The sequence below is a fragment of the Trachypithecus francoisi genome, unplaced genomic scaffold, assembly GCF_009764315.1.
Source record: "Trachypithecus francoisi isolate TF-2019V2 unplaced genomic scaffold, Tfra_2.0 Contig01474, whole genome shotgun sequence".
NCBI lineage: Eukaryota > Metazoa > Chordata > Mammalia > Primates > Cercopithecidae > Trachypithecus > Trachypithecus francoisi.
This window is the reverse complement of record NW_022681435.1, coordinates 20,541,610-20,597,589: the sequence shown is the minus strand read 5'-3', so window position 1 is coordinate 20,597,589 and position 55,980 is coordinate 20,541,610. Positions and strand designations below refer to the sequence as shown.

The following is a 55,980-nucleotide window of genomic DNA, read 5'->3' as shown; positions in this document are numbered from 1 at the left end:
TTAACAAAGTTCCAAAGTTCTTGGGAGGAAAACGGCTGAATTTATTGCTCTGGGAAATACCACACTTGCTCAATTTTACAGTATATAAAAGTTCTTTGTTTTATAGATATGCCATGAAAATCTCAGTTGTAACCATTAGCTGTCATTTACACCGGGAGCCGTAGCAAGTTTACCAAATTTCCTAGGGACCTTCTGAGGCAGTGGATCACATGGCCACGTGCGTTAGGGGCTCTGTCAGTCCCCCGGCTTCCCTGCCTGCACAACAACTCCTGGCTGGGGACTGGGGATTGGCAGGGAAATGTGTTACCATTCGATGGACTTTGGATGCTTGATCACAATCTCTGAGGGCCAAGCCTCTATAAGGAGCATTTATGCTTGTTTCTCAAAAAGTTCTCAGTGCTGTAAACTAGGAAGATTTCAGAGCACTGGCGCAAACCAATTAAGAGTGATTGTCAAGGACAACAGAGGAGAAGCAGGGAGGGCGCTCCCTGACTACACGACTAACTTCAGGAGGGGTTTTTCAAATAGATTAGCTCCGGGGGCTGCCCTCAAAGCCTTGGCCAACCCTGAGTGAACTGAGAAGTGAGTTTACATGGGAACAGGGAAGGACAGAAAAGTCGGAGAGTTACCAATCTGAAGAAAGGTTTTCAAAGGAGTTGTATGTACATACAGCGGAGACTGCTGACACCCATGAAAATGACCATGTGAACATGCCTTCTAGATCCTTCCTTTAGATCACACGTTTCTGTTTACTTGTTTTGCTTTGTTTTTTGAGACGGAGTTTCACCCTTGTCGCCCAGGCTGGAGTACAGCAGCATGATCTCGGCTCACTGAAACCGCCACCTCCTGGCTTCAAGCAATTTTCTTGCATCAGCCTTCCACGTAGCAGGGATTACAGGCACATACCACCACGCCCAGCTAATTTTTGCATTAAAAAAAATTTTTTTTTAATGTTTTTAGTTTTTGAGATGGAGTCCCGCTCTGTCACCCAGGCTGGATTGCAGTGGTGCGATCTCTGCTCACCGCAACCTCTGTCTCCTGTGTTCAAGCAATTCTCCTGCCTCAGCCTCCCAAGTAGCTGGGATTACAGGTGCCCGCCACCATGCCTGGCTAATTTTTGTATTTTTAGTAGAGATGGGGTTTCACCATGGTGGCCAGGGTAGTCTCGAACTCCTGACCTCAGGTTGTCTGCCCACCTTGGCCTCCCAAAGTGCTGGGATTACAGGGGTGAGCCACTGTGCCCGGCCTAGATCTCGTGTTTTTAAACACTGCTTGAAAGTAGCGATGAACTGTGTGGCTTAGCAGGGAGAATGCTGCACTAAGCATTAAAAGATCCAATTCTTGCTCTGTGTGTCACCGGCCTGCTGAACTGACCTCATGCAGAGGTCACCTTGCCTCTCACAGCCGTGGCTTTCTTTCCAGGCTGCCAGGCATGTCAATGCCGCATGGCTCCTTCCTCCCAGGACTGGCTCAAGAGCCCAGCACGGCCCAGAGAGAAGTAAAAGAGCAATTACAAAACCAAGAAAGTCCCATGAAAGGGAAAAGACAGGGTGATGGGAAGGGGATACCTAACCCTGACTCGGGTTGACCAGGCTCTCTGACAGAACTGGTATGTTAGCAACACTGGGGGGAGTTAACCAGGGAAAGAAACCCTGGCATTCCATCATTTCCCAATCTTGAGAAAACAGTTAGATCATGTTTCCCATGGAGTGGGTAGACTTGGTGAGAACACAGGTTTCCCCAGACTTTCTGAGGAATCTGTTTTGGGTAGTAAGGCTTCAGAGCTTTGTTCTCCTCCTACGCAAAGCGAGGTGAGAGTGAGCCCAGTCTAATTTGCGCAGACCTTTTCTCAGATTTTTCATATGACTGTTCTCAAGGGCTTACCTAGCTATTTGGCTTGCAACCCCTCATTCTTGACCTTGTTCCTACACTGCACCACTGTGTTAGTTATCTATTGCCATGTAACAAATTAACCCCAGCATCCAGTGGCTGAAAACAGCCATGAATATTTACCCCTTGCAGTTTCTGTGGGTCAGGGATGTCACTGAGGCTTGGCTATGGGAATAGATGATACAGGCCACGTGCAGAGGAAGGTGGGACTCCGTGGGAGCCATCCTGGAGGCTGGCAGTAATCCTGCTGGGATTGATAAGATGCTGGGTGGACTCTGCCTCCCATCTATCCATGCTTCCCGTTTGCAATACTGACTATAGCTGTGAATCCCGTACCCCTATCCATTCTTAAACAAGCAAACTTTTTGGTGACTATCTCCTGCTTTTCTGAGTCACTTAGTTTTTGGAGGGGGGCATTTCCCCCTCCTCCCTTTAAAATTTAAGATATGCTAGGTCCTGGGTATTTCTTCATAGTGCTTCCTATTGCACAGTATAACAACTTGCATTTGCTTTTCAAGTGAGGAAAAGAATCGTTTTCTGGTGTACTCTTGTTCTCTAGTTGATCCTGAAGAAGACACATCAAATAGTAATACCTTAGATTCGCATGGGTCACAAGTAGCTCCATCTTGGAGCTTCCTTCCTCCCTCTTTGTCCTCAGGTCTATCTCTCAGCATCTTCATTATGTGGATATCTATTAAATTAAACTAAATTGGAAACAGAGAGTATGAGGTATTGTTATTTTCTGGAACCCACATGAGTTGATTTTTTTAAAAAAAGAGGCCCCGAAAGTAAAAGCCATGCAAGCCAACTGCAGACCTAAGACCACGGTTCAATTCACGTTCTTATCACTAACCATTTATAGTATAAACTTCTCCAGCAGCCTCATATGATTTACATTTCATGCCATAGCAGGTCATAGGTGGGGCTTCCGATCTAGTTCTACGAAGCTGTGGGTGTATTGGTTGGCAACCACATTTTCTGAAAATTTTGCTTATTTCTAGGACTTTTCAATTCACTCAGAAGTTAAAAATTGCAATACCATCTCCGGAAAGCATTTTATAGTCTTACCAGTTAAATGAAGTGATTTCCTTCTTCTAAAGAATTTCCTTCTTATTAATAGACACATTCTCCTACATAAGTAATGGATCTGGAAGACAAATCATTTCTTGTTCCACCTTTCTAAACTTCCAAAAAAGGAAATACATTTCCTTGGAATTGTGCTGGATCTCTCCCCTGCAAGCGGCTGTCCAAAAGACAACCAGAACTTATCAATAACAAAAACAGGATCCCCCCACTCCAGGGCAAAAAGAGCTCAGCTGGTTGGACAGCAGATTGGACAGTGGAGGCCCCCCACCTGCCAGGCCTCCTTTCCATTTTCACCCTTTATTTTTCTTACTTTAAATAGACCACTTGTTGGCGGGCCAGAACTTGTGCTTCTCAAGAGGAACGCAGTGGAGGTTAATTACACTCTGGATTAGGAGAACTCTTCTTTCTCACCCATTCTTACCAGAGGAGGAGAAAGAGCAGGAAGGATGTTACAGGGTCCACAGGGTGGCTGAAAGCTTCATCTTCAGAACTGCTCTCAGCTCCCCATATTCAAGGGTGGATTCTTATTCTTTACTTGGCTCAGGAAAGGCTAACTTACTTTTTTGTGAATGTCGCCCTTTTAGAAGGTCAGGAGCCACAGCCACCTAAAAGTAAAAATCTAAGCGTCTGAACACCTGGGTTCCAACCTTAGCATTGCCACGTAGTTAGTTGTATGACTTTGAGCATATTTTATAAATTCTCTCCACATCAATTTTTTCATCTCAATGAAAATAATAACCTCAAGATATTATGAGGAACAACAATGGAAAATTGTAGTGAAAGTGCCTTTAATTATAAAATATAGTACAATTTAACATTATATGTATTTTTTCAGAATTTGGTATAAATAATAATACTGATCAAAAAGCTATTCTTTTGTGACCTTGAAAAGCAACTGTACAAATTATAAAATTTTTCATAGAATAAAAATAGAAATAGAAAAATTCAGGGTCAAGGTGAGTACCTGCAAATTATATAAACTCTGTTTCCTAACTACAAATCATCATTAAAAAAATTCTAAAGGTGGCACATTTTACTTAGTTTGTATTTCTTTTTTTGTTAGCTTTTCAAAGTAGACAGAATTCCAGTAGATCCTAGTTGCTGTAAACTCATTAATTTGCCACTATGATGAAACGCTATTGGCTAAAGTAGTATCACTGTTTTTGTTTTGTTTTGTTTTAAATAAAGGATTCACCTAGTAAGGTTGTATAATTATTCCTAGTTTTTTTCCTAGCAATAGCAGAGATAAAAGAAGGGTCACGTAGACAGTCGACGCAGACCCTGTGCTTCTCCCTACACGGATGGTATGAGTTTCATTCGAGTCAGAATGGCTGGTCCCTAACCCACGAGGCGCGCTTTGACTATCGGGATTTTTATTTCTGTATCTTCGATGCTCATAATAGGAGAGAGTCCCAGGAGTCAAAAATGGTTTACTAAATTTCTGCTAATGGAGTAGTTTTCAAACTCAATAGCTACTTCAAAAGAGTAGGATGTCATGCCCGATCTCAGCACTTTGGGAGGCCAGCGTGGGCGGACCGCCTGAGCTCAGGAGTTTGAGACCAGCCTGGGCAACATAGTGAAACACCGTTTCTACTAAAATACAAAGAAATTAGCCAGGCATAGTGGTGTGTGCCTGCAGTCCCAGCTACACGGGAGGCTGAGGGAGGAGAATTGCTTGAACTTGTGAGGTAGAGGTTGCAGTGAGCCAAGATCATGCCACTGCACTCCAGCCTGGGCGACAGAGTGAGACTCTGTCTCTACAAAATAAAAAATAAAAAAAAAAGTAGGATAATAATAAAACAATTATTATGTTTTGGCATATTCACATAATGAAAATTTATACATTCCTTAAAATAATTTTTGAAGCCTATTCAACAAATGAGAGTTATATAAAACAATGTTAACTGAAACAAATCAGGGTACAAAACAGGCAGTATGCCAGGAATTTTGTAAGAATAAATAATAGGTTTCTACACATACACATGAAAATCTAGAGGGAAGAATGCCAAGGTGTTGACAATGATAATTTTGGGGCAGTGGGGTTTGGGGTGATTTTTAATTTCCTTCTTCACATTTTTCTGTATAAACTCTTTATAATTAGGGTGTGCACTGGTTATGACTTCTTGAGTCACAAGAGTCAATAATACCCAACATAAACCAGCTCAAAAGCAAAGGGAAATTTTTTGTCCCCAAGACTGAAGAGCTCGCTTCAAGCGCTGTTTCACTGGGACTCAGACATCACTGGGACCAGTTACCATCTTTTTTGTGTGGATCCCAGTCTCACACTGCCAGGATAGCAGCTGACGGTTTAGGTTCAGCAGGAAAAAGTGCCACCTGTTTGCTCATAAAGATCGCCTTGCTCACTTTCATCTCCAGAATGAGTTACATCCACATCTCCAAGACCAATCTACGAACATACCAGAGTTCTCCATTTACTTTGATTTCCTTTAATGCCACTCAGTAAAGTTTGAATTTTCTCCCTAAAGTTTTTGAGATTTCTGATGTTGTTTTAAACTAAATTCTTGGTTTGGGGTTTCCTGGATCACGTTGCTGATATGAATATAGGCTGAAATCCACCAGGGATGGTGAGGGGGTCTTCTCAGGGATGCTTTTCCCCTACTTTATTCAGTACCAAGGCAATAGACCCCCACGGTGCCCTGCGGGTGGAGGGAGGGGAGCTGGTAACTCATGGCTGAGGTTTACTCTGAGGGTGTAGCCCTGCAGGGACCCAGCAAAATGTGTGTGGCTGGGATTGGTGGGCAGCTCTGGGGGGACTCCCAGCTTTGGTGGGACCTGGACTTCTTTGTTTCTGTTGCCCTCCCTCCTCTGTGTCGTCGAAACTGCAGCTTACCTTCAAATCTGGGTTATCAAATCTTTTCAGAGCAAAGTTCATTTTGGCTTCTGCTTACCTTTCTGGCTTTAGACAGGCAATTCCTGATATTATTTTGGTTCTTTGATGTTTCCACAAACTTTAAAAAATTAATCCAGCATGATGAGCTATTGTCCATGAGAGGCAAATTTGAATAACCTAGGCTGCCATTGGCCCCAGCAGAAAGCGATTAGTTTTCAAATTCTGATTCAGACCAAAACAAGAGTTTAGAACTAAAGAGGAAAAGAAGGTAGTGAGGCTCTCTCTGCTTAATATATTTATATATTGCTTAATATGCTTCTTTGTTTCAGTATGGCAATATTGGTAAACAGCAGAACTAGAAATGAATTTGAAAATTTATATACAATTTTTATTCTCAGAAATAAAAACTTTATTGTTCTGTGAGTTAGGAGAATAAAATAATAAGACTTCGTAATGGTTTAAATAGTTAGTTTATAAAATTCCATTAAGTTATTCATTTTAGCTAAATGATTATACTGATGTATGTTCCCTCTAAGCACTGACCCAGGACTTTATTTTAAGGCAGCTTAACTCATGTTCTTCACAGATGTGAAGATTTTATTTCAAAATTATTTTAGTGGTGAAGTAGATATAGAATAAACCGTACAACAATTATGTTTTGCCAATTTTCTCCTTGAGGACGATTGCAGATTTGTACTTCTTATACAGGAATACAGGCTGTCAAGTAGAAATAATTCCTTTCAATGCTTTGGAAAGAAGTTAGTGGAACAAAATTTAAAATATTGTGTGTATACTCTCTACATAATTTCATAGTATCAAAGTGTATCATATATAATCTTTGAATGCAAATAGCGAATATTGAATATTTTTAAATTCAGGGATTTCATAGTACAATGAATATATATATTAGTAAATAGGGTGATCTTTGTGGCATACAATAAAACATTAATGCATTTGATTTTTTATGGAAATTAGGAAAATTTTTACTGCAGAAAACAGGAGTAAAAATACATGTAATATTTAAAAATTCAGTCAAAACTAAGATGACTATGAGTTTTCTTCTGTTAATATTAAGTGGTAGCAGATTCTCTAGATTTAAAAAATCAGAGGGGAAAAGGTTAAAATGGAAAAATCCTACCTATTTTTATATTCTCACTAGGTATTTTTTAATTTCCTGGCTAAATTATACAAATTATAATTATAAATTATATAATAAATATATAATATAAAAATATATATAATTATAAATTATATAATAAAGGGTCTATCCATTTCTTCACACCACAAAGATTCCTTTGCTCTTTCTTTGTGCTGCCTCACAGCCACACTTCTCGTAGAGGCCTCAGACCCTCGTCTCCTCCATGCCCGACCACCCCTCATGTCCTCAGGAACTGAGTTTGGATTGTGGCAGCCACCCAGACCCCCTCAGACACCAAGTCCCCTCGTCTCTTCTCAAGTCCTTTTCCTGGACTTTTCGCTGCACTTGACACTGTGAGCTCTGATGCTTCCTTCTCCCCGGCCTCCCTGACCTAACCTCTGCTTTCTGACTTGAGCCGACTGTCTCCGTCCCCTTTCCTCCCTCCCCACTCTGCCAGCATCAGTAGCGCTTCACTCCCTGCACTTGCACACATACCTCCAGCTGACATGTCTATGTGGATGACTCCCCAAATGCTGTCAGTTCCTGAGATTCCATCTCATCGATGGGTTACCTTTACCAGGGTCTTCCACTAATGCTACCAACCCAGTTTGTAACACATAAACCAGGCATCTATCTGCTAACATTGTTTCCTACCATGCCTTCATTTTCTGTTTTTAAGAAGCAACACTCTCCTTGCAGTGACTCAAGCTTGAAAATGCAGCTTCATCTCTGCCTCCACCTCTATAGCACACGGTGATCTCAGCTTTCCAGGAGCTGCCATTTCTGGGTCTGTCCCTGAGGTCTGATTTTCTATCTCCGCCCTCTGGATTCCTTTTCTGAAAATCTCCGGATGACTTCATGGCCCTGGCCTGGGACAACCTTCTAGTTTCATCTGCAGTCATTCTGGTCCCAACATGAAGCTACTGCTGAACACACCAGAATCGGCATCTGCTGCTCCCCAAACACACAAGCATCTTCATGCCTCTGCTCATTGTAGTCTTCCTCTTTGGAATGGCCTTCTTCCCATTTCTCCTGTGACCCAAATGTGTTCTTCCTCCAAGGTCCCTGGGGTACTTAATGCCAGTCAGTAAAGGAGACTGAAAAAATGTATCCAGAGATGTAAGACTGTAATGGCCATGGGAGAACAGCATTTAAAGAAGGAAATAATCAAAAGCAATGATATTTAGGGGAAAATGAAAATAAGGATTTAGAAAAGTCCCCTGATGACTCTTCTCTAAGGAGCTGTCTGTTCTTGCGATTTCCAGTCCTGGTCTCCTTCTCTCTTAGATCCACTCCAGTAGGGCTTCTGCATCACTCCACGGAAACTGCTTCTCAGGGTAACAATGGTCCCCATGTGTAAAACCCCATGGTCAATTCCCAGTCTTCTTCTTACTCCAAAGCCCACTCCTTCTCATCACAGTTGACGATAACCCCATGCTGCCAAGTGAGCCAATAATCTTGCTGCCATCTTATACACTTTTCTCTCAAATCCCCAAGGCAGTGGGCTCTCCCCTTCAGAATCCCCACTTCTCATAGTGCCTGCTGCTACTACAGTGGTGCAAGCCATCATTGCCATCTGTTTCTTGGATTTTTTTTTTTTTTTTTTTGAGATGGAGTTTCGCTCTGTCACCAGGCTGGAGTGCAGTGGTGATCCTGGCTCACTGCAACCTCCATTTCCCGGGTTCAAGCGATTCTCCTGCCTCAGCCTCTTGAGTAGCTGGGATTATAGGCATGCGCCACCATACCCAGGTAATTTTTATATTTTTAGTAGAGACGGGGTTTCACCATGTTGGCCAGGATAGTCTCGATCTCCTGACCTTCGGATCTGCCCACCTTGGCCTCCCAAAGTGCTGGGATTACAGGCGTGACCCACCACACCCGGCCACTTCTTGGATTCTTAACTGGTGTGCCTGTTTCTTCTCACACCACCCCCCCACCCCAAGTCTATTCATAACATAGTAGCCAGAAGGGTCCTGTTGAAACGTAAGTCAGATCACTTCACTTCTTTGGCCTCAACCCCATTTTAGTCAGGGTAAAGCGAATCCTCCTCTCTGCTCCTTGTACTCTAGCCTAGGCTCCCCCTGAAACATTCTGCAAACACACAGGTCGTTCCTTATGCCTGGGAAGCACGTCCTTCAGAGGACAACTCCATGTGGCCAACTTCTTGCTCTCCTCCTTCAAGTCTCTGCTCAAGGAGGCCTACCCTTACTATTTCTCTTACCTTGCTCTGTTTTTTTTAATTTTTCCATTGTACTTGCCATTTTCTAATGCGTTATATAATTTAATTACTTATGCTTATCATCTGTGTCTGCCGACTAGAATGTAATTTCAGTGTTCACAGATATATTGTGAGTATCTACAATAATGGTTGCACATAGCAAATACTAAAATATTTGTCGAATGAAAGCATGAAGGCCTTTGGAGAATAAAAGTTCTATGAAGCGCTAAGGACGTAAAATAGTTTACATGGGTCCAGCAGCAAATGCATGTGAAGAAATGGAACCACAGAGGGAAAGAAACTTGTAATTTATCTAAGCCTTTCCATTCCTATAAAGAGTCACTCTGACATATGAAAACTACATCTATTAGAAATACCTTTATTATTTTCAATTTTGAATAAGACACTGTAGCGTACAACAACGTGAACATTTTAAACATCAAAACATAAAGACCATGACATTCTTAAATATCTATAAATACTATCCTTAAGTATCAATACTCAATATATTAGCAGTTTCAGCATAATACCCCATCATATGCAATTTGAAAACAGAGCAAAAATTGGTCAACTGGTTGGTCAAATAAAAGCTGATCATTAACAAATCCATATTTTTTTTTTACCTTTTTACTACAGTAAGCAACAAATGCAAATAAAAATGTGTAATTATGATATGTAATAAAATAAAAACAAATATAGTAAGCAACCAATACTGTGAAACATAATATATGAGTATGTGAGAAGCACGTTTGCATTCCTAGAAATATGATTCTTGGCATTAATTTTGACATTGCCATAGACTTTTAAAAGTAATCGCTGATTTCTTCAGCTCCTGGAAATAGGCAAACATAAAATTATTTGCTTATGGTTTTAAAATTAAAATGGTTCTAAAACTCATGTATAATTGGAATATAAGAACAATTTCTGGGGGGAGGGCGGTCCATACTGCATATAAATCACCAATAACTTACACAAAGAAGTAAAATGTAGCTTCCCCTAATTAGATTTGGAATTATCTTGGCTTTCAAAACTTGCAATGTTTAAAATGAACCAAAATCTTATTGATTTCTCTGGTGATGCTGAACACAGAAATTTGATCTAGAACCTCTTTTTGGAACATGAAATATGAAATCATCTATCTATATACCTATTTATATGAAATCTTACATATATACATATATGCATATATTTTTATAACTTTCATTAGGATAAATATTTTAAGATAAAGATAAAACCTACTTTATACAAAAAAATACACTAATATTAACATGGCAGGTTTTGCCATGTAGGTTAACATTGATCTAACTCAAGTACTATACTATATATTCCAAATTTTAGACACTAATGGAGTATAGGAGGGGCTATCAAGATTATTTATATAAAGAACTGGAAGATGTTAATACCACTTCAGTAGTGGATGTATGGTTTTCATTATTTTGCTCAATGCAATAATAAAGTAAGTCTCCATTACCTGAGGCATAGTGACTGGGCAGTAACAGGAAGGCGGCCTGGGAATCTGGAACAGTGGGGAAGGCTGGTTTTAGGAATGATTACATGCTGTGGATGACTGTGCTCATCAAATATGCATATTTACTAACGTTATTTTCACCACAGCCTCACAAACAAAATGACATACCACTTTTTATAAGAGTCTACTAGATATCTATAATACAAACTTTGGAATGAGAAAAGCACACTCAAAATGGGCTTTAGATGCTTGTCCTTATGAAAATGGTAACATCATTGGGAAAGAGAGATAATTCTGGAAAACAGAAATGCTTACAGTAAAGGTATATAGCAAATTAATTAACACAATTTTAGGAGCAGAAGTTACATTTAATGTTTGAAGGAGAGTCTGTGTTTACTTTTGCTTTTAATTGCAATGGTTTAGTGAAGTGGTGGAGACAATAAATCACATTTACAAAATCAGAGTTCAACTTATACTTGGATCTCTACTGGCTATTTTTATATAATTATTGTTTCAGTGGAATAGCCAATGAAGATTTTGGTTTCTTTTAAATATATTATAACAATTAATAATATTTTGTACATCAAACATATAAAATGTTTGAAAGCCAGAATAATATTCATTGTCTGAGAAGCTCCACTTCTGTTTCTCTTTTTTTTTCAAATGTTAGATAATTTATTTGTAATATGGACCAGAAGGTCATTCTGGACATGTGCTTCAATACATATATATCTCTAAGTCTGTGCCGGGAACCCAGAATGAATGTGCTTGAGACTAGACCACCAGCCCTCAGGGGCTCAGGCCATGGCTGTCTCATCCATTTCTGCAGTGGACACAGTGTTTTCCCCACTGCCTGGCACACAGAAGATGCTAATGAGTATTGGTGAACACAGAAATCTCCACCCCAATAAAGGCTCCAGTTTTGTTGAGAAATAGGTTTTACATTTATTCAGGGCTTCCTGTCAGTTTGCATATAAAAGCAAAAGTGAAATTTAGTGAGCCTGCAGAGATATGGTAGAGATCCCCAAAATGTAATATACATGCACATTCTTTTTTTCTTAAAATGTATACTGTATCTTATATTAGAAATATATACACTTTAGTGTTTATGGGTAAAATTATATGATGTCTTGAATTTGCCTTAAAAGATTATAGCAAAATAAAAGCATGTCTGTGAGGAACAGATGAAACAGTGACAAAATATTAGTAACTGATAGATCTGGGTGATAGGTACTTAGAGGCTCTTCACACTCTTACCTGTGCTTTATGTGGTTTGAAAATATTAGTAACTGATCTGGGTGATAGGTACTTAGAGGCTCTTCATACTCTTACCTGTGCTTTATGTGGTTTGAAAATATTAGTAACTGATCTGGTAGATAGGTACTTAGAGGCTCTTCATACTCTTACCTGTGCTTTATGTGGTTTGAAAATATTAGTAACTGATAGATCTGGGTGATAGGCACTTAGAGGCTCTTCACACTCTTACCTGTGCTTTATGTGGTTTGAAAATATTAGTAACTGATAGATCTGGGTGATAGGTACTTAGAGGCTCTTCACACTCTTACCTGTGCTTTATGTGGTTTGAAAATATTAGTAACTGATCTGGGTGATAGGTACTTAGAGGCTCTTCACACTCTTACCTGTGCTTTATGTGGTTTGAAAATGTCAATAACAAAAATGATAAATTCAAATTTCAATAATAAAATAGTAAGGGCAAAATAAAGATATTTTCAACCATCAAAACTACTTTATAAGATCATTGGATATTTTGCAAAGATCTGCAGGAGACTATTTACATGACATTGTTTTAATAGTGAAAAGTTGGGAAGAACTGAAACAGCTGTCAATAGGGAACTAGTTAAATACAGAAACCTACATACAACAAAATCCTACGCAAACATTAAAAAGAAACTGTCGACTCAAGCCTGTAATCCCAGCACTTTGGGAGGCCGAGACGGGCGGATCACGAGGTCAGGAGATCGAGACCATCCTGGCTAACACGGTGAAACCCCGTCTCTACTAAAAAATACAAAAAAAACTAGCCGGGCGAGGTGGCGGGCGCCTGTAGTCCCAGCTACTCGGGAGGCTGAGGCAGGAGAATGGCGGGAACCCGGGAGGCGGAGCTTGCAGTGAGCTGAGATCTGGCTACAGCACTCCAGCCTGGGCGACAGAGTGAGACTCCGTCTCAAAAAAAAAAAAAAAAAAAAAAAAAAAAAAAAAAAAAAAAAAAAAAAAAAAAAAAAAGAAACTGTCGAGTGAAAAAGGAGGTTCCACAGCAGTCTGTAGAGTTGATTTCATGGTCACAGGAGTGTGAGAGACATCCGGAAGAGTGTTCGTTCTATATTCAGAATGGTCATCTCTGCAAAGAGAAATTACAGATGGTTTTTTACTTTTTTCTTGAAACTGCTCTGTACTACTCAAGCTTTTCACAGGAGTATGTATTAATTTTATATTTAGGGGAAATTATTTTCTATAATGATTCCTTTAATTGAGAGCTAAATAATGTATACACATGGACACAGAGTGCAGAATGATAGACAATGGAGACTCAGAAGATTAGGGGGTGGGAGGGGGGTGAATGATGAGAAGTTACTTAATTGGGTACAATGTACATTATTCCAATGATGAATACATTAAAAGCCCTGACTTTACCACTACAATACATCCATATAGCAAAGTTGCACTTGTACCCCACAAATTTATACAAATAAAATATTTAAAAATTTCTCATTATGTTATTCTTTCTACCTGATGAAATGATTTTTAAAATTTACTATTTATTGACTTTGAGACAGGCTCACTTTGTCATTCAGGCTGGAGTGCAGTGGCAAACACAGTTCACTGCAACCTCCACCTCCCAGGCTCAAGCAATCCTCCCATCTCAGCCCCCGAAGTAGCTGGGACTACAGGCATGCACAACCATGCCCAGCTAATATTTTTGGCAGGGGATGGAGTCTCACTCTGTCACCCAGCCTGGAGTGCAATGGCATGATCTTGGCTCACTGCAACCTCTGCTTCCCGGGTTTGAGTGATTCTTTTGCCTTAGCCTCCCAAGTAGCTGGGATTACAGGCACCTGCCACCACATCCGGCGAATTTTCTGTATTTTTAGTAGAGAAGGGGTTTTGCCATGTTGCCCAGGCTGGTATCGAACTCCTGATCTCAGGTGATCCACCTGCCTTGGCCTCCCAAAATGCTGGAATTACAGGCGTGAGCCACTGTGCCCAGCCCTAGTTTTTCATTTTTTTTGTGTGGAGACAGGGTCTCACCCATGTTGCCCAAGCTGGTCTGGAACACCTGAGCTCAAGCAATCCGCCTGCCTCAGCCTCCCAAATTGTTGGAATTACAGGCGTAAGCCCCCACTCCTGGATGACTTTTTAATTTTAAAATTGTATCAGGACTTAAGTAGTTCAAAGTGGAAAAGTACTATATTTCTAAAACAATATGAAACCTAGAATAGATTTCATTTATTTCTAAAAATGCAAGTAACATCTTAGAGGCACATGCATTTTTCCCTCAATCACCTACTGAGTACATTAAAATGTTAAGATGTCAAAAAGCACATAAAATACAACACATAACATATATAGGAATAGACTTAAATACCTTTTGCTTAATTAAAATCAGGCTGAAAATTCTGTTAGTTATAGGAAGAAATAGCAGTTGGAAAAGATAATGTTTTCTAGTTGGTTCTTAAAGAATCTGAATTGAAAGTATTCCAATAGTTCTATGTAAAAAATAACTTGTGGGTATTTTAGTAATATGTTTGTTCTTAGAATAGAACAGATGGCAGAACAAAATAAAATGTAATTTCCAGATGTATCATGTTGTAAATTCAGTGCCATGAACTCAGCATTATCAACTGAATATCACGTTTAAACATAGCCAGCACTGTAGCACTTTTCGAGTAAATTTTAACTAAATGATTAACCTTTGAAACATCATTTAAGGTTTATTATCTTGGGCAGGTATCCCAAAAAGTGGATATTGTAGTAGCTGTTCAAATCTTCTGTTTTTAGATAATCTGCTGCTGCTGTGTGAGCTCTTACTAGTCTGCAAGGATCCCCAGAACAGAGTTGGGGGAGCCCACAGAGGACCATTTGCACTCATCCCTCTCTGGAGTCACTACAAAACAGCTGCTGTGTACGGTCCTTATCCAAGGAGTGTACTGTTCCCACCATGTCCTATTTCTTTGCTGATTTTAGGATTTCAAAGAATTAATTTAAAAGTAGCTGCTTTTTACCAAGAGGTTGGGGACCCCTAAACTTGGCAATCCCAATTAAGATAATGTATAAGCAAATCAAAAGCTATCACCTCAGTTACCTGGTAGACATTTCCTTCTTTCAGGTCCATGTTCTAAGCATTAGGAATGATGAGAGATTTCTTAGGTTTTGATTTATCTGAGTCAAGTATCTGTATTAGATTGAAGAATCACATTTTGTTACAAATTAACTGCATATACTTACAGTTGCTCTAAGGTAGATATTCTGTTTATTAATTAGTATGGTTATAAATGATCTTGGGGAAATCATTTAAATGCTTATTTAGGGATTTTAAAGGTCTAGCATATGATAAGTAGTGCCAGGTCATCTATTATTATTATTATTATTATTTTTACCTGCTTCCTAGAAGAACTGGATTGGCCATAGTGCGCAGCATTGGAATGATGCCTCTTTGAAGTTTTGGAAGACTCTGGACATAATTTTCTTTTAGACCTGTGGGCTGTTTTGCTTACTATCAACCTGTGGTCACTTGTACCAACTTCTTTAGCTTGATTTTCTGATTGCTGCTGTAGCAGTCGGGGATCTTCTGTTTCTCCATCTAATTCAAAAATGTGTGGCTGTCTTTTCAGTTTTAGTGACCCATGGCTTTTCCCTAAAATTTGTGTTATACATTTGCCTGTTAAGTTTTCTTTTCCTTTCATTTGGAAGTCAACAGCACTTTTTACTACCCCTAGATTGTTATCTGACCTCAGCAATACTGCACTGTTAGATAGTTGCTTATTTTTGTTTAAACTCACAGTCGATTTTCCATTAGAAGAGGGAAATTTTGTCATATTTTCAGAAGACTCTGTATTTTTTTCTTGCAGAGGTCTGGAATTCTCCTGATTTAAATTGTTAGCAGCCTGCATCTGAATGTTACTATTATATCTGTTTTTTATAGCTGGACCTAAATTCAGTTTGTCATGCTGGATCATACTAGTTTTGAGTGAAAACAATTTAGATTGTGTCACAACATGCTGTTTTCTTTTCGGGCTGCCAAGTACTGAGGTATTTTTGTTCATTTGTAACAATCTATTTTTGAAAACTGGTACAAACTTAGGGGTGATGTTGCTTTGGGAGCTAAGATTTGTGTGTTGAACTTGAGCATTTCCTCTGTTGGGCATTAATACTTCCGAACGTACTTGCGGAGCCCTGATAGACAGGGATTTCTTTCTACCCTGAACAGACTCTGGCTGGAGATGCAAAGCTGAGAAAATGCCTGCTGTTGGCTGGCTGACTGAAAGCTCCACCTTGTGGTCCACTGCTACTGAACATGGTAGAAGACTTTGAGCACAGGCAGGTTTTACGGAAGTGGCTTGAGTCAGAGATGCCCTGAACATTTTTTTAGTGGTCAAATTGGGTGGCTTGACTTTGTGTTCCTGAAAAGATAGAGATTTTAAAAAATTAAAAGTGTTAATAATGTCCTTAATGGAAAAGAAATAAAATATAAAATACCATCCAAATAAGAATATAAAGCAACATGATGATTTACAGAACAGGTAAAGAAAAAACAAAATAAAAACGAGCCTTCTGGTGGAAATGTGTACATTTCTTAAGGTTTGTATCCTCCTTCAGATACTATCCAAGATACTATCTTAAGATAAAGGTATATACTACATTTCATATAAATTTACTATAAAAACCATTCGCACAGCTACCCATTGTCCTCCAAACATGCTCATGCTGCTGTCTTGCTCACTGAACAAGGTATGGCCTCCTTTAGATACTCAAAGTCCCACCTTCTCCCACCCATCAATCTACCAAAATAGAGTGACTGTTTTTCTGTCAACTCTCCAAGGATCTGCTATAAGTTAAATAATATTTGTCACAAAAAAAAAAATAGTACAAGGTAAGCTATCTTATCTTTTAGTGCACATATTCCATCTTCCTAAGTAGGTACTAGATTCTTGGAGGGTAAGAACCAGGACTTATTTACTCTTAAATCCTTCACAGTTACTAAAAATCCTTGTTGAAAGAAATTAATAAAGAGGTGGCTGCACCTACACTAGGCCTTTAGGAATAAGTGGGATTTTGACTACAGGGAAGATATTATCTGTGTCTTAATCATGTTTATGTTTTCATTGCCTACCACAGTGCCTGGTACCTGGTAGCAATTCAGCAAGTATTTGTCAAAGAAATTTGTCAGGTGCATTAAAAAGATTCAAGTGTTTACAGTCTTTTAAAGATGAACTGTGAATACACACACACATACACATAAATAATATAAAATTTACCATTTTAACCATTTTTAAGTGAACAATTCAGTGGCTTTAAGTACATTTACCACTGTACTGTGTTATGTAACCATCAACACTATTTCCAAAAACTTTTTTTCATTCCAAACAGAAACCTTGTACTCTGTAAATAGTAATTTCCTGTTTCCTCTTCCTTCTGTCCCCTGGTAGCCTCTCTATTTTACTTTCTGTTCTATGAATTTGCCCATTCTAGGTACCACATGTAAGAGGAATCATAAAATATTTGTCTTTTTGTGTCTGGCTTATTTCGCATAATGTTTTCAAGGTTCATCTATTTTGCAACATGAGTCAGGACTTACTCCTTTTAATGACTGATTATTTCCCTGTACATATATAGCATATTTTATCCACTCATCTGTTGGTGGAAAGTATTCTTTTAAAGTGCATGTCTATTGAGTCCTGTTGTCTGTAAAAGACTGATAGGTCTTATTAAGACACAGATAATATCTTCCCTGTAGTCAAAATCCCACTTATTCCTAAAGGCCTAGTGTAGGTGCAGCCACCTCTTTATTAATTTCTTTCAACAAGGATTTTTAGTAACTGTGAAGGATTTAAGAGTAAATAAGTCCTGGTTCTTACCCTCCAAGAATCTAGTACCTACTTAGGAAGATGAAATATGTGCACTAAAAGATAAGATAGCTTACCTTGTACTATTTTTTTTGTGTGTGACAAATATTATTTGACTTATAGCAGATCCTTGGAGAGTTGACAGAAAAACAGTCACTCTATTTTGGTAGATTGATGGGTGGGAGAAGGTGGGACTTTGATAGGTGGCAATAATCTGAAACACTGAACGCCAAGTTCTTTTCTTACTTTCCCCATCAAAACACAGGTTCACAGCTTGAAATAAACATTTTAAAACTGCTAGGAATAATATGCAAACTTGAATGACTGGTTTTTCTCTCCACTACTGGAGGCTCCACTGTTGAATGAGGTTGAGAAGAGAATAGGAAAGATTTTGGGAAATCAGAGTTGGAAATAGGCACAAGTAAGAGACTAATCCAATTATCTATTAGGCATAAACGAATCACACCAAAATGTAGTTGCTTAAAACCAATAATAATGATGTTATCATCTCTCACTATTCTGGGGGTTGGCTTGACTTAGTCTGGCATCTCTCATGCTGTGTGGTTAGATACTCTACAGCTGGAGATCACTTCCTCTTTCACATGTGATAGGTGATGCTGGCTGTTGACTGGAATGCTGACAGGCAGTCTCTTCCTGTGCTGGGGATCTCTCACAGATTGGATTCCAAGAACAAAAGTCCCCAGAAAGACCAGGTGGAAGCTGTTTCTCCTAAAGACCTAACCTCAGAGTATGTTTCATCACTGTCACAGGGACATCCAGACTCAAGAGAACAAGACCCTTACCTCAATGACAGGAGTATTGTTTCATGACCAAAACGATGTGGAGAAGAAAATTCCAGGAAACTTAGTTCCATAATACTTAACTTGACATAATAGAAAGTCATTACAGAGAACAATACTCTTCCTTCCATGTTGACTATTCTTGGGAAAAATGGAAAGTCTCCAAGAAAATATTGAGTGAGATTTGGGGGTGATGCTGAAAATAGGTGACTGGGATTCATTTCTGGAGATTATTTCAGTTGGAGGCTTACCCATACCATCAGGGCAAGAAGACATCCTGTCTTAGTTTGTTTTGGCTGCTATAACAGAGTAGGTAGTTTATAAACAACAGTTTTGGAGGCTGGGAAGTCCAAGATCAAGGCAGATCCCTCTTGGGCCTTTTAAATAAAAGCCCTAATCCTGTTTAGCACAGTTCTACCCCATGACCTAATTACCTCCCAAAGACCCTACCTCCTAATATCATCACCTTGGGAGTTAGGGTTTCAACATTTAAATTTTGGAGAAATACATTCAGACCATAGCACATCCTTCTTAATTTGCCCATTATTTTCAAGGGATATGAAGAAAACCCAGCGAAGTTTCATGACCTGAATGAAGAAATACAGAAGTTAACCGAGGAAGAATTACTGGCTTACTGCCCCTTGACATTGCTCAGCTGAGTGAAAAAGCATGCATCAAGAAGGGGTTTTTATTAGTTTGCTAGGGCAATGTGGTATAAAGTGCTACATACTGGATGGCCTACACAACGGAAACATTATCTCAGTTTTAGAGCCTTGAAGTCTGAAACCAAGGTGTTGGCAAGGCTGGTTCCTTCAGAGGGCCAGGAGGAAAGGGTCTGTTCTGGGCCTGTTTTCTCGGCTTGTAGATGCCCATCTTCACATTCACACGGTGTTCTTCCTCCATGTGTGTCTGTATCCAAATTTCCCCTTTTCATAAGAACACTAGTCATATTGGATTAGGGGCCCACCCTACTACAGTATAACCTCATTTTAACTAACTATATCTGCAGTGACCCTATGTCAAATAAGGTCATATCCTAAGGAACTGGGGGTTAGGATTTCCGTGTATGTATCTGGGGGTACACAATTGAACCACAACAGGATTGGGTATATACTTCTGGAGAGAGTAGAGAGAGGAGGCAGATGTTTTTCTGAAGACTCCCTGTACAAGGGAGCTAGGGTAAAGCTAAAAAGTAACTGATAAAACCTCATATACTATCTCTGTCGAGATACCATATAAGAGACCACCACCATCAAATCAACCCAGGTCAAGAAGTGAAGTTGTGAAGGCCTCCTACCCCCACACTCCCCACAGTCAATCTCTCTGCTGTGACTGCAATGGATAGGATGGACTGGTATTCAACCTCCATTCCACCCTCCTCCTAGTGCTCCTACATAGACTAAAGCCTGGAAATCTAAAATTTACATTTCATCTTTTGCAGCTAGGGTTTGGATGTGATTTAGAAACAGCCAATCAGATGCACTCATAAAATATTTGGAAGTAGAAGTAAGGTCAAGCCACACTTCTGCTGTTTTTGCAGAAACGCTTAATTTTGAATGCCTTTGATTTTCAGTTGCAGAGTTAGCAGCTTAAGTGTAGGGGAGGAGAATGTAGGGTACCATTCTCTTGCTATAGAGGAGTAGTCCTCAACCTTTTTGGCACCAGGGACTGGTTTTGTGGAAGACAATTTTTCCACGGACCAGGGTGGCGGGGGGGATGGATTTGAAATGAAACTGTTCCATCTCAGATCATCAGGCATTCGAATCGCATAAGGAGCATGCAACCTAGATCTCTCGCGTACGCAGTTCACAATAGGGTTCGTGCTCCTATAAGAATCTAATGCTGCTGACAGGAGGCTGAGCTCAGGTGGTAATGCTCGCTCGTTCTCCTGCCACTCACCTCCTGCTGTGTGGCCTGGTTCCTAATAAGCCATGGACTGGTAGGTCCATGGCCTGGGGGTTGGGGACCCCCACTATAGAGCATACTAAGCAAACATACCAATGTACTTCACCACATACCACTGCCCTTGTCCTATGCAAGGTCTCCCTGCACAGATGCTATCGTGAGAAGAAGGGTTCTTAAATTGGATTGAAGAACATTTCTACCTTAAAGAGATGTTTTGTCATAAGGGACTGAGTCACCTTAAAGTGTCCAGATTGAATTTTTTTCCATTTGATGAAAAAAGGGTTAAAGAATTATGTTAAAATGAATATAGAAAAGCAAAGAACACGCACTGTTTGGACCCTTGGGTTCTATAAACTGTAGTAACGTTTAAACAATATATCCACTACTTGAGATAAAAGAAAACTCATAGGCAGATTCATATAAGTTACTTGTATTTGGACAGAAAACTGTACTAGAATATGTGTGTGGTATATGAAATATGTTTATATTCACACACTGTTTCTTCTTCAGCTGTCTTTTGGAAATATACATATGGTGAACATAACTTCTAGAAGTTTATTTTGCTCCCTAGCCTAGCCTGTCAATATATTATTTACTCATTCTTTCAATTTTTAAGATAAAGTAAATAGCTCAAAGGGGGAAACCTCTAGGTTTATATTCAAAATTTATAAAAAGACTACAAAAGAGCCTATGTAAACAGCAGATGAGATCATAAATAATTCACAGAACTTAAATATACTTAATAGTCAACAAACTACAGCTTTGTGAAGTCATAAGCCAACAAAAAAATATGCTTTATTATATCATTATCATTATTCTGCCAAGTGTCATTGGCAAATGTAACCTGGTTGAATTTTAATTTCTAGAATTTATATACAACTTATGTAACTTTATACATTAACATAAAATTATAGAAGAAGACTAAAAGCTTGAACTTGCATATGAATGAATATCTCCCAGAAGCTTAATATTAAAGTAATAATTAAATGAAACTTGAGAAATGACCAAGATGACTAATCAAAAGTTTTATTGCTCAAAATTTGGTTCAGTGCATTGCATCACCTCAGTATATTTCTTGCTTCAAGTTGAAGCAGAATTCAGTCAAGCTTAGATATAACCACAGGTTTATAGGACATATGGGTTTTTGAAGAATATTTTCTTTAAGTGACATGACACAACAAGGAAGCAGTCAAATTCAGAATATGGGACATTCTCTAGGGAAAACAATCTAGTTTTCCAGCAAATAACTGGCCTAAATAAAAGGGGAGAGAGTTTGAGATGTTACAGAATAAAGAGATTTAAGAGACATACATAAAATTATGTGGACCTTTTTTTGGATTCTGATTTAAACAAAACTCCTAAAAATAAATCTGTGTGAGATAAATGAGGAACTGCAGTGTGAACTAGTACTTAACAGATATTAAGAAACTATTGTTAGTTCTGTTAGGTGTAATAATAACATAGGGGTTATATAAAAATATTTTGAAATGAGATAGAATGTACACCATAGTCTTTACAGGTAAAACACTCTATCTGGGATTGGTTCTAAAACCCCCCAGTTTACTCCCTACCCAAAAATATGTCAAGGGGAAACTAGATGAGCACATGAGAGGTGATTATATTAATTTCCTTTATGTATCTCTGACATTTTCTGTATGTTAAAATAAAACAAGTTTGACTAAGCATTCCTAATTTTTTTAAGCTGACTGAGTTTTCTCAAGTAGTCTGATCAATTTATTTTCCATTTTTAAAATGTATGCCTTTTACACTGCATGAATCTTAAGAGTTAACATGTATGTGGTCTAGCAATAATAACTTACTGAGAGCTCACCAAGAAACTTTTCTATGTGTTATCTCATGTAGTCCTAAAAACCCCTAGGAAGTAAGTACTGCAAAAGATATGACCCTCTTCAAAGGAAGGACATACTGCCTCTGGTGGAGTGCTGTCAGCAGAAACCCCTTTAGGGATTGCGTTGGTTACAGAGGGCCAATGCCCAAGGATATGCCTGTCTCAGGGTGGCCCAAATCCAATGACAGATGCAGAAGGGATTATAAAGGCCTGGCTATTTGGACGAGTGCAGAACAACTCCGATGGGCCATTTTAGTCTCAGAGCTCCTCAGAAGGGTGGCCAGGGCCATCTGGTGTCTGCTTTGTTTTTGACTTCTCCCTTTCTCCAATCTTGCTTCCTCCCTGCCTTCCACAGGTATTGTTTCCAAGGGCAGTCCCTAACAAACATCATGTGCACTAGGCCACCTCAAAATCAGCTCCTAGAGAACCCAATCTGTGACAAGTTTTATCATTACCACCACTAGCCTCTGCCTCATTTTACCCATGGAGCATTTTTAAATGGGGCACACAGAGATCAAATAACTTGTCCCAAATTATACAATTAGTAAGAGGTTCAAATTCAGGCAGCCTGTTTCTAGAGCTTGAGCTCTTAGCTACAAATATAAACTTTTTCCAATTACAGGACTAAGAATCTTGGGTTTCAATTCTAATTCTGCAATGCATTTAACTGTGTGGCTTTGGTTAAATAATTTTGGTTAAATTATTGGGATGTTCTGCCTCCTCTTCTGCAAAATTGAATAAATTCTTTATCCAAAGATCAATTTTTTATTATTAAATGAAATAATACACACAAAAGCAGCTGGCATGCAGAAGGCACTCAGTAGAATTGAGTAGGATAAATTCTTATTGTAAGGAACAATATAAAACCATAATTTCCAATTAAGTGTTATTTTACATTCATGAAGCAAATTTTAACAAGCACTTTGTTCTGATTAACTATTTCTAAAACAAACATGGGCTGGAAATCTTAAGAATTCCAGAAATATATTCAAAAAACATGTGTGATATAACAACATATCTTTTTCCAGATTCTTTAGGTTCAGACCTGGCCAGCAACTTTAAAAGATGTTATGTGTGAACAAAACTTTAATACTATTTTAAAGATGTCACTGGGCATTTGTCCACTCACTCTCCCTTCTGAGGAGATGACCTTGCCTACAGGCCTTCGTGTCTAGGTTGTCAGGTTTTTGTACCATTTTTCTCTAACTAACAGTAGGAGGAGTTGGCCCCTGACCAGGAAGATAAACAACTCTCAATTATAAATTTACATGTATCTAATATTGTGGTCTCAGAATACATAAAGCAAAATCTGAAATAGGAAAAGTAGATAAATCCACATGATGTTGGGGGATTAGAACACACTTCTCAGCAACTGACCGACAGGTCATAATGTATTTAAGCCAGAAACACGTAAGAAAAAGATAGCTAGAAAATTCCCATATCTTAGAAAGTTAATAAATATATTTTAAAATAATTCATGTAATTAATACATTTTGAAGTAATTTATTTATAGGAAGTACAAAAGACTGCCCTATACCTAAAATTATAAACTATTGAGAGAAATTAAATAATGTATGTTTAATATGTGGAGAAATATACAATATTCTTAAATTGTAAGACTCAATGAAATTCCCATCAAAATCCCAACGTGCTCTCTCTGTCTCTATGTGTGTGTGTGCGCTCGCGTGTGTCTATGTGTAAGTTGACAAGTTGAAACTAAATGTATATGGAAATGTACAGATCAATAGATAAGATGCTTTATCAGATTTCAAAAATCTTATAAAATTTAAGATTAAAACACTATAATAAATATAAATTTTAAGATGACATAATTAAGATGATTTGAAAAGCATGGTGTTGGAGCTAGGATCAACAAACTGACCAGAGAAAGAGATTAAAGAGGCCTGAAACAATACTATACACACAAAGACACTGGATTTATGAGAAACGTAGTGCTGCAAAGTTTTGAGGGGAGAAAAAGTATTGAGAAAGAAGTACTGGGGTAAGAATGGTCTTTTTTATTTTTAGCTTGGACATATGGATATCCATATTAAAGAAATCTGACTCCCTACATCACATCATATTACAAAAATAAATTCCAATTGCATTGTAGATCTAAATGTGAATGCAAAACAACCTTTTATTGGATGATATTAGAGGAGAAGACCTTCATGACTTTGGGGTACAGAAATAGTTTTTAAACTTTTTAAAAAGTAGCAACCATAAAGAAAAAGACCGATCACTCTGATTATAAATTAGGACCTGCTGCCAAAAGATACTATTAAGACACCAAGACACCTTTAAGAGAGAAAGCATGTTATAGAATGAAAGAAGATAATTGTATATAACTGATAAAAAACTCGTATCTTGCTTATGTTAAAAATATGTATAAATCAATAAAAACACAAACACATAACACAGTAGAAAAATGAAAGAATGGCATTTCAAAAAAAAACCCAAATGGCCAAAATACATATGAAAAGATGTTCGATCTCATTAATAATCAGGAAAATGCAAATTAAAAACACACAATAACAAATACACCTATCAGAAGGGCTGAAATTAAAGACCAACAATACCAAAAATGGGCAAGGATGTGAAGCAACATAAATTCTCCTATACTGCTTTGGGGCAGAGCGGAGTACAGATTGGTTAGGGAAATAGTTTGGTGTCGCCAGCAAAGTTAGAAATACCAATACCAATTCTACTCCTGGAGGTTTCATGTACATGAAACATATATGAGACATATACAAGAATGTTCATCACAGCATTACTAGTAGTAGCCACTAAAGATAAACAATCCAAATATTCATCAATAATATTCTGGATAAACTGCAGCATAATCACATAGTCAAATGCTACATATAAAGGAAAATAAACCAACTATAGCTAAGTGGAGCAACATGGATGAGTGTCACGAACATGATGCTGAGCCTAAGAAGCCAGGCACAAAGGAATACACACTCTGTGATTTATTTTACATGAAGTTCAAAAGCAGGCAAAATGAAATATGATGTTTAAGGACACATACTTAGTTGATAAAATCAGGAATCTTTTCCATAATAGTGGTCATCTTTTGGGAGACGAAAGGAGTTACTACTAGGAAGGTATAAGTAGGAGGCTCCTAAGTCTTGGCAAGGTTCTATGTTTTATCTGTATGATAGTTACATGGATGTTTGATATTCATTAAGCTGTACAATATTACTTTTCTATATGTGTGCCATATGTCACCATAAGAATAGATTTTTAAAATGCAGAGGAGACAAACTCAGTAGAAAACACCCTCCCTCCCCAATAGTTTCCAGCCTCAGTAAAAATAAAAACCATGAATCCGATTTCAAGTTAAGTCCTCAACCGCATTGTTCTGACAAACTCTGAGATGTAGGCCAATCCCCATATGGCCATTTCATCTTTAATTTGTCCATTAGCAGATAGCTAATTATATTAATTTCTTAATGAAATCAGACAGGAGACAGACACTAGCCCTCTGCTTCCTTATACAGCAGGGATCATACTTTAATCTCTAAGTGGTTCCATAGAAGCCCCAACTTACTTGACTTGGTGAGGGACAGACATCTTACCTTCCATTTAATTGAACTTGTACTGACAGCACAGTATCTCCAAATAAATACTCTTCATAAAACTCTGTCTCTTCAATCTCCAATAACCCAACTCATTTATATCCTTGATGTGGGTGAAACATTTCAGTAAACAACCACTACTATAGTACCGTGTTAAATACAATAATAACAAATGACTAAGTATAGTAGTAGTAATAACAAACAGTTTTAGGGAAACATTGAACTGAGAGAAAAGAATTACTGCACATTGGGTTGGGTATTCCACCCCAGAAGGCAAGAGATTCAAGTAAAATAGATAGATAGTATGTCTTGGAGAACTAGATAGGACAAGAGATCTCTTACCTGTATGTTAGGTTTAGTTAGTTCTTGTGTGTAGTAGCACGGTTTACTTGTTATCTTTATGGGAAATCCACATATATGGGGCAGTTTAGATTTTAAATCTGAAAGAAAACTTTTCAACACAACTTCTGAATCTACCCTTGGAAAGAACTGTATGGGCTGACTTCTGATGCAATTGAGAGGATATCTGAACAATGTTAAAGAACAATGTCTAATTTTATTACATAAGAGGTAGCAATTTATATGGGATTTTAAAAAGTATTAAAGTAGTAATGTTACAAAGGCACACATAAATATATCCTAACTCTTTTATATTGCTTATCTGATACCATCCACAGCTGAAAGCATGTTTTCTCACAGGGATCTTCATTCCTTACATTCTAACACTCCAAATTGAGACAATTCATAGTATCTTACTACATGGCTTTCTAAATGGAAGGGCAACTACGATACTCCGAAAACAATTTATAAGAAAGATACTATAAACCTTATGAATTACAAAATAAGTATTATAATAAACAATGAACAGGTTGCACCTCCAAAAACAGTAAAAAATTCAGGACAGAGAAACAAGACATACAGATTGTATTTAAGCTGTGAAAGCAGTTCTTTGAGAAAGCAGTTACTTTTTCTAATGAAACATATTCTGAAGATTTTGAATAATACGTTGGCATCTAATGAAAGAAAATAACTGATATATGTTAACCTCAGTTTTACTATTAAAATAAGTTTGGCTTAGGAAACAGAATGTGAAAAGACAACACTAAGACAACCATTTTTAAACTCCAGCAGGTCAGAATACAGATAGAACTGGTGAAATCAGTACTAAGATTTAAGAGTTTCGCCTGAGCACTTATGCTCTTCTTGTGTGTATATTTCAATTTTAAAAAATATTGTTTAAAAAGATATTTTCTTAAGTCAACAGGGTGCAATTAAGTATAAGTCAAATCATCTAAAATTTGCCTATAAAATTAGATAATCTCCTCAAAAGAAAAATCTTGTTTTCGTTTACAACCTAACCTTTTAATTCAACCCTTTCAATTATATCTGAAATGCCACTGGAGGGAGCACTTGGCTAAGGAGAAGCATGATTGCTTTTTTAACTTTCTAAGAAAGTTCTAACTTTGGTTTTCTAAATTGTTGAAATGGTGTTTAAGAAAAATATCCTTATTAAGTTCATCCTCATATAAAAATAGGAAGATATTCTAAGCAAATCAAAAACACTTGTGCAGATAAGAAGTAGGGGGAAATGTACCATAGTTTCACTTAGACACAGAGGAGGTTGAAAAGTATGACATGAGAATGGGAGCAAAACGAGATTATAATGTGGGCAGACAGTATGTGCTTCAGTTGGTGTGTAAAGGATATGTGAAGGTCCTTTCTCCGAGCATTTTGAAATAGATGTTGCAGTATATTTTAATTTTTCCACAATCTTCTGGAAGTTTATAGCCATACTAAAAATTAAGCACAAAATTTAAAATATCTTGGAGAAAGCTAAACTTAGGCTAAGTTACAATAAACAAAAATCAAATAACTTCTAATGTAACATATATTTCCATTCCTTACCAGGGCATCCCAGTGTCTCTGGAAATCTCCATATGAGCGAAAAGGACAGTCAGGGGGCATGGCATGAAGAATATTTATAATTTGTCCCATTTTCATGCTATAAAAATTAGAGGAAGTTATTATGAGCCAATGCTTAGATATAGTTTAATAAGTCAACTACATGATTTAGAAAGTGTTCAAAAAAGATTTAACAACTATCTCACTAGCTATATATAGTAAACTAAACATCTCACATTTCAAACATTGTACTAAATCTTTTTATTTTGCTTTAATTGACAAATAAAAATAGTATATATTTATCATGTATGACATAGTTCAAAATATGTATACATTGTGGATTGCTAAGTCGAGCTAATTAACATGCATTTACTCACATACTTTGTGTGTGTGGTAGACCACTTAAAATGTACTCTTTGCTCTATTATTTATTTTTTGAGACAGTGTCTCGCTCTGTCGCCCAGGCTGGAGGGCAGTGGTGCGATCTCAGCTCACTGCAGCCTCTGCTTCCTGGGTTCAAGCCATTGTTCAAGCGATTCTCCTGTCTTAGCCACTAGCTGGGATTACAGGCGTGCACCACTATACTCAGCTAATTTTTGTATTTTTAGTAGAGACAGGGTTTTGCCATGTTGACCAGGCTGGTCTCAATCCTGACCTCAGATGATCTGCCTGCCTTGGCCTCCCAAAGTGCTGCAATTACAGGTGTGAGCCACCTCACCCCTTCTTAGTGATTTTTAATATGTATATAAAAAAAAGTAATTGCGATTTTTGCCATTACTTTCAATAGCAAAAACTGCAATTACTTTTGCACCAACCTAATACTTTTTTATTAACTGTAGTCACCATGCTGTACAATAGATCTTTGGAAGTTATCCTTCCTATATAACTGAAATTTTGTATCCTTTCACCAACATCTCCCCAATCCATGCCTTCACTCCCACCTACCCAGCCCCTGGTAAGAACTATTCTACTCTCTGCTTCTGAGAGTTCAATTGTTTTAGAGTCCACAAGGAAGTGAGATCGTAAGGTATTTGTCTTTCCGTGCCTGGCTTATTTCATTGAACATAATATCCCTTAGATTCATCCAAGTTGCAAATGACAGGATTTCCTTCTCTTTAAAGGGTGACTATTATTCTACTTGTGTATATACCACATATTTCTTTATCCATTCATCTGTTGCTGGGCACTTAGGTTGATTCCATATCTCGGCTGTTATGAATAATACTGAAATGAACATGGTGGTGCAGATATCTCTTCAATATACTGATTTAACTTCCTTTGTATCACCAGTAGTGGGATTGCTAGATCATAAGATATTTCTAATATTTTGAGGAACCTCCATACTGTTTTCCATGATGGCTGAACTAATTTACATTCTCATCAACAGTGTGCAAGTGTTCCCTTTTCCCCACATCCTTGCCAGTATTTGTTATATTTTGTCATTTTGATAACAACCATTCATCAGGTATGAGGTGATCTCTCATTGTGACTTTAATTTGCATTTCCCCTGATGATTAATGGTGTTGAGCATTTTTTTTTTTTTTTTTGAGACGGAGTCTTGCTCTGTCGCCCTGTCTGGAGTGCAGTGGAGCAATCTCAGCTCACAGCAAGCTCCGCCTCCCAGGTTCACGCCATTCTCCTACCTCAGCCTCCCCAGTAGCTGGGACTACAAGCACCCACCACCACGCCAGGCTAATTTTTTTGTTTGTTTGTTTTTTGAGACAGAGTCTTGCTCTGTCGCCCAGGCTGGAGTGCAGTGGCGCGATCTCCACTCACTGCAAGCTCCGCTTCCCAGGTTCACACCATTCTCCTGCCTCAGCGTCCCATGTAGCTGGGACTACAGGCGCCACCACCTCGCCCGGCTAATTTTTTTTAATGAATTTTTAGTAGAGACGGGGTTTCACTGTGTTAGCCAGGATGGTCTCAATCTCCTGACCTCATGATCTGCCCGCATCGGCCTCCCAAAGTGCTGGGATTACAGGTATGAGCCACCCCGCCCAGCCGGTGTTGAGCATTTTTCCATACACCTGTTGATCATTTAAATATCTTCTTTTGAGAAATGTTATTCGAGGGCTTTGCCCATTTTAAAATCAGGTTGTTTGTTTTCTTGCTATTGAGTTATTTGAGTTCCTTATGTAGTTTGGATAGTAGCTCTTTATCAGATGTACGGTTTACAGATATTTTCTCTCATTTTGTAAGTTGTCTCTTCACTCTGTTGACGTTTTCCTTTGCCATATAGAAGCTTTTCAGTGATGTAAACACATTTGTCCATTTTTGCTTTTGTCATCTGTGCTTTTTCACAGATACGTAGTTTTCAGTGTACAGGTCTTTCACCTCCTTGGTTAAATTTATTGCTAAGTATGTTTTTGGTAGCTATTATGGACAAAATTATTTTCATTGATTTCTTTTACAGATAGTTTGTTTTAGTATATAGAAATGCTACTTTTTTGTGTGATTTTGTATCCTACAACTTTATTGAGTTTGTTTATTAGTTCTAACAGTTTTTTGGTGGAGTCTTTAGGGTTTTCTATATGTAAGATCATGTCACCTGCATACAGCAACAATTTAACTTCTCCCTTTACAAGTTGGATGCCTTTTATTTCTTTCTCTTGTCTGACTGCTCCAGCTAGGACTTCTAGTACTATGTTGAACAGAAGTGGAGAGAGTGGGCATCCTTGTCTTGTTCCTGATTTTAGAGAAAAAAGCTTTTAATTTTCCACTGTTGAGTATGATGTTAGCTATGGGTTTGTCATATATGGCCTTTCTTTGTATTGTATTTTAACAACTAGAATTACTAGAAAAAACTAAATTAGATTGTTGTAAACAATGTGCCAACTGTAAACACAAAATAATGACTAAGAAATTTTTCAACCCAAAGATATTACTGGTAATTGTTAGACTTTAGGGAAAAGTCTGTTAAGTGGTAAATCAATTAGAGTTAAACCTATGTTTTCTACCTACCTCCTCCCAGCTTCAATGATTGAATTATTATGTGTATGCCACTAAAGTTCTTTTTCCTAAGCGATTTAAAATTTTATCCCAATTGTCCTGCTTATACTAGTAACAAAATATTTTTTCCTGAAAATAGTACAAACTTAAAACTCAGTTCACATCAAATTATAATGAATCATTAATGATTAGATACAAGTTTATGAGGTTTTATTAATATTATTTTGATAATTTTCATTTTATAATGAGAAATTTAGAAATATTACCTTTTTTGAAACTAGATCTAATAAAATTTGAATATATAATAAAATTAATAATTGATAAAGAAAATTCATGGCTTTTGTAAATATGACAATATTGTTTCAATACCTTTGTGAAGTGATAATTCAGTATTTTAAAATTCACCAAAATGGTTTATACTTTTGTACATGTCAATGTTAAGAAAGCAAAATAACGGAAACCACCATATTTTGAACTCACTCTAGACACTACAAATTGAAATCTCACCTTGGCAAAACGTAGCACCAGTTGCTTAAAATGGAATGTCTCTCAATGACAACATGCTTGTTAGTATGAAAATCCTTTATAATACTCTGGGAAATCTCAAACTCTTTTAGCTTTGAATGGAAAGAAGATTTGTAAGTCCTCAATTTGGCAAAAAAAGGAAACATTTTAAAAGATACGTATTTGTTACATGCACATAGGTTATAAAGTGGTTTTAAAGACTTAAGTTACATTGAATCATGCATAACCACTTTACATAAGTAATCAAAGTTGCAGCTCATCCTGCTTCTCCTTTATACAATATAAAAAGCATTTCATGCTTTCCCTCTTACCATCCAAGCCCAAACACCTATTCTGCAGTTATTTTAGCTGGTTTTCAGATTTTTAAAAAATTATGTTAATTTGCAGGGAGTTGAATCTCTTCCAAAGGAAGGTGTTCATGTTTTAAAATAATAGCTTTTAACCTCAATTGGTTTTTTAAATGGAGGATGAGTAAGGGAATTATACTTCTATCTGGTCTTTTGGAGGAGAAAAGACAGAGCCAATGCTCCAGTCTCCTTTTATACCCCTAACAGCCTCCTAGAACACTTTCTTCCCTGTTCCTCCAGTGTCCTCCCTATAGGGCATTTACAGCTCTCTTACCCTGGAAAATCTCCCTGAGAGGCACTGTTTCAGTTAGCCAAAGATATAAAGAGACCTCAAGGAGGGTGAAAAAACAAAGTATTAATGGGTGAAAGGACCCTGTATTAAGATTAGAGAGAATGATTCATAAACCGTTACCCCATTCCCCATTTTTCTTCTTCTTCTTCTTTTTTTTTTTTTTTTTGAGATGGAGTCTTGCTTTGTCACCCAGGCTGGAGTGCAGTGGTGCCATCTCGGCTCACTGCAAGCTCCGCCTCCCGGGTTCATGCCATTCTACTGCCTCAGCCTCCCCAGTAGCTGGGACTATAGGCGCCCACCACCACGCCCAGGTAATTTTTTTTGTATTGTAGTAGACACGGGGTTTCACCGTGTTAGCCAGGATGATCTCGATCTCCTGACCTTGTGATCTGCCCACCTTGGCCTCCCAAAGTGCTGGGATTACAGGCGTGAGCCACCGCACCCAGCCCACCCTTACCCCATTTTTAACCAACCACCTAACATCTTTTGAGAAACAATGTTCTAACCTCACCGCCTACTACTTTTCAAGGAAGTCCAACTAAACTAGACAACTTTTTATTGCCTGGACAACTCATTAGCATCTTAACAATACAGTTGCTTAAAGTATTGTCCCCACTCTGATTTCTCTGACTCCTACCAATAAAGTCCTGATGCCTGGATCTAGACCCGTCTTCCCCATATCCAGTGACTGATCCTTCTCTGAGTTCCTGTGGCATTCAGTAAAACTAATGGAAATGGAGGATCAGGGAAGAGCAGGAAAACATGAATGCAGGAAGAGGATGATAGAATATGTTAGTTACATTGTGAAGTAAAAGAGCAAGGCCACACAGAATGAATAAGGACACATATTTTCCTGTGCACAAGAGATAAATCTTGCACTGTGATGTACTGTGCTTAAGAGATCAGTTGCCTGAAATGTGTGATAAAAACATGGTTAGAACAGGCATAGTTATGAATGTTAGAAAAGACTGGTTGTAGAGGGAGGAATAAACTGAGAGAAAACAGAACTTAAAATTGAATTCAAAGAAGGTAGGTATCAGGTTCAAATGTTTAAAGTTTATGGGTTCTCACACACACGTACTTATGTAGCTTGAGTATATATCCTCTGGGTACTTTCTACAATATTCAGAGACTCAAGTCAATTGCTGCAGGGACCTCAATAAGTACCGGTACTTATTGTTTACACTAGTCTTTCTCAACACAGACTAAAGACTGGCAAACCACCCAACTGTTCACTATATACTCCAAGAGACTGCGAATGCTAACCCTTTGTATTTCCTTATTTAGCAAATATTTGTAAAGTGCCCTTATATGATCAAAACCGTATTGAAAAGCAGGTATTCAAAAAATATTATTTTCTCCTTATAATGCCAATCTAAAGAATTTAGACTTAATTTTCTCTAGGGAAAGTTGAAATACTAAAGATATTTAGGCTGGGGACCTTTGTTTTAGAACGTGAACTCTGCTCACATTGTAAGGAAAAATTAGATAATAAACTTGGAGGAGAAAGGCTGGAGACAAGGCCTATATGGAGACTGGTTTAATAGTTCAAGTAAAAAAGGGGAGTCTGAATTAGAGCAACAGAAATGGAGGCAGAGAAGAGTCCATTTCAGAGACCAGAGTAGGCTATTAAAGACTCACTGGAAAGAGAAAGTGAGAAAGAGGAAAAGCCAAGGATGACTCTGAAGTCTTTAGGTAGGTAAATTATTGACTGCTGATGCCACTAATGAAAAGAATAATTACACAGGAGGAACAGATTTGAGATTGGGGAAGGTGACAAATAAATACAATCAGTTTTAGAAATAATTGAGTCTGACTGATGAGATTTGTACATTCATTTGAAAGTATCCAAGAGAGGACAGAAAAGTTACAACTATACAAGAATATTTGGGAGGTATGGTGTATAGGCTGAAGCCACTGAAATGGGTGAGCCTGCTAAGGAAAACAGGGCTGAAAATGGAACCCTAAGAAACAGCAACATTTAAAATGATAAATAAATGAAGATAAATGAATTCCAGGAGATTCTAGAAAAATTAGTTTCAGAGAAATCAAGAGAGGAGATTATTTCAAGAAGAAAAGGGTGAAAAATAGTACAAGTGTTTCAAAGATTTCATATATGATTCCCTCAGACATTTTCTTTTTCTCTTAATTCCTGAAGTAACACAGTTCCTATAACACTAATTTTGATACTCCATTACCAAACACTGTTTTTTAATTGTATTTTTATTTAACACATATTGGGTATCTATTTCTGTAAGGCTCTATGGGACATACAAATTTGAACCAAAAAACCTAAGGATAGGTGAAGGAAGCATGGTATTGTAGAAAGAACAGAGTTGAAGGACAAACTCCAATCCTTAATCTCTTACTACCTTTATGACCTAGAGCAACTTATTTAATTGCTTGAGTCTTAATTTACTTACATATAAAATAATAACAATAGCTATCATTTTTAAACCTTTACTGCCAGGTACTATGCTAGGCCCTTAATGTACTTTAACCCATAACCTCCTTACAACCCTAGAAGGGATATCATTATCTCCAATTTATAAGAAAAATGGAATTCTGTGAGATTAACTAACGTACCAAAGAGTCACTGCTAATAAGTGCAGATCTGAGAATTTTAATGTGATTCTAGGCCTACACTGAATTTTCTGGGTATGTGAATATTAACCAGTACTCAGTAAATGTTCCCTTCGTCTGGTAAGTTTTCTGTGTGCATGCTCTTCTTTCTTCTGACCTAGATAAAACATTCTAGGAGGAAAAGGTGTTTTCCATCAGCACTTGGCATATACCCATAATAGTACCCAGTAAATGTCCATCTATGAAATAAATAGAAATTTGTTTCGAGGCACTCATTTCCCAAATATTCCATATAATTAAATTTCAAGGCAAACAGTTTAATATTACATAATGCTTTTCTGAAATATATCCCTCATGTAACTGTGGATTCAATTATAATCTCAACACACCAAACAGTAAAATGGCAACTTATGCATATAAATTCCTTCAGAAACATTCAATTACTTCCAGGAAAGTATTATTTTAAAGTTTAGCACAGTCCAAAATTTGAGAAATGAGTAAATTACTGTTTCAATTACCTCTTAAATTTTTTTATCTCTATTTAAATTGTAAAGATAAGGGCTGAAATCCCATTTTTCATAATGAATTATAATAAACTGCTTTAAAATTGGTCTAAATAGGGTCAAAGGTCAGGATTTAGAAAACTACTCCAATCTCTAGCCCAGAGGAATTAAAAAAGAATTTAGACACAAAGGTCACCTAGTTCAAAAAATAAATGAACTCACTCCAGTCAACGCTCAATGCTCCATTCCATTCATTCCATAAATCTTTCTTTTTTTTTTTTTTGAGACGGAGTCTCGCTCTGTCGCCCAGGCTAGAGTGCAGTGGCTGGATTGCAGCTCACTGCAAGCTCCGCCTCCCGGGTTTACGCCATTCTCCTGCCTCAGCCTCCCGAGTAGCTGGGACTACAGGCGCCCGCCACCTCGTCCAGCTAGTTTTTTCTTTTTTGTATTTTTTTAGTAGAGATGGGGTTTCACCGTGTTCGCCAGGATGGTCTCGATCTCCTGACCTTGTGATCCACCCGTCTCGGCCTCCCAAAGTGCTCCATAAATCTTTCTAAAGTGAGTGACAGGCACTAGAGTAGGCTCCTCTGATAGAAAGATTAATAAGACACAGACCCTTCCGTCTAGGACTTCTCAGTTTAATGAGACATTTGCATAGATAATACGTGATAAACAAGGCAGGGAGCACCAAGAGAGATGACTTAGGAGATGGGGAATTCTTCAAAGGGGTGATGTCTGAGATAAGCCTTGAAAGATGAGCAGAAGAAAGGGAATTATAGGCTTAGACAACTGTGTGATCAAAGACATGGAAGGATGAAAGACCATACTATCTTTGAGAAACAATTCATAGTCTGGCTTCTTGCAGAGCAGTAATGGGAGATGAGGCTGTAAGTAGGGTTGGTTTGGATCAGTTTGCTGAAGACCTTGCATATCATAGTAAACAGTTGAGATTTCATCTTATAGTCAATGGAGGCCATGGCAGATTTTTGATAAGGGGAATGAAAGCAAACAAAATAAACTGGAGGGAAGAGAAACAAGAAACATCTTCCTTCTCACCTCTTCACCCTTGCTTCTCCCCCCCCGCCAACCTGACCATATAACTATGAAAGAAAAAACCAGAATCTCAGAACCCCAAACTTGCTATACCAAAGGGAACATTAAGCTTGGTAACTGAATCACACAAAAACAAAAAACAAACAAAAAACCCCTGCCTTCCTTTTGTTCCCAGACAGCTTAGTTTCAGATTATGACAGTAAATGTAGATTTACTGAGTGAGAGAAGTGCACAATTGACTTTTCCTCTACCCCTTTTCATGTGTATAATGTAGATTCACTCAGCTATAATCAAAGCCTCACAAGAATGTAACCATTTGGCTCATTGTCTACCCTCCTCCTCTTTTTTCCCCTTCCTCTTTCCCCTTCTGCTTGTTCTTTCCCTTTTAAATACTGAAGTCCTCAAAACCCTCTTTGGAAAATGCATGGGGCACGGATCCTATTGTAACTTGTATTTCTTTTCCCTGGGCATGTCATCAACCTTGGCAAAACAAACCTGAATCAGTTGAGATCTGCCTCAGTCACGTTTTCGTTAACATAACCAATGCCAGATTTTAATAAAAGGAAAATTAAATGCAATTATCTTTTAGGCTCCATGGGGAATAAAAATGAATAACACAGGACCTAGAATCTCAAAAAGATTACAATTTAGTGGGAACAAAGGTATATATGAAACTAATTTTTGTAGCAGTCAGAATGTGTAAGATGCCATATCAAAAACTTAAGTAAAAGTGAGATTCAGAGAAGCTGATGAATAATCATAATTTAGAGAATCAATTTAATTTAACAAGTACGTGTTGAGTGTATAATGTTGAATAGAGGAGAGGCACGTGTTTGCCCCATTTTTGGTGTTTCTTTCCATGCCCAGAAAGCTCTACTAACACATATTCCTGGAATCATTCTGCTCTGTCATTCATTCCTCCCTAGGGCATATGGATGGTGACATCTTGAACTGTAGTTTCCATAATCCCCGCATGTTGTAGGAGGGACCTAATGGGAGGTAATTTACTCATGGGGGCAGTTACCCTCATGCAGTTCTAGTGATAGTGAGTTCTCGCGAGATCTGATGGTTTTATAGAGAGCCTTTCCCCCTTTGCTCTGCACTTTTCTCTCCTGCCACCTTGTGAAGAAAGACATGCTTGCTTCCCCTTCCACCATGACTGTAAGTTTCCTGAGGCCTTCCCAGCCATGAGGAACTGTGAGTCAATTAAACCTCTTTCCTTTATAAATTAACTAGTCTCAGGTATTTCTTCAGAGCATGAGAATGGACTAATACAGATGGTGAAATTGAGATGAATAACCAGGCATGCTGGCTCACCTCTTCCCCTTCCTCTTGGGAGCTGGCCTGCTGGCAGAGAGTGGTGTTCTGCATTCTCTTTGTCACTTCAGAACCAGTGCCTGGTCTCCCAAGGGAGGCCTGTCATTTTTCCACTACTGCAATTAGTGGATGGGTATTACGTCTGCCTAATTCTAAGGTTCAGATAAGCCATGTCCTCCAAGAGCTGTTTTTCCTTTCCAGTAATGAACAGCATGACCATATATCCCAGTTCATGCATGTTGGGCTAGTATCTCATCAGGTTAGTGTGCCTTTCACTCTCAGAAGCATCCTATTTTGAGGATAAATTATAATCTCACCCTAGTAATAAAGGTGACATTCTGATCTCTATTTATGTCTTACTCCTCTGTCAATCTCTAAATTGGTTCAAATTGAGGTGGAGAATACAGAAGTATCATCTGTAGAAAATTCAAAGGTGAGTAAGCCACAATATTAGTCTTCATGATGCTTCTTATAAGAAAATCAGAGGTATAAAAATAGAAATAAGTATGTGAGTATAAACTACAATTTGACTATGTGTCCCCTCCAAAACTCATTTTGGAATTTAATCCCCAATGTGGCAGTATTGAGACATGGAGCCTTTTTTTTTTTCCTCTGAGATGGAGTCTTGCTCTTCTCTAGCCCAGGCTGGAGTGCAATGGCGCGAGCTCGGCTCACTGCTACCTCTGCCTCCTGGGTCCCGGTTCAAGCAACTCTCCTGCCCCAGCCTCCCGAGTAGCTGGGATTACAGGACTGCACCACCATGCCCAGCTAATTTTTGTATTTTTAGTAGAGACAGGGTTACACTATGTTGGCCAGGCTAGTCTTATACTCCTAACCTCATGACCACCCCACCTCTGCCTCCAAAAGTGCTGGGATTACAGGCATGAGCCACCGTGCCCTGCCAATGTGGAGCCTTTAACAGGTGATTGGGTGATGAGGGCTTTGCCCTCATGAATGGATTAATTCATTCATGGATTAGTGGATTAGAAGGTTAATGAATTAATGGCTTATCACGGGAGTAGGACTCACAACTTTATAAAAGGAAGAGAGACCTCAGCTTCCATACCCAGCCCTCTTGCTATGTGATGCCTTGCGCCACCTCAGGACTCAGCAGAGAATCCCCAACAGCAAGAAGGTCCTCACCGGACATGGTCTCTATAACTTTAATAAATAAATTCATTTTCTTTACAAATTACCCAATTTCAGGTATTCTAAGTGACAGAAAACAAAGTATGGTACAGGAAAGTATGAGGGTTTAAATGAGGGTGGGAGATCACACAGGGTTTGGAACCTTGGGAAGGTTCCTCATCAGTCCAAGATATGCATGTCATGTTACCCATTCCAGTTATTTATAAGCAGGTCATCTTCCCTACTGGCTTACATGATTCTCCAGGGCAGAAAAGTGGATCCTATTCATCTTGGACTTATCCATTGTCCTTTGTTACTTATCCACATAAGAGGTAATCAAATAGTTAAGTGGAAATAAATGAATGGAGGAGTAGCATTTGAGTTGGCCCTTAAATGATTAGAAGGACATGTATAGCCAATCAGAGGGGCCACTCTAAGCAAAGGAAGCATCATTTGTCCTATGCCTGGGGTTTCTCAACCTCCACACTATTGATACTTTGGGCTGGATAATTCTGTGGGTGGGGATAAGATGACTGTCCTGTGCAGGGGAGGATATGCATTAGCATCCCTTCTCTGGCCTCTACCCACTAGACATCAGTAGCAACACCATCCTACCTCCATTGAGATAACCAAAATTGTCTCTAGACATTGCCAAATGTCTCATAAGAAGCCAATCATTCATTTCTCTGCCCTCAACCACTTCCATTTAGAACTACTGGCCTAGAGGAAACACAATAACATTGAGTGACACTAGTGTATAAGATGATTCTATACTAGGTGCTGTGGGAATCCACAAAATAAAAGACATATATCCTTCTACTAAGAAGACAGAATGTGTTATGTGTAAAAAATAGATGCAAAAAAATGCTGCCAGAATATCAAGGGCAGGGGAATTAATATTAAATTTAATATGAGCTAAAATTGTGCTTTTTACATTTGGAAGCGAAGGAAGAGGCAAGAAGTGGGTGCTAAGACAGGATAGCTTGTGGAGAGTCTCGGATAGCATCTTAACAAAGTTTTTGAACAAAGGAATAATGTGAAGACCTGTGTTAAACGGACAGAATAATATTTTCTTGGGGAAGCAGATTTAGAACAATATAAATATATCAAGCATTTAATAATACAGATTTTGATAATAAAAACCTTTCTACCACCCTTCATGTTAAAAATTAAAACCTAATTACATGTTAGTAACAATAATAAACATAAAAAGTATATAGTAAATATAATAAAGTATAGAAATCACAATATGTGGTACCTCAGGTGGTGGCAGTCTGATTGTGCAAACTTCTATACTTAGACAAACTTGAGTTTCTGTTACATTGATGTTTAATACTGAAAATAAAATATTTAACTGTGAACTATTTGGAATTATTACTCTACTATTAAATGAAGTATTTTAGTAACAAAGGAAACTAACTTATTCAAGTCAAAAACAAGAACAGATTTTTTTCCGCACATGGTAAAATTCAAATAATAACCACTTAATATTTGACAGTTTACAGATGAGACATCTAAAAGAGGACAAAGGTATGAAACAGCATTAATATGTGTGTGGGGTGCAGGTCACAGGCAAGGTTACAATAAGAAAAATGAAACATCCCACAGTTAAGAGAAAAATCCAACAAATACCTTACACAAATCTGATTTATATTATATATATATATATGGAGATTGTCCTGTTCTGTAATCTAAAGAGGTATCACACCATGTTTCTGACTTGAGTAGTCTTTTACTAACAAATATCCTCAAATATACTGGCAGATATATTCCGGATCTCCTAGAGCCTTGAAGTCCTAGAGTCTTGAAGTCTTTACCTTTCTTTTTCATAAAGAAAACTACTTCTGAAATGTAAGGATAGTGGGGACTTTGGGAAGGGTTAGTACATGAAGAAAGCATGAGGGGGATTCTAAGGTGCTCTTAATGTTGTTTCTTGATCTTGAGAACTGGTTACAAGAATGTTTAGTTTGTTAAAATTCAATGAGATAGACACTTAAAATTTGTCATAGTGTATTACATTTCAATAAAAGTGAAAAAAAAAAAATCCTAACACAGGAGTGAGGAATTTTCCTCTCCTAAACTGTTATTTTTAATCCCTACAGCTGTAGCGTCATGACAGTGTTTGGAGATGAAACTAGATGTAGGTGATGAACCTATTAACCCAGAGGTTGGGCACACTGACTGACACTACACAAATTAAACATAAAACTAGTTCAAGGAGAGCAAATAGGCTTTAGCTGGAAAGTCAAACCAGATCTAATAGCTGTAGATTACAGGTCAGGATTTTAAGGCTATGCCCAAATGATGTGAGAAGCTACCATGATTGATTAATAATGTCTACGGTGGTGACTCAAGATTCTCATCTATCTGCTATCTCTGGACTAGTGTTTAGGAAAGTGTCTATCTGAAACACAACCATGCAAATCAATGAAAGAACTGGATTAGGCTATCTAGTAAACTGTATACTTTAGATCATCTGTGTCTCTTTTTACAATTTTTTAAGGAAAAAAGAATCCTATTCTTATAAGAAATAAAGCTTTGACTTACATCAGTACTAAAGAATTTTTGATGATATGATTCTGGAAACTATACATTATAAATGCCTACAGAATTAAACTCCTTCACAGTCATGATTTTCTTTAAGTAGAGAAAATAAAAATATAGCTTTTTCCAATTAAGATGAATTTTTCTCATACAGTCTAGAATGTACATTTTGAACAAGAAGTGATTTCCCAGGTGAAATTCTGATTACAATAATATCTAATTAAGGTCTTATACAACCTGATTAATCAATAATTATACAACCCAATGATCTATGTTATCAGTTTTTTTTGTTTTGTTTTGTTTTGTTTTTTTTTTGGAAATAGGGTCTTGCTCTGTCACCCAGGCTGGAGTGCAGTGGCACAATCATGGCTCACTGCAGCCTCAACCTCCTGTGCTCAACTGGCCCTCCACTTCAGCTTCCCAAGTAGCTGGGGCTACAGGCGTGGTGCCTGGCTAATAATTTTGTAGAAATAGGGTCTCACCATGTTGCCCAGGCTGGTCTTGAACTTGTGGGCTCAAACAATCTACCTACCTTGGCCTCCCAAAGTGTTGGAATTACAGGCATGAGCCACCGTGCCCAGCATATGATACTGTTTTCTTTAGCAATGATGAATTATATTACCTATTGACTTATGCATTTTTACTTACCAACAGCACTTTGTTTTCCCATCTGAGAAAGAAAATCTCTTCCTTAAAAAATTCACAGAATATGCCATATTATTACAACTCATAATCATGCTTGATATTTATAACTATGCTTGATGTGAAATTAACAAAGCTAAAGAAAATACTTTAAAATTCAGTTGTTATATACAGTAATATCTGATGACAGCTGAAAAAATATAATCATTCAGAAGGTATCTCTTCAATTAAAAGGATGGAAATACCAATTCTTCCCCCAAATATCTATTTCCAGCTATGAAATATTTAGAAAACAATCAGACTTTAAGAAAAATTCGGGATAGCTTCCCAGTTTTAACAGTATTGTGTTCATTTTATCATACTGCTTTGTAACTTACATTTATTCCTAAGTATCAAGTATTATATAGTAATTTTTTAAAAGAAACATCAGGTCTCTGTATATAATCCCAAAGTAAAGAAATGACATTTATGTTGTTGTGGGCTTGCTTGAGATTGCCTAGTTGGGTCAGTTTTAAGAATTATTTTCTAAAAATTATATATCTTAAAATTAAGAACAGATGCACATTGATATGGTTTAGCTGTGTCCCCACCTGAATCTCGAATTGTAGTTTCCATAATTCCCACATGTTGTGAGAAGGATCCAGTGGGAGATGACTGAATCATGGGGGTGGGGCTTTCCTGTGCTGTTTTTGTGATAGTGAATAAGTCTCATGAGATCTGATGGTTTTATAAAGGGGATTTCCCATGAGCATGCTCTCTTGCTTGCTGCCAAGTAATACATCCCTTTGCTTTTCCTTTGTCTTCCACCATGATTGTGTGAGGCCTCTCCAGCCATGTGGAACTGTGAATCCACTAAACCTTTCCTTTATAAATTACCCAGTCACCAGTATGTCTTTATTAGCAGCATGAGAACAGACTAATACACACATAACAGAAATAATCTAGTTCAGAAAGCCCCAAAGACTAAAAAGATAAAGTTACCTTGTATCAAGAGATGGCCAGTTCTATTCCAGGCTGGAGCAAGTCTAGCCGTGAATGAATATGAAAGGCAGTTCTGAAGAATTACAGGAATTACTCTTTGTGGAGCCTCCATCTGAATATATTAAATGGCAAAATAAGGACAAATTTAGAGCAATTGCTGTGTATGTATATACTAATAGGAAACGACTGCCCATTTAGATCACCACCCAACAAACTGGGGTATTCTAGGTAAAAATTATAGCCATTGCTAGAGCTAATCCTATCTGGTTCTAACGTTAAAGAAGTGTTCAAATATATTCACTTCAAAACCACTACTATTGTCATGCTATCATGGCCAAATACTACCTGCTTACCCTGGCCAATTAGTCTAAATCTTGAGAATTCTATGCTAAAAACCTTGATCTTTACTTTGTATTCTGCTCCACAAAGAGAAATCCAAACGAGGACAAACTTGTAATAGTTCTCATTATTGTTCACTCTGTTCCTGGACCAAACTGAGGGTCGGGCTGCTATTTCCTGTGGCCCAATAACAAGATGCAAATGAACTGGGGAGGAAGAGAATTTTTATTTTCTGCAACTGGTTACAGGGAGAAGGCCTGGAAATTATTGCCAGACCAACTCAAAATTACAAAGTTTTCCAGAGCTTATATACCTTCTAAGCTATATGTCTATATAAGTGTGCATTTATCTAAAGACATAAGTGATTAACTTCTTTTAATCTATAACTAAGGTCTGAGTCCTGAAGACTTTCTTCTGGAGCCTCAGTAAGTTTACTTAATCTAAATGGGTCTAGGTACTGGTGTGATTACCCTTATCTTGTCTCCTGCTAAATCATAAAGGTTTGGGGAGTTCCTTTAGACCCCAATAAACTTGTTTGTGGAGGCGTAGGGAGTTTCTTCAGCCTCACAATAAAACTTGTTTAATCCTAACAGGGTCCTGTTAAGAATTCCTTCATTATCTTGTCATGCTTCAAGGCCCAGGAGAAGCCTAAGCAAAACTCTTGGTGGGTTCTTTGTTACATTTCAGCCTTTGTATAAGGGCATAGGCTCAATTAGCTTTTAATGTTTAACCTTGCTACTCAGGCAGTGCTGGAACAGTTGTAATGGAGGCCTGAGTTAGTGAGACCTTGCCTGCCACAACTGTAGAAAACAATACATACTTGCCTGGGCAGACATGCAACCAAGAGAATATCTCTACTTGTATAATACACAATTAATTTTAAAAATTAAGATTTTTCACTTATAGTTAAGACCAATAAGTAATAGGAACCAGATTTATCCTCCCACTCGAAACACCTAAAACACCAGGCAAGCTATATGAAATAACAGTTCACAAGATATCAGACATCAGGCAACAAAGAAAAGTGATCCCCAAAAGATGGGAAATGAACAAGATAAGCCCTAGGATTTCCCCAGCTTCTTGATGATAGAGGGTTTCTAGGCTGCAGTACAGAGCAGGGGAACCTAGGAAGAGGCCAGGAGTCTCCCTGAATTAAGGAGATAGAGCTGAAAGTCAAGGAAGCTAGAGGTTTCAGTGCAAAGTATGGGAGAGGAAAGAGCTGCACAGAAAGCAAACTCTGGAGGTCAACAGAGAGTCAGCTGAGTATTGATTAGCACAGACACGTGAGGAAGCTACCCAAGGCTGAAGAAAGAGCCAAGGCTGTTTGATAAACATCCTTGAAAATACAGTCCAGAAAAAATTGCTGGCTTTGCCTCTGTGAAAAATGACATGCAGAAGCATGAGAAAGTCGAGGAAAATTGTCTCCCGATATTATCCATCTCTAAGTTTTGTACCATTTTGACTTCTGATGAATGTTTCCAGGACATAACTGAATAATCTGTTGGCAGAGGATGGAACCAAATTTCTTCAGTTTGTCTCATACATAATTTAATTAAGGCTACTATCATTGGGACTCCATAATGCTGACCTCAAATATGGCTCTAGGGGCCCAGACCCAAACAGTTGAATAAATCCCATAAACCACCAGGGTCTTCCTTAGAGAGCTAGGTGGATTTCTCATCTTAATTTTTGTATTGACTTTCTCTATGGCCCAAGGAATTAATTCAGATACAGCAAAATCTATCAGCACAGACTCAGCCTTGGCATGCAAGGAGGAATTATGTGGCAATTCTGTCATTCATAGCCATCCTGGTTGGTGACCTGGATACCTTGCAGTGCAAAGATGGTGTGAGTCATCACTTCAGCTAAAGTCAGGGACAAATTCTCTACCACCTTTTCTATGTGAGTGACTCCCATCGCAGGGAAAACTGCTTTCAGGATGTGCATGAACAATGGATTGTTATCTCTCTAAGAAACTCCTCCAAAATAACCAAGCGCAGTCTCGTTTTGGAGAGTTTGCGGCAATTGTCTAAGGGCTACAAACAGAACTTCAAGGAGAAACAGACGAATTCATAATTATAGGTAAAGACTTCAATACTACTCTCTTAATAACTGATACAAGTGAACAGAACATAAGTGAGAATATAGCAGACTTAAAAACACTATCAACCAATGTGACCCAATAAACATTTATAGAATTCTTGATAACACATTTATGGAATACTCATTCTTCTCAAATGGACAAGGAACATTTACTAAGATATACTATATTCTGGGGCATAAAATAACCTCAATTAATTTAAAAAGATTCAAGTTATAAAGAACGTATTCTCTAACAACAACTACACTGGAAATCAATGGCAAAAAGATCCCTGGAAAATCTTCAAATATTTAGAAACTATATAACACACTTCAAAATAACCCATAGATCAAAAAAGAAATCAAACAGAAATTATAACATATTTTTTAACTGAAGAAAATCAAAATAAAACGTGTTTAGGAAGAAATGTATAGCACGAATGTGTTTAGAAGAAATGTCTCCATATTACAAAACAAAGAAATTCTCAAATCAATGACCTCAGCTTCCACATTAAGAAATTAGAAAAATAAGACCTATAAGATTACCAAGGGCAGAGACTTTATCTGGTTCACAGCTTCATCGCCAGTATCAAGTACAATGCTTGAATGCTTGACATGTTACAGATGTTCAATAAATATCTGCTGATTATGATTATGTGAAAAGTATTCATATAAAGAAAAACTGAGCATAACCATAATGGCTCAATGAGGGTAGAAAAACAAGTGATACTGGAAAAAAGCTTGTGAATAATAAAGAATTCAGGGTTGAAAAGTCTAGTGAAGGTAACAAAAATTTAGTTTATAGGAATGGAAACTGAGATAAATGGAAAAAGGATAAGAGTGTAAACAGAAAAATGTTAAACATTTTGGAGATGTGACACCTTGTACTGATGAAGTCACAGGTGAATTAACAAGGTGGAAGAAAAATAAAGTACAAAGCATTTTTATTATTGTATAAGGACTATGGGTGACATTTTCTTAATTTTTCGTTTTTTCTTATAAAGTACACAAAAAATGATGGTGCTTAGTATAAATAATGCTTTATTAAATCAATACAGTAAGTCCTCATTTAATGTTATTGATAAGTTCTTACAAACCATGACTTTCAGTGAAACGACATATAACAAAACCAATTTTGTTATATTGGTTTTGGCTATTGCTAAAACTATAGGCTAACTGATACAATTAAAAGTTCCTATGGCATAGTTCTGGTCACAAAAAATCACTAAGCTTTTAAATAAAGACCAAAAACACTTGTAATATTAACAATGAAATAAATGTAAGCTATACATACATTTAAGAAATATTAATAAAAACAAGTAAGAATTATTCACCCAATTTTTGGTGAATCAGTGAATGACAGTGGTAGTAGTGGTGGTGGGTAAAATCAAAGAATAAATGTTTGCAAAGTGAAAATTTTAAGGAGCACCTCCTACTACCACATAGTTCAAAACAATCACAAACATGACAGGCTCCCTGAGTGCTTTTGTACCGCATCATTTACTGTAGTGCATCTGTATGATTATTGTACACTTTATGAACATTTATTTTATAATAATTTGTATTCGTGCATCAATTTATTCATTCATTTTCCAACTAGCTTATTCTAGTTCAGGGTGGTGGGTGGCCAGAGCCTATCCTGGTAGCTCCAGGTGCAAGGTGGGCACCAGCCCTGGACAGGACTCCATTCCATTGCAGGGCAAACACACACATACCCACCCTTACTCAGCCTGGGACACTTTATACATGCCAATTCCCTTAATGTGTGCATATCTGGGATGTGGAAGGAACCCGGAGTATAAAAAGAAAACCCACTCAGACAAGGGAAGAAGGTGCAAACCACACAGACAGTGGCCTTGACTGGGAACTAAATTATTTTCCTTTCTTATTAATGTTATATTGAAACAATGTTGAACAAAATTATTTTATTCAAGGATCTGCTATACTAAAATGTTACCTATTCTTAGGCCTTAATAAATAATAGAATTTGGTAGAGATTGCTTAAAGACCCAAGTCCTAGTTCTAGGTGAATGACATACTGTAAATCTGGTTCTCATAGCTAGCTTGTAAATGGCCTTTCAAGATAACCAGAATCCTTAGATGACCAAAGACTTGTCTCAGTAAAAAGATGTAAACATATTCTTTCCTCATTGCTCTTGAATAATACTGTTTTCCCACAGAATGTAACTGATGGCCAGAACCAGCTTTCAGGTCATTCAAAGATTTCTCAGGGAACTGGAAAGTGTTACTGAAATTTTACTTGCCTAGGACCTAAAGGCAACATCTCATTTTAAAGATGACTAGAAACCTCATTATCCCAAACTCTACTAGACTTAGGAACAGAGGCCAGCAGTAACAGCTAGATGGGCTTCTGGGATAACCAATGACAGTGTCTCAGAGTTACATGCAGAGGCATGAAGAGAGCTCTAGTCAAGGCTCCATGACTCAAATTACTGAGACACAGAGGGGTCTCAGTAAATGAATACTAACCACTGTATTCATCTTTCTCTTTGTGAAGATCCAGAAGCTCATCACCATGTAGAATACAATCTATAATGTTTTATTTCTCTACATATTAGCTATATAATATGGGCAATAATCTCATCTCTCTGGGTTTATCTGTGAAAATGATGAGATTCACTTATTTGAAGATGTATATGGCAAAAAAGATTATGCCACATAAAATGCCTGAAATAAAGCATCCAACAAAAAAGCCTCTTCTCCTCTTTCTACACTAAATGTGCACATAATAATTGTTAGGAAAAATTTGTTGGGTTCTTTCATATGTATAACAATAATCTGTGAGAAAGATACTCCAGTTTTTGTTTGTTGACAAAAGGAGTGGAACATACAATCACTATAAACAACATATGGTATTAATATCATTTTTTAACACTTACCTTAGCTCCATATTTTTCAACATAGGCATTAAGTTTTCTTGCTTTATAAAATGGTATCTGTAACAAAAATCCACATTTATAAAAAGGACTTAACATAAATATATAATTAAATAATGCAACAAAGAAAGATTTTAAGCATTATTCTGCAGAGGGCAAAGAATCAGGCCATCATCCAATTAGCATTTGTGCCTTGGAGAAGAAGTGATGATCATTCTCTCCCTGAATTGGAATCTCTGGGCACATTTTCAAAGTGAGGAAAGCCTTTCTAGGAGTGACATGACCCCAGTATCCATATAAAGGAAAAGGCCAATAAATTTTGTATAATAAATATTTAACACGTTTCTTAATATATAATTCTTAGGCATGAATAAGGAAAATAGACATAAATGGAAGACCATGTTCAAAGGCTTAAGTGCTCCAACTCATTAATAAAAAGAATACAAATTAAAGGAAAATATTATTTGTAACCTAACAGACTGACAACTATTTAAAGGCCTGAATATCTACAGCATTCACGAGGGTATGGAAAAACAGGTTTTCTTCCAGACTATCTGTTAACATACAATCCAGCAAAAAGCTTTTCAGACAGCAATTTAGCAGTATCTATATTATAGTTTCAAGTGCACTACAATCTATCTCTAAAACTGTAACCGACAAACTATCAGACAAAAGTGATACAATTTCAATGATGCTTTCTGAAACACTGTAACAGCACAGACTCAGATGTGCACTGGAAAGTATTAAGTAAATTACTATACATCCATACAATGAAGTATTTCACAGCCTTAAAAATGAGGAAGATATGTGTACTGACATGGAAAGATATCCAGGAAAGGCTGTTAAAGGGGAAATGAACGGCAAGTTTTAAAACAGTATGTATGCAATCCCATTTTCTACTTTCAAACATCAACTTTTTTTTTTACAGAATACCTTTGTAAGAAAGCAATACATTTTTTAAAAAACAGATAGCTAAGAGGAAACTCTTATCACCCTTGCTTAAATTAAATTCACATACTTGAATTTACTAGCACTCTAAAATAATGTCCTTGTTCCATAAAGATGTTTAGGTAGAAAAAGATACGAATAAGATATTAATTTACTTGTTCACCAATGGCTTGCCTTTTAAAAAAACTATATTAAGAATAAGAAAATATGGCTGGGCATGGTGGCTCAAGCCTGTAATCTAAGCACTTTGAAAGGTCAAGGTGGGAGGATTGCTTGAGCTCAGGAGTTCAAGACCTGCCTGGGAAACATGGGGAAACCCTCTCTCTACACAAAAGACAAAAAATTAGCTGTGCATGTTGGCGTGCACCTGTAGTCCCAGCTACTCAAGAGGCTGATGGAGGAGGATTGCTTGAGTCTGGGAGGTGGAAGTAGCAGTGAGTTGAGATGGAGCCACTGCACTCCAGCCTGGTCAAGAGAGCCATACCCTGTCTCAAAAAAAGGAAGGAAAGAAGGGAGGGAGGAAGGGAGGGAGGGAGGGAAAATACGACATGGACATATACCAAGACCTAGGAGAAAAATAAAAGAACTAAACTTTGAATAAAATGTGATAAAATGTATCAAGCCCATATTATCTTAAACATTATACTGTAGCACGTTTTATTCATTAATAGTCTTTATCTTAGCATTTATAATGAGAAAAATAAATGTTAAATTAGAACCACAAAAATGGATTTTACACATCAGGCGTTTCAATATTAGTTTGTTAATAATCCAATTAACCTATAACACATTTTGATTAATCAATTAATCCTCATAAACATCTTAACTTTAGCTATAATACATAAATTATTATTTATCAATATTGTTCTCAACTAGTAATAACATTTCAAAAATATTAAAATACTAACCGCCATCACCACCCAAATTTGGTTTAATAGTCCAGACACAGGCGATGCAAGAATATCTTGATGCAAAAACAGCAATTGCCTGTGGAGATGAAATATATTACAAAGTGGACTTGCTCACTGATATGATTTGGTTCTGTGTCCCCACCCAAATCTCACGTTGAATTATAATCCCCAGTGTTGGCAGAGGGACCCAGTGGGAAGTGATTGGATCGTGGTGCAGATTTCCCCACTGCTGTTCTTGTGATAGTCAGTTCTCATTAGATCTTGTTTAAAAGTGTGTAGCACTTCCTCCCCGCACCTCTCTCTCTTGCTGCCTTTAGAAGAAGGTGCTTGCTTCCCCTTTACCCTTCTGACATGATTGTAAGTTTCGATTATAAGTTTCCTGAGGCCTCCAATCATGCTTCCTGTTAAGCTTGCAGAACTGTGAGTCAGTTAAACCTATTTTCTTCATAAATTATCCAGTCTTAGATAATTCTTTACAACAGTGTGAAAACAGACTAATACACTCACTGTCTGTTCTTTATTGGAACATTTTAAACATTTGCTTAGCTAAAATGTTAAGTTTCTCCTAGGCAACAATTGTGTTAGAGACTTTCTCTCCTCACACTTAGCATAGCACCTTGAACAGTGTAGGTGTAGGTACTCAGGCAATATTTGAATTAAGAGAATTAGGAAGTTGTAGATACTAATACTAACATGAGAACTTGTCCCTGCATCTGAATTTCCTAACCTCTTTCATCTGTGAACCTAATTTATCTTTTAGAACTCAAGTTTTGTCCTAAATACTTGAAGAAATCTACACACAGTGAAGAATCTATCTCTTTTAACTCCTATTTCTTCCATTTTTCCTTTTTTAAAAAAAAAGGTGGTGGGCAGGGGACACCAGAGGCAAGAGTCTAAGGATTCACCTGTCAGTGAAGTTACCAACCACTTAAACATTTAGAACTACTGACTAAATCCTTTTCCTTCAGAAAGGAAATTCTTCCCAAGCCAGAAAGAACTAGGTAGTGGTTTCAACAGCCAAATGAACTTAAAACAAACATCATCAGAATCAAATTACCATTAATAATTTCATTTCAAGGTTCAAGGGAAAGATGGGAAAAATACAAAAAGAATACAACTCGAAATCTGAAAACCTTCAACATTACTAATCATCAAAGAAACAAATTAAAATAACCATTAGGATGTATATAGGGTTACCCTGAAAACCAACATAGGCCAATCTGTTTCTGGTGGCTTCATATTTGTTGGAACCCAGGTATATCAGGTACTTGCCTTGGCAAGGCCTGCCATTATCTGACACAGCCAAATGCTAATAGAGAGAGCTCTGCAATCTCTATTCAAGACTCTCTGTCAATTACCACCAGGGTGAGTTAAGATAACCCCACTCTGTGGGCATGGCTACCTTCAATTTGAGGGCAAACAGAAGAAAAACCTCACTTTAGGTTTTCTACCTATTTTAATATTTCCAAAAGGAGTCACAGATTAAGTCCTTAACAGGTATCAAATTATACTTTAGCAGGAAGGGTACAGGCTCCCTGATGCCCTTGGGTGGGAAAATATGCAATAGAGAGAAGAAAAACTTTGTAAATAAGAGGAAAATGAAGGACACCCCAAAAGTGGCTTCCTTATTTCTTGCCTCTGGGTATCTTCTAGTTGTTTGTTCTTCCCTAAGCAATTCATTTAAATATAGAATCTTCTCATGTGTTCTATGACTCTTCCTTTGAGTGCCTCAAACAATTTAAAGGAAGGTCCTCAGTAATCATGGAATTATACTTTAGGTTTCCTCTAAGCTGCTTTTCTTTTCTTTCTTCTTCTTCTTTTTTTTTTTTTTTTGAGATGGAGTCTCACTCTGTTGCTCAGGCTAGAGTGCAGTGGCACGGTCTTGGCTCACAGCAACCTCTACCTCCTAGGTTCAAGCGATTCAACTGCCTCAGCCTCCTGAGTAGCTGGGATTACAGGTGCCGGCCACCACGCCCAGCTAATTTTTTTGCATTTTTAGTAGAGATGGGGTTTCACCATGTTGGCCAGGTTGGTCTCAAACTCCTGACCTCGTGATCTGCCCACCTTGGCCTCCCAAAATGCTGGGATTACAGGCGTGAGCCACCATGCCTGGCCCTCTTAAGCTGTTTTTCAACGACTATGTGGGCTCAGATATTTTGAGACAGACCCTAGAGAAATACTTCTTAGTGTCTTATACTGACTTGAGAATTAAGAAACTACTAATCTAAGATGTTTATAGGATCTCTAAGGGCCCCACCTACTAGAAATACCTACTGGAAAACAGTAGGTATTCCATAAATATTGATTAATTAGGACCTCTACATTTCTGGGAGCCTGAATTTAATTCATGAATGTCTGTGGAGATTTTAAACTTTTAAAAAGCACGTAAGAGGTCACAAATATAAAAGCTCAACAGTGACATAATTCTACTGCAAGTATTTTAAGTCCCTGCTTAAATGTAATCCAATATACCTGGTCAAAACAAAATATGACTTCCTTTATTTTAAAATTATGAACACAAATTGAGTGAATGAGTATTTTGCTTTATAGAAAATTCCTCTAAAACAGCTTTTATAGGTCTTAAAGTTTTAAAAGTCTTAGTTATAAGATGTATTTTTTACCTGCACATCTTCATTTGTATAGTCCTTATCTCAGTATCTGCCACTTTATTACTCAGTATTATTCTGACAGCACAGAGTTTGTTTAAATCTGGAAGTGTGATGAAGAACAGCGACTGCTGCCTAGAATCATCCATACTTTCTGACTGAGCGTCTCAGCAATCAGGCCTTTAAAAATAAATAGCAAAAAAAGGTAGTAAATTATCTTACCAATAGAGTTCCAATACCAAGTCAGCACACAATATTTGATATTGTTTTAGAACAGGATCATACAAACAAGTTAGTTTGCAAACTTCAGCAGTTAAGTATCACTGCCATTTACCTTTAAGGTCTTCTAATGATTTTCTATGATTTTTGGTACAAGTTTTAGTAAGATATAGTTCACATAACATAAAATTCACCCATTTAATGTGTACAATTTAGTTTTTTACTGTACTCAGAGTTGTGCAACCATCACTGCAATAAATTTTAGAATATTTTCATCACTCCCTTTTCTATAACAATAATTATTTTTTAAAAGTCAAAATGTATAGCAAAGTATTTTGTTGTTTCAGATTTTTCTGTAAAGCACTTCAAGGTTGAGGAATATATTATTTGTCATTGTACACGAAAGAAAATGTTTACTGAAGTCCCTAAATTCTTCCCTAGTTTTTGTTTCCACTAATTATCCAGCTTTCAAATTCTATTGGAGGCACAGTTTACAGTTGATAATTCACAAGGTATACCTTTGAAGTCTACATTACGTTTTACTACAGAAACAAAAACTAGAATATAAAAGTAAAGCAACCTAGTGAAGCATCAGTACTCTAACTTGCACAAATACATTGGGGAAAAGTAAGCTGGACTCTAGTACTTTCAACTTTTCAACATCAACATGTTTTTTCTTTTTAAGAAAGGATAACATACTGGCCCGGGGAATGTGCATTGTGAACAGCCTTCTGATCACAATGCTGAAATGAGTTTGTGGTGTCATCTGAGGAATGCTGGCAATGCCCTTTGGCTCCAACACATCTCCCTCACTCTAGCATCACAGTGTTTGAAATTCTCATCACTAGAGAACCACTTGGTTCTTTTAAAAATAGAAGTAGTCTTACAAAGGTTAACATAAATTCACACGAGGTGTTGATGAATTAATATGATTCCTGGTATCATTAACAATAAAAATATTCCCTTTCTGATTTGACGTTTTGAAAAGTTAAAAAGAAAAAAAGTACAAAGTTGCAAGGTAAACACTGCTGACTTCACAATTTTAATTCTCTTCACCCGAAGTTTTTTAGTAGAGAGCATCAATAATGATCAAGGTAAACTATATGGCAAAAGGGTGATTACAGCTTAGGCCCAGGACAAATACATGTTTTAAATAAAATAGAGCAAAGACATGGGCGAAAGTTTGTGATCTGTTACTTTCATTTCTAATGAACATTTCCCACTAAAATTACTTTCTTTTTTTTTTTTTTTTATCTTTTTGAGGCCGAGTTTTGCTTGGTCGCCTAGGCTGGAGTGCAGTGGCGCGATCTAGGCTCATTGCAACCTCCGCCTCCCAGAAGCGATTCTTGTGCTTCAGCCTCCCAAGTAGCTGGGATTACAGATGTGTGCCACCATGCCCAGCTAATTTTTGTATTTTAGTAGAAATGGGATTTCGCCATGTTGGCCAGGCTGGTCTCAAACTCCTGGGCTCAAGCGATCCACCCACCTCCGCCTCCCAAAGTGCTGGGATTACAGGCATGAGCCACTGCGCCCGGCCTAAAATTACTTTCTCTCTCATTTTTCCTCTAAATCACAGTAGGAATGTAAATTCCAGGTCACCAAAAAATTCCTGGGTGCAAGTCCTCCCGTTCTGCCAACCTTCAAATACTCATGGATTGCAACACTGTATGTAAACAAGAGTGATCTGTTCAAGGATAAGCATGAATGTATTAGAATTATTACTATTTTTTAATTTTGGGAGTTCCTGGTTGGCAAAACTTGCAGATTCAAAAAGAATGATGTTTTCTTTGACTAGGCCGTAGAAGAACTATAGCGTGAAACTCAAAACGTAGGCCAAGCCTTATTACGATCTACGGATGTGCTATTAACATCCCGTCCAGGGAGTCGCTCCGCTACGTTTCTGTCCCAGGATTTCATCTTTGTTTCCAATCCCCAGCAGGGCAAGGAACAAGCGCCAGGAGCACGCGACAGGAACCTGCACAGTTCTACACACGTGAGGACTCGGAGAACCCCAAAGAACCAACCCTCTGGGAGCGCCCGGCAGCTCGTGCAGGGCCGTGCACGAAGCCTGGGGCCCGCGGCCCCCTCGGGAGCTCCACAGGCCTCTGGCTACGAGGGACCCTTCCTCAAAGTCACTCTGGGACGCGGGGTTCAGGGCGGCCCCAGACCCGGCTTCCCGCTGCCCCCAGGCGAGCGCCCACCCCCCATCCGGCCTGGCTTCTGTGTCCGCAGCAATGGCCGTGAGTGGAAACCAATCTAAGGTCTTTGTTCGGCTGAATCCATTTCAAAAGGTTTTTCTATACATTTCCAATATAATAAAATGCCCGAAAAACTGGGGCTCACGGGTCTTTGCAGATGAACACAATTTTTTTTTCCTGATCCAAACCAGCGTCCTCAGGGCGCCGGCACCGGGATCTGCCCTCAGAGCGGCCCTGACCCGCTCCTCGGCGACCGTGGGGAAGAGAATCAGGAAAATGGTCTTACAAACTGGAAAAGCAACGCTTCCAACGCCCAGGGCCTCCTGCACTGCAGATGTGCCGGCTTTCTCCTCAGGGGCAGGAAAGGGCGGGTGGGCGGCAAGGCCTCCACCAGCCTCCCTCGCTTCTGCTCTGCCTCCTTCAAGCAGCTGCACCCCAGGCCAGGCCTCCTGGTTTCTGCGAGGCGTCGACTGAGAGCCCGCGCGCCTCAGCTCCCTCCTCGCCACCCTCAGGAGACGCTCCCGGCTCCTGGCTTTCCTCACGGCCCTCAGGAGCCAATCCCAGCATTCCCCGCGCTTTCCCAGCATGCCCTGTGCTCTCCCAGCATGCCCTGCAAGCCTTGCGCTCCTGGCACACAATGCAGGTCAACTTTTCCCGCCAACGCAGGAACCGATCAAAGCCGGCCATGGATGACTCGGTGAATCCCTGAGAGCGTCTCTCAGCCCAAGCAGGTGTGGGTGAGGCCGGGACACAAGGTTCTGGACGCCCTCCAAGACGGGAACGCTGGATCAGCGCAACACGTCCAATCAGGAGCTCCAGCGCTGAAGCCCCGGCTAACTGCGTGCCGCACAGGGCTGCCCAGCCTCTCGCCTCCTCATGTTTCCCCTCAGATTCTCACGTTTGACTTTACAGCTTCTGCAATTCCTTTAGTGGTGGGGGGAATCTCCATGACTGGAACATCTTCATGCCTGTGTGGAGGGGAAGCGTGGTGGTGCAAGCTCGTGGGAGCAAATGCCCGAAGCGCCTACCGTGGTGCAGATGCATTTCTAGGGGCTGCTGCTAGAGCACTACGCAAACAGCATTCCCAGTCTTCCTGGGACGCACATTTTACGTGAGAGTTGGGGGAAAACAGATAAGCAAGATAAATGC

General features: G+C 38.1%; 1 protein-coding gene across 1 annotated transcript; it reads right to left on the bottom strand.

The window, feature by feature from the left end:
* Positions 1-12,896: 12,896 nt before the first annotated feature.
* Positions 12,897-55,388, bottom strand: CUNH18orf63 (chromosome unknown C18orf63 homolog). Its single transcript, XM_033175776.1, has 14 exons — positions 55,118-55,388; positions 52,430-52,594; positions 49,806-49,884; positions 47,953-48,009; positions 42,635-42,746; positions 41,660-41,701; positions 39,726-39,802; positions 31,227-31,336; positions 27,774-27,870; positions 27,576-27,661; positions 26,211-26,394; positions 15,268-16,290; positions 14,973-15,062; positions 12,897-13,010 (listed from the first exon to the last, which is right to left on the bottom strand). Exons 2-13 carry the CDS (start codon positions 52,561-52,563, stop codon positions 15,006-15,008), a joined length of 2,058 nt encoding a protein of 685 aa, XP_033031667.1. The 5' UTR covers positions 52,564-52,594; positions 55,118-55,388; the 3' UTR covers positions 12,897-13,010; positions 14,973-15,005.
* Positions 55,389-55,980: the final 592 nt, after the last annotated feature.

Coding starts and splice junctions, on each gene's coding strand:
- CUNH18orf63 (XM_033175776.1), bottom strand. CDS start 52,563: ATGGATGATTCTAGGCAGCAGTCGCTGTTCTTCATCACACTTCCAGAT. Junction 39,803..41,659: donor GGGAAAACAAAGTGCTGTTG/GTAAGTAAAAAT, acceptor TTTTATTTTCAG/TATTAAACATCAATGTAACA. Junction 27,662..27,773: donor AGAGACACTGGGATGCCCTG/GTAAGGAATGGA, acceptor CTTAATTTTTAG/TATGGCTATAAACTTCCAGA.